The sequence below is a fragment of the Telmatherina bonti genome (genome assembly GCF_933228915.1).
Source record: "Telmatherina bonti genome assembly, chromosome: 18".
In the NCBI taxonomy this organism is placed as follows: domain Eukaryota; kingdom Metazoa; phylum Chordata; class Actinopteri; order Atheriniformes; family Telmatherinidae; genus Telmatherina; species Telmatherina bonti.
The window spans coordinates 7364477-7435689 of NC_136616.1; the positions used below are offsets into that span (position 1 = coordinate 7364477).

Consider the following 71213-nt stretch of genomic DNA (forward strand, 5'->3'; position numbering starts at 1 on the left):
CTTTTATTTACATTTGTTTTATGTCCAAACTGCTGCTGCTTGCCCCACATGGGCCCCCAGTGGGTGCGGGCCCACTGTGGGCCCCAAATAGGTGTGGGCCCCCAGTGGGTGTTCCGGCCTTGGTGATGGAGAGCCTGCCTGCTCGCTGAACAAAGCCGCGACGGCCTGACATGCGGCTCAGAACCAACGTGTTGGAGACATTTCTGCACTTTAAGGTCTACGTAACTGTTAAGGTGGAGCTGTTCTGCTGCAACACCATGTGGTCTCCATCTCCTGCAGCTACCTCCCGCTCTCAGCTGCTTTCCAGGCCAACCACCTCAAACTAGTGCAAGTAGATGCAGATTCAGGTTTTTCTAACAGGACATTAACTGTCTATAAGGAGTTCTGAAGAAGAATCTCATTAGAAACAGGTTATATTTACTGGTTTCTCTAACAATACGGTCCGCTCCGACAGTCCATTCCATCACATCACGGATATCAGAGCCTGGTAAAGTTTTATTTTGACCCAATTTGCCCTGATGAGACTAAATTCGGTTCAGGGTGCAGATGGATCCTAGCTGACTTGGCCAATTTCATATGAAATCCCAAAAAGTAGCTAAAATATTCAAATCTAATGTCATTTAAATAAAGAAACATCAGTCGTTTATGTATTAAACGCTGATGTTTAAAATGTAAACGGATCAAACTCGTCTGTGTGAAGCATAAAACCCAGACGTAGTGTTGAGCAGGGCTCTGCTGCTGTTCAGCCCGACTCTATGGGCTCCCAATGTCGACCGATAAATTCCACCCATTTCCACAACACGCACAGAGCTGCGTGAACAGGAAGCCTGCAGGTTTCATGGCGACCTGGACGAGAGAGGAACCTGAACAGTAGAAAACCCAGCCGCTCCACGTCTTGGATTTGAATAAACGTGACGTAGACGGACGTGTCGCGGCAGACAGTCCAGGATAGGACGGCTAAAACCCAGATGTGGACGGTATGGAGCAGCAACGAAGGTTTGACTTTTTCTCTTCACGATGCATAAAAACAATAAATAAAATCAACATTTTTGTTTATTAGAAGTTTAATTAACTAATGATGTTAATTCAGTAATAACGTCTCTTATCAATAAAGGCTGAAAGTTTACATTTATTTACATCGGTAGCGCGGTCTGTTAGAGTTACACTCCGTACCCGACGGGGTTACATTTCGGTTACTAAACTAAGAAAACGGAAACTATTAAACGTTCTAGAAAGATTTTACAGACGGATACCTTTTCAACGGTTGACCAATATTTTCCATTTGGAGTGATGATGACTTCCTGATCACTAAATCAAGCAAAAAAAAAAAAAAAAAAAATTTCATTTTCACACAAAATTTAAACTTCAACAAGATAAATAATTACGTTTCAAACAGACTGGAGATAAAAAGATGGGCGGAGCCTCCGTGAAGAGTTCAATTGAAGCTCATTGGGCGGTTCCTTTCGTCGCCATCTTTGTAGCGTCGCGCCTCCCAAAAAGTACAAATATGGGCAAAGAGGCGGAGCTTAGAGCTGTGAGCGCGGGGGTGGATGATTGACATCTAGTGATCTCCGCCCTGCTTGTAGCTAAGAGCTAACAGACCTAACGGAGGTAAGCGGGCTAAAGCTGAGTCACGTTGTTAACCAACTAAAAACAGCAGTATTACGTTCCTCCTTCTTGAAGCGGGAGATCGGATACCTGTCAATCAAACGGACACGCCCCTAAATATGCTGAGTTTGAAGATGAAATTACTTCTAAACGTGTTTATTCCTGCTGTGAAGTTGGTCTTTTTAACATGGGAGTCTATTGGGATTTGCTCTGTTTTGGAGCCCCTTGTGGATGAAGGGGGAATTGCAGTTTTTTTGCATTAATGCAAAGGCTTCCTTGTAACTGCTGGAGGTTGCCGCTTGGTTTGGAGCTGAAGGAAACTAAGCGGATGATCTGCACAGCGCCTCAAGTAACAAACAAAAGAATTTCACAGCTAAAATGTGTTTTTTTTTTTGTTTGTTTTATGTGTTTATTAAAAGGCCTTCAAATAAAAAGCAACTTGGAAAGTAAATAAAAGCATACAGGACGGGGCTGGAAAGTCTACTGCAAGAAAAAAAACAGCACAAAATGCCAAAAGAACAAAGATCACACTGTAGACTCTGCAGTCATGCCAACATGTCGCCTGGTGTTCAAACTCCCACAGCAAGCATCGTCTCGCATTACTTATAAAGTGACTTTTCTTGAAGTAATGAGCATATTAAAACTAAAAAAACCTAGCTAACAAACACTGCACATGTTGATTGTAAAGCATTCCCTTGTGAAAAAAAGTCTCTCAGCTTCCCAGAGGTCATTTAACAAAGAGAAAAGAACAGCAGAGATAATAGTTTTAGGTTTTTTTCGCCAACTGTGTCACGCTAGCACAGGAAAAGCTGTTCATGGACAACATTTTTAAGTTTTCTTTTAACATTAAAACAAAAAGAGGAACAGAAGAAGGCATAAACAGCTCTGAAGAAATGTGATTGTCTTTTTAAATATATCCGCAATATCTTCCAGTTAGTCTCCAGCGAGCGCAACGCAATCCGCCGTAGACGTAGGGGGGTGTATAGTGCCACGTGCACCAGCAGACGACGATCTTGTTTTATGCTAAACCTGGAAAGAGAGCACACCACACATGTCAAGGAGAGTGTTTCCCTCAGGACCCGCGCCGGGTTTACTGGTTGAATAGCTGAAAGTAGATGTGCAGGAATGTAGAGCCTGTTTTCAGAAATAAAAGCGAAACGTTCTCATTTACGCATTCAGGTCTCTGTTAGACACAATTCATGAGGTTATGAAACAATCACCTGCTGTTCTCACCTTGCGTCTCGCTCCTCCAGGCTAATAGCCTGTGTAGCGAGGCACTGGCGGCGGCGGGGGGAGTGTAACTCTCTCTGAGAAGGAGTCCCTGGTACGAGGTACCGAATACGTCGGGGCTCTGGACATCGGTGAGAGTTGGGACCGCTCGTAGGAGTAGCCGTTACCAGCTGACGGAGCTGACGGAGCAGGCGGAGCCGGTGGAGGCGGGATTCTTCTGATCGGGCTACGATCCCTCGCCGTGTAAGAGGAGGGAGCCGGGACCGGACGCCGCTCGTACGGGTTGTGCGCCACCATGCCGATACGCTCTCTAACCAGCGGCGAGGAAGGAGGCGGAGGAGGAGGGATGGCGCGCCGGTCGTCATAGCTTGCACCGCTCTGAGGATGGGCTCGGTATTTCTCGTAGTAATCAACCATCCCGTAGGAGTCTTTCTCGCCATAGGCGTGGTCGGGGTACGGCGCTCGTCTTGGGAGGATGGGTGCAGGCATGGGGGGAGGAGGTGGTGGAGGAGGGTAAGCAGATGGGTGAGCTCTATACATGGGCTCAGGCTTCTCCCCCGGATACGGAGGGGGGTAAAAGCCAGCTCTACCTGGCGGAGGCGGGTAGTCGTCCTCATACGGGCCCTTCGGTCTGCTCTTCGACACTTGGACGTGAATGCGCTTTCCTGAGAGGGGAGAAAAACACCGGTCCTCTTAACGACTGGTGTAGAAACCCCCAAAGCCAAGCTAGGCCACACGGTTCAGCCACTTACCCTGAAACTCCGAGTTATCCAAGCCCTGCAGAGCATCCATGGCCTCGTCAGAATTACTCATGTGCACGAAAGCAAAGTTCTTGACGATGGCGCACTCTGTAACTGTGCCGTACTCCTCAAACAGCTCACGCAGCTCGTTCTCAAAGCCTTTCTCCACGTTGGCGATGTGAAGCTTCATGGGACCCTGGTTCTTCCCTCTGCTAGGCTCCACGTTGATGGGCCGGCCGTTCAGCTTGCGCAGGTGGAGCTCGCGGATGGCTTTCGTAGCAGACTTACGGTCGTCCATGTGGACAAAGGCATAGTTTTTGTACTTGGCACATTCTGTCACTGTGCCGTACTTGGTGAAAAGCGCTTCGATTTCCTCTTTCTCCGTCTCAGGAGAAAGGTTTCCGATGAAAATCTTCACCATCCTGCAGCGTGCTTCTCTAAGAGGAATAAAAACAGGTTAAAGTCGAGACACACCTCTGAAACCTGACAGGATACCCCAGATGACACCTCAGGTGGTTGTGGGAGTTATTTATCGCGATGACGTATGATAATATGCCAAAATAAAACTGTAAGCCCAAGTTAGAGGAGGTTAGCATTGCTATCTCTTTGTCGGTCGGATTAGACTACTTTATCAAAACGGCGACAGAAACCTGTTTAGTTACAATTACATTAAATTTTTTTTTTTTACGTTAATTACACATTCAATCTCATGCCGTTTGGGAGAAGAAGCTGGATGCTAACAGGACTGACATTACAACTTCGCTAGTAAACTAAATGGAAAAGAAAACAGCATTTTAAGAACAGTTTCTTACACTTCATCTGGGTTTTTAAGTCCATCTCTCCTCCAGATTTAGTCATAAGGGGTCCACTTGAGCAATGTGCAATTAACCAACAAGAAAATACACAAAACTATGCGCTTGTGGTTTCTGGGTTGACTGTATGCTGAGACAACCTCCGAGAAGTCAGTGTCGCAGAAATGATGGGTCACTTGCAGTTTTCTGTGCAAGGCTACGCTATTCTGACAATGTACGCATAAAACCACACAACACCTGTTGTTGCTCCTAACCATAGCAACATCTTTACTGGAGATTCCATGGAAAATATGAACTTTGATACAATTTGGATTCATTTATAGTTTGGACATCAATGAAAAGTCATAGAAATAAGTTTGTTTGCTTGAAAGAACACATTTTAGTAGCAACGGAGTGAGGAAAAAAACCCGAATGTGGGAAAAAGATGCACTAAAAATCATGATAATTGTTTAATAATCAAATCGAGAAGTGCCCAAGATGGCACACCATAACTATCACTGTGGGAGGAGGTGAGCAACACTTCTCCAGACCTGCATGGATCACCAGTATCACTACACCAGTTTCAAATAAATCTTAAAGTAGTTCTTTAAAATATTGACATTAAGCCGCACAATTCTGGTGCAAGTTCAACAAAAGTTATTAACCTAATGTTAGCCAGAAAGTACGTATAAGTTTAAGATAATGTGGGAAAACCTTGTTATATTCAGTGTTTTCTGTGAGAAGAGAATACACATCAACCTGTTTAATGATGATTTTTATACTGGAGCAGAAAATAAACTAAAGATGCTCCAGGAGTGCCTCAGTATCTATGTCACTTAGCACCGCCGAAGCTACATGATCCAGTTTAAAGCTGACGACAGCAAGATTCTGTGGACAACTATATTCTGAAACCAGTCTGAAATCAGACTGGTTTCTCTTGTCTCTCTTCATAAAGAGACAAATCCCAACTGCTGTATCACATGACCACATGTAGCTCACACCCCCAAAACCCCCGCTGGCAGACCCATTTTACCAAGATGTCCAGCTCAATGCTTTTTTTCTTTACATTTCCACATGCAAGAACTGGGCAGGTTGAGGAAATATCTGACATGTGCCATCCAACTTTTTATAACCCTTCTGGGGTCTCCCATCCTGGAGGGGGAGTTGACATGTGGCAATCCACTGATCGGTTAGGAGACTGGAAAGCCACGCAGCAATAAGAACAAAGCGGGAACAAAACTCTTTGTTATAACCGAAGGAACACTTAGAGATGCTGATCCATCTCTAACCAGCAGATCACCGCCTGCCAGGTGCGGTACGGAAAAACAACGGGGGAGTTCGACACCCGGTGGAACCAGGCTCTTCGGTGGAACTTTTTTAACTTGTTGCAAATGTTTTCATGTAGTGATCAAAATTAGTAATACAATGATAATGTATTTCTCTCCAATGTGACTACAGCAGCGTGTGAGAGCTATGGTTACCCCACCCGATCCCGAGCCACCAACCCCCCCCACCCCACCCCACCCCACCCCCGGTCCCCCTCCTGCCCTCAGCATGAAAAGTTCAGCTCCGCCACTGTTTAAAACAACAAACACCTTAGGAAATAGTTAGTAATTGAAACTAAAAGGTAAAATTACTTACCTGCATTTAAAAATCCAATTTTGACATTAATGTATAAAGTTTGTCTTAAACAACTTTAGTTAAACAAACAAACAAAACAAGTTTCCTGCTTTGCGCTTCCTGGTTTAAACATGCTGCTAATCTTAGCATCTAAACACAACATGGCCTAAAACTACATCAGAAGAAGAACAGAACAGAAGTCAGACATCAACTTTATAGTTTGTTACGACTTTACATCACTATAAATACAGAATTACAGTAAAAACAGCAGAAAATAACTTAATGTTTACGACTTACTTGCAGCGCAACAGTGAGATCGATACTCAAATCACACAGAGGTAGGTGCGCAGGTGGCGTACGCGCACATAGTGATTTGATTGGACGATAGACGTGTCAATCCATATATCTGGCCTGTCATTTGTTAATAGTTTGACGGAGCTTTTTCCTGGGCGGGTCCAGCTATGCATGACTTGGTTGTGTAAAAGTTTCTGTTTGCTGCCAGAAAAAAAAAAAAAACAAAACAGAAAATTAAACAAAAAAAAACAACAGAAAATTAAACAAAAAACCCTGAAAATTAGGGAAAAAACAACAGAAAATTAAACTAAAAAAATAAAATAAACAAAAAAAAAAAACAGAAAATCAAACTTAAAAAAAAACAGAAAATTAAACCAACAAAAAAAAAAACAAAAACAGAAAATTAAACAAAAAAAGACAGAAAATTTAAAAAAACAAAACAACACAGAAAATTAAACTAAAACAACCAGAAAATTAAAAAAAAAAAAAAAAAAACAGGAAAAAAACTAAAAAAAAAAAATCCCAGATAATTAAACTGAAAAATAAAACAGAAAATTAAACGGAAAAATAAACAGGAAATTAAAAAATGTTCAACTGAAAAAAAAAGAAGCTACAAATGCACATTTATTACTTTTTCTGCTCATTTATGCTTATATATGTTTATTTAAAGGTTTCTTTCTTTTTCTTTCTTTATTTATTTGGTTGGGTTGGTTTTTTTGGGGTTTGGTTCATTTTGAGTCTGGTTCCCTTTAAAAACAAATTCAACTTTTACTTTAAATCCTTAAAATATGTAAAAAAAAAAATTAAAAAAAAATAAAAGATGAAATCTCAAAATAATTTTCATAGTGAACAAGAAAGCAAAATGTTTTCTGCTGTCCTACTGCTTCGTTGTTTACCTTATTCCATTCATTGTTAATGTGCAGTGGCCTATTTTTGGAGTTTTTATGAAATTTATGTAAACATGCTATTGTCCAACCATTGGTCAAAAAACCCAGCCAAACTTACTTCCATTTAAAAAATCTTAGAGAGGATGGTTTACACACAGATAAAAGAGTTTTTGGAGATGGATAATGTTTCTGAGGTTTTTCAGTCTGGTCTTAAGTCTCTTTGTAGCACAGAGTCGGCTCTGCTGAGGGTGCTTAATGATCTTTTACTCGCTACAGATTCTGGTGACCATATAATCCTGGTTTAATTGGATCTGCAGCATTTGACACAGTGGATCACAACATTTTGATGACACGTCTGGAGCATTGTGTTGGTTTTGGTGCTACTGCTCTGGAATGGTTCGGGTCCTACCTGTCTGAGAGGACTTTTTCTATTAAAGATGCTCCACTGTGCTCAGAAAGGGATGGACATGGTCAGCAGCAGGACTAAGGTAGGCTCAGGAGGTTAAACCAGGTCATGTTGGGACTCTGGGGACCAAAGTGGGAAAAGAAGCAGGATGGATCCATGTTGTCATGATGTTTCCAGCAGATTCTGATCCTACCATGTGAATGTGGAGCTGAACTGGAGACTCATCAGACCAGCAACGTTTCTCCATCTTCTATTGTCCAGTTCTGGTGAGTCTGTGTGAATTGTAGCCTCAGTTTCCTGTTCTTACTGACAGGAGGGAACCCGCTGTGGTCTTCTGCTGCTGGAGAACATCTGCTTCCAGGCTGGACATGTTGTGTGTTCAGAGATGATGTTCTGGTTGGAACCAGTGCTTTCTGGACTTCCTGTTGTATTTCCATCATCTTCCACCAGTCTGACCAGTCTCCTCTGACCTCTGACATCAACCAGACCTTCTGGTCCAGACCACTGCTGCTGCTGGATGTTTCCTCTTCTTCAGTCCTTCTCTGGAAACCCTGGAGATGGTTGTGTGTGAAAATCCCAGTAAACACTCAGACCAACAGAATGCTGCGTTCAAAGTCTCGTAAATCTCCTTTCTTCCTCAGTCTGATGCTCAGTTTGAACTTCATCCTATCAACATAATTAGCTGTTTGGATTTGTCTCCATGTGATTGGCTGATTAGCTGTTCAGCAAGTGACATTAAAGTCTGATTCAAAGCTTCTTGTTGCTCCACGTCTTGGTTTTTAGCCCTCAGGTTGTTACTGGTCAGTGATTGCCAATCTTTCCAAACTGTCTACTTTTTACCACCTAAAATTATAAATCAGTCTAAAAATAATTGATAAATTAGTCTAGAAATAAAAAAGAAACAGTTTACCTGTAAAGTAGAAGAAGGACAACAACGGACCAGGCCTGGGGGATCTGGGATGTGACTATAAATTACCACCAGGTGGAGACAAACACCAGAAGTTTAATCTCTGAACTATTCTTCTTTTTACACCTGAACCGTGATTTGATGACGTCACGCCTTCGTTTAACCAGGTGAGAACTGGTCTGTGGTGCCTAAACACCAAATATGTTAATACAGTGTGTCATTATATTTACTCTAAACTCTTACAGGTTTAAAAAACTGCGCGAGGAAAGGAAAAGTATATGGATTCTGACACTGATACATGATGTTTTTTATATTTCTGCACCATGTTACTGAAAGAACTGGGACATGTAGGACATCATGTCCTCAGTCGATGAGACTTGTTCCTCTCTTTGCAGCTGCAGCAGCTTCTGAGAAACTTTCCACGTAGTTTGGGAGCATTGATGGATCTTTTTTGCCGTTTTTCCAGAAGGTTTTTGTGAGGTCAGACGTTGATGTTGGACTGAAGGGATGAGCTGCAGTATCATAACTCTGGCCGGTCAGGTTCCTCCACACATCCTGGTCTTTATGCCCCTTGCTTGGAACATGTCTAATCAGTGGTGTCTCTGTGCTATTGATAATGTAGTGTATGTGCCCCATGTTCTGTTTTTATTGATCAAATAGCAACATTGGTTATCTTTATTATAAATTTTCCAAACTTTGACATTCATCATTGTGTTTTGTTGTGTCCAGCCTGCATCCTTCCGTTGCCAGTAGTGAGTCAGACTTAGAAGGCCCGTTTCCACCAAGGAGTCTGGCTCGGGAAGGTTCAGTTGGTTCTGTGAACCCGATGCCTGTCGTGTTACCACAGGAAGTCGTATCTTTACCTGGTAGGCGGGGCATCAGTCGGATTGGGATGGATGCTTCAACCACGTAATGGCAGCACGTTTTCCTTATTGCCAGTTGCAAAGAAAGTCTTGATTCTTTGACTAATCAACAGGTTGTCCAAGCTCCATCCTTTCTGGATCGGACTGGTATGACTGGGACCCCAATGGAAGGGTCCCAAAAGATTGGTCTCTGCCGAGGGGTCTGGCTCAGTACAGGACGGGATGATTCATTTTGCCAGGGTATCCAATCAGAGTCATCCTGTGTTTTTGGAAACTATTTAAGAATCCCAGTCTTCCTAACCTAAAAAGGCGGAGCTTTACGTGCTGCAGTCCATTGATTGGTAAAAATAATAATCACTACTGGTCCGAATCGGCCAAATCAAGAACAGCCAAGAACAGGCCTGTTTCCACCAAAGGCACCACGTCAGTAGTGTAGTGGTCCATAAAGAAGGTATACTCTCCATTTATTTGTCCTTGTTTTAAAAACAGAAAAAAGTAGCTCAGAAAAACACTGTTTCAGAAAAAGTGACATATAAGACTCAATTTAGTCTACTTAAACAATCCATCAGTATTTCTGCTCATTGTCGCATAGTTTCTGCTCTTCGGTTTCAGGGAGGAAGAGTTATAAAATGACTAAACCAGTACAGGCACACAGACTGAGAGACAGGCACATAGACATACATATAGCTTTATTTAGTCGATGTTCAGGCTGAAGTTAACGCAGCTGTTGACTAACTGCACCAGTGTAGCATCAGTAACCTTAGCTGAGCTGCTGGGCGACGTAGCTACATGCGTAGGGACGTTTATAACTGTAAAAGCAGCATCGCAGGGGGATTATAAGTGGGTATACTCTATGCTGACTGAATATATACTCTGTATACTTGCGTATACCCTGGAGTACACCACAGCGTTACGTCACACGACCACCAGGCTTGTAGCGCACCCACCAAGTTGTTCCGTCCTGAGACGGACGTCTTGGTGGAAGCAGGCCTGGCATGGCCCAGACTGGGTAATCTGGGGATCCTCACAGTTTTTCCCTGTGGAAGTGCAAAGGCGTACATTCCTGTAATGTACCATGTTGGACTTATGAAAACGGAGCTGAACTTTTACTTCCTGCTACAAATGCTTCACCTTCAGATTAGACTTGAAGGAACCAACATGGTAGTGTCTGTCTGAACCGAGTCACGTGTCCAACAAGGGGTCCGGCTCAGTGCAGGTTTACACAGGCAAACGCTGGGAAAGATGCTAAAATATCTGATAAATATCCCTGCTGTCCTTATAAGAGCCTTCTGTCGGTAACCAGTCTGACCCAGAAGGGCAGATCTTTGCAGACTGCTATCGACTGATGGGTAGGAAGGTCATAACCTTCTGCGGCAAACAGGAATAACGTGGGAACCACGAAATAAAGCGGCTGGACTTCCTTCGTTTCGTTATGTTTGTCTATCAGAATTTAGGAAAGGCGTCTGGCTAATGCATAGCTCTCGCTAGCTGCCCTACACCCCCTCTACTCGGTAAGGCACAAACCAGGGTCGGCCAAACCAGACTGTGCCATCTTGAGCCGGACCCTGTGGTGGAAATGAGGCTTTTGATACTTTATTTCAAGGAGAATAAAGCTCTACAGCATGATCCTACCACTGCCGTGCTTTATGCTTATGACAGCAGTGTGACAGTCTGAATCAGGTGTAAAGTCCACTCCTGCTGTAAACCTGAGTAAACATTTAAAATGAGCCTTCATTTGGCCTTTTCCGAGCTCTTCGTTCTGCCAGAGAAACTCTGGCAGACTTAGGAGAAGACAGAGGTTTGCACTAAACAGAACACACTGCTGCAGAAAACGGATACCAAACAATGAAAAGTCCTTTATTGCCATCAGAACATGAGTGAGAAAACCAGAGACAAAAATCTGACAGTGAGGAGTCGACTGTACAACCGCCATTCACACACAAACACACACATACAAACACAGCAGCCTTTCAAAAACGACGCGGGGGGGGGGCATACATGAGGGAATACAGTACTCACACAATGAGGTATAAAGGCAAACACAAACATACCAAACAGGGCTTCGGTCTCCACTCGCACACATGCAACTGGAACCAAAAGTACAAATACTCAAGTGCTCGTTCGTTCCTCTAAAACACAACGTAGAGGTGAGCAGAAATGTACAACAGCAGCATCTGGGTCATCTCCAGTCAACCGTGCTCCCCATCTGTCTCTCAAAACCTTTGGTCATGCACAGCGTTGCCCTTGGTTTTAATACTTTGAGACTCTGAAAAACTTGCAAAGGAACTGCTTCCCTTTTTCTGACTGCGGGGGAAACGTGGGGCGTTCAGGGCAGATGAGCAGAGCGGGAAGAAAAGATGTCGGTTCAGTCACAAGTCAAGTTGTTCTCTCCCCAAGGCGGAGTTTCTACGTTAGTTTGGACATTCAGTGTGTACATTAGCAGCGATTCTAGTGAATGAAACGATGGCTTTGTAAGTCAGATTAATACACCCCCTCTTATCCTCATGCACAGGACAGGCACCACCTGGAACACTCAGTAACTAAAGGCCATGCAGGGTAGAAAAAGAGACCGCAAACTCACAAGACAGAGAAATCAAAGTTCATCTCCACAGAAGAGGCTGATTTCACTTCAATGTTTTATTTCATATTGTTCTACGATGTGGAAATCTCAACAAAAAAAAAAAAGAGGAAATTAAAATTTAATTTTGAGAGCGGTAACCAAGACAACAGTAACAACATGAGCAGAGCGCCACTGAGGTTTTCCAGTCCGTCTCTTACCCAAACTGACGCCTCGCTTTCGGGTTGTTTCGGTCCCGTCCGCCCTACGTTTGGCGCCACGTCAACGGCGCGTGCGCTTAGCGTACGTATGTGTACCTGTCAGGTTGGCTCTGGTTTTGTTTGACCCCCGTCTCACGTGGTGCGTCTGGAGCAGCGCCGCAGTGTGGCTGAAGCTCGCCGCCTCCGACAGAGAAAAGAGCCGCGGTTCAGTTCTTCTCCGGTCTAATAAGGTTCAGGTTCGCCATCTTTCTGGTCTCAGCCTGTCCTGTTTACAAGGCGGTGCAGGTGCAGCCCTGGACCCCCCCCCAAAGGCCTGAACAACAGGCAACAGAGGGAGAAGCAGCGACACGTCTCAGGGCAGTTATCGTTTTTTTTGCCTCGCCCCCCTTCCTCCCAAACGCCGTCCATCCCTGGAATGAGGACAAGCGCCTTGAATTTTGTTTGGCACCAAACTTTTTGTGTTTATTTTCCTCACACTGGTCAGCCGCTCCCCCCGTTTCTGGTTCCTCCATTTCACTCATCGCAGGTCTGTTCCCCCCTTCAAATAAAAATATAACCTTCCTCTCGGGAAACAAAAAACAACTTAATGGAAAAACTCAAGTTTATTATATTCTTTTTTTTTTTTTTTTTTTTTTTCAAATTCAAGGCACAATGTCTGTCAACATCCGCTATCTGTCCGTCTTTACTCGCAGGTTCAGTGTGTGAAGCGGTTTTTGGACCGTAGGCGTACAACGCTCCTCGCAGTCCTCCACGTGGTTTTTACACCGAGACGCGTCTGTTTTGGTTGAGAGAGCAACCGCCGAGTCCAAACCAGTGATAAACAATGAACTAAATTAAGGTTAACGTAAAGAAGGACACAAAGACAACCGTTTTCCAAAGGAAAGAGAGAAAAAGAAAAAGTCTCGTCCTGTTTCTGTGTTTCAGGTATTTTCAGAAATCAAGTCATATCCACCAGCTCTGTTTGGCAAGCTAGTTGTTTTTTAAATAAGCACTAAGTACTGATAGATAGGATAGCGTACACCGTTAACGTGTGTTTTAAGTAGATGCGTTTGTCGTTTTTTTGTACTTTTTCACTCTCGTAGTAGAACTCAGGTATTTTGTCAGGTACTTTTCACTCATCTGTTTAAGGTTTTAAGTTAATGCAAGCAGGGACACAGTTTGCCATGGAGTCTTGCTCTGGACTTGAATCGCGAGGAGCGAGGGGGGCCGTGGCTTTATGACACCCCGTTGACCAGAGTCAGGGTCTCGCCGGCCGAGGTCATGCTTTTGCTGGGGGAACGCTTGGAGGGCGTTCGCTCGTCCGTCTTGGCACTGGTGCCGTTTTCCTGAGGAGAGGACAGAGGTTACGGTTGTGATCCGTGCAGAGGTAGGTAGCGGTGAGGGGGGGCGTGCTACCTTGGGCTCAGGTGCGACGTGGTTTTCCTTCTGGGGGACGTTCTGCCTGCTCTGGGACTCGGGTCGGGATATGTAGTCGGCTACAGTCACTGGAAAACAGCCGCATCCGTGAGCCGGAGCATCCCGGGAGAGGAGAGACGCCGACGGCTCGGACTTACCATTTTCCCCCGGCTGCCTGTCCCGGCTGGTTGAACCTCCCTCGGGGCGGTTGCCACGGTTACGGCGGCGGCGGCTTCGGTTGCGGCGCTGCGGTCGGGCCTCTTCATCTGACGGGTTTACAAACAGAGTTGTTGATGAGCTGTTCTGATGTTTGGGGAAAGGAAAGGACGAGCGCGGCCTCACCCAGCCCGTTCTCGCTGGGGCCCGCCTGGCTGTCCGACTCGCCCGCGGCGTCCATCACGCTGGGCTCCTGGTCGTTGCGGCGGCGCCGGGATCGTCTGCGGCGGTCTCCCATGCCCTCGCTCATGTCTGCGTCCGCCAGCTCTCCCTCCCCCTCCAGCAGGGAGTACGGGTTGCTGTCGGGGTCCCGCAGCACTGCAGGCGTCACAGAGAAGTCAGAGCCCGCTGCCGACACGCCGCTGCCTCTACGCGGCGCCGTCGCATCGCTGACACAGACAACCATCTACCTGAGCTGATGGAGTTAGAAGGCTTGGATCCGGCCCCCCCACGGCCTCGCCCCGAGCTGGCGCCTCGGCCCCTGCCGCCCCGTCTGGAGCCTCTCTCGTCGCCGCCGATGCCTCGGGGCCTCTGGTCACGCTCAGCGACGTCCTCGGACTCGGAGGCGTTGGACAGCTCAGAGTTTGTTCCTGATGGAAGCGAACAAACACGTCAGGATGAAACCAGAAGGTTAAAATCTCCCCAGTTTATCGTCCCGTCCTCACCGTATCCGGAGTACTGGCTGTTGGAGGTGCGCCGTCCCCGGCCGCGGCCCCCGTAACTACGCGAAGCGTGGAGGGAGTTGCTGCTCTCATCCGTCATGTAGCCTTTCTCCCGGTCGCCGCCGGGGCCCCCGGTCCGGCTGGGGGGAGCACGGTAGCCGACCCCGATCTGACGGAGCTGCTCGTCAATCTGGAGGCGCTCCAGGCGCAGCTGCTCCACCTCCTACGGCCGGGAAACAGGTGTAGGTCAGAGGTTAGAGTGAAACGTGAAAATAAAAAAAGACTTCAACGTTTCTGTGCTTCGGATTCAGCCGGTGGGATTTTCCCGAATCGTTTGAAGCTGCAGCTTTAAAACCGGCTCAGCACGCAGGTCCACCACTAGGTGGAAGGTTTTCCTGCAGAACTCGCTGCTGGGGAATCTAACCCTTCAGCACGCCCTCACTACAGCTGGAAGACGTCAGAGAGGATGTGAGACGAGTCATGAACATCACCTGGCAACAGGTGCATCGAGCAAAAACAAAGATTTCACAACAGCAGGAAGAAAAGAGGAATTTCTTTCTTCATCGTAAACGATTACGTCGGAGTTTTCAACGTTTATATGGACTGACTGGACTGTCAGAGGTTAGGATGAGAACCACATCGCTGACTAACAACATCCTACATGTGTTTGGTAAAGAGTTTATTCACAGAATAACATGTTAGAGATGCTTTTCTGCAGCTTTAAGTCACAGATCCTAAAGCCGTTCAGCTGTTCGGTCAGTTTATTCAGCCGGCGATGAAACCAGAAGGTTAAAATCTCCCCAGTTTATCGTCCCGTCCTCACCGTATCCGCTGTGACTGTTAAACAAGCGAGCATGAAGTCACAAAGCATCGTGTCATTTAAATCGTATGTCTCAGGTCAGGACAAGTCAGACATGACAGGTCAGGTCAGAGAAGACAAGGCAAAGCGCCACACAGCACAAGTCAGATGAGACGAGACAGACACTGCAAGTCAGTAAAGACCGGTCAGGTTTAAAATGCTAAAACATAAATGGAGCTGAGCTAAGGTTTCCTGTCTACAAGTCCACTTTGACACTGTGAGAACAGCTCCATCCTATCTCCGTACTAATTCTGCTAACATTTCTTCAACTTTCCAGATCTGTCCATGGTTGGTTGGGATGAGAGGAATCTGATTGGTGCTTCAGTCGGTGTGTAAAATGTTTTCTACTTGTAAAACTGACGTGTTTTTCAGTGTTCAGCATGAAACTGCGCTTTTCATTTGTACCTGAAGTTGTTCCAGTTACAAAACTTATCAAACTGAAGCTCCCGTTCCAGCTCCAGAAAGGTGGGGGGGGGGGGGTCCCATCTCCCCGTGTGACAGCTGACTCCACCAATGACAGCTGAACCTCAAGGGAGGTGTGAAAGAACCGAGGCGAGGAACGGAAGGGGGAGGGCTTGGGGTTATTTTTGAAAGCAGAGGGTCCAGATAGCTGGTAATCTATCCCCTGGTGTCCCCTTCACCCCACCCCCACACAGAAGGGGCTATTTATAAAAGCACATGAGGTAAGGGCAAAAAGAGGCCCTCTCAGCAGCCCCCCCCCCTCATGTCGGAGCTGGACAGGTGACCGATGGGAGACGAATGATTCTGCGACATTTATTTACCATGCGTACGAGTTACAGAAGGACAAGTTGGAGATGTACGTTCGGCTTTCAGAAGAAAAGAGAGTTTTGCTGCCATCTGCTGGTGAAAACAGGAGCTCAACCAACCTGAAGATAAGAGACGTGGTACTCCAACAGAGCCTGAGCGTTGCTGATGTTTTCTTTAGTTCCCACGAACACAAAGGGAACCATGCCCTGATGGACGAAGAGCAAAGAGTTAAAGCAGCTGGTTTGTGGACTACTAAAAACAAACAGAACTGAAGCAGATTTAATAGAAGCACGTCACATTATAGAATACACCCAGCAGCTAAGCCCCCCCACAGCTGCTCTAACAAAGTTACGCTGTGTGCTGGAAGCAACGAAAGCTGAAGGACAAGCCGCAGAAACACGAAGCAGCAGCAGGAATGAAACAGCAACATGTTTACGGCGGGGTAGGGGGTTGCAGGGACAAGAGCGGGGGGGGGGGAGCAGCCGAACGGTCCATTCACCTCTTTACTGCCAGCAGTGTCGTCTCTGCCAGCCCCCTGCCTGCCTACCTCCTCCCGGGGAAGCTTTTTGTCATTGTCTCCTTCGATGCGGACGCGGACCACGCCCGACTTGTCCACGATCTCCTGGATGACTTTCCCATTCTTGCCGATGACTTTGCCTGCCAGACAGTTGAAAGGGACGGAAAGAGCGCGAAAAGGAGCAGAGAACGGTGTGAACAGTGGTTCATGTTATGATGTACGGATGGGGAAAAGCAGCCTGCTCACTCACCGACGAGGTTCCTGGGTACCTGAAAGTAGTCCTCTTTAAACTCCAGATACTCCCTCGCCTGTTTCACTGCCTCCGGGGTCTGAAACATCAAATAGGAACGTGCAGAAGGTCACTTCTCACATCAGGACGAGTCCAGTGGAGCGCAGGCTCGGTCGATGGTTCACCTCGCCGTAGATCCGGAACGTGCAGCTTTCCTCCTCCAGCTCGATGGCCGTTACGCCCGGAACCTTCCTCGCCTGCTGGATGTTGGCACCATGAGAGCCGATGGCGAGGCCCATCAGGTCCTCCCGGACTCGGACCTCTTCCTGGTACGCTGAAGCTAACTGCTTACTTGTCTAAGAAGGAGAAGCAGTCAGAAAAGATGTTAAAGATGTGGCGCAGGTCCTGCTGACACCGGCTGGGCCGACACACACACACAGGTCTGGATGCAGGTGAAACACCGACACACACACACACACAGGTCTGGATGCAGGTGAAACACCGACACACACACACACAGGTCTGGATGCCGGTGAAACACCGACACACACACACACAGGTCTGGATGCCGGTGAAACACCGACACACACACACAGGTCTGGATGCCGGTGAAACACCGACACACACACACACAGGTCTGGATGCCGGTGAAACACCGACACACACACACAGAGGTCTGGATGCCGGTGAAACACCGACACACACACACACAGGTCTGGATGCCGGTGAAACACCGACACACACACACACAGGTCTGGATGCCGGTGAAACACCGACACACACACACACAGGTCTGGATGCCGGTGAAACACCGACACACACACACACAGGTCTGGATGCAGGTGAAACACCGACACACACACAGAGGTCTGGATGCCGGTGAAACACCGACACACACACACACAGGTCTGGATGCCGGTGAAACACCGACACACACACACAGAGGTCTGGATGCCGGTGAAACACCGACACACACACACACAGGTCTGGATGCCGGTGAAACACCGACACACACACACACAGGTCTGGATGCCGGTGAAACACCGACACACACACACACAGGTCTGGATGCAGGTGAAACACCGACACACACACACAGGTCTGGATGCCGGTGAAACACCGACACACACACACACAGGTCTGGATGCCGGTGAAACACCGACACACACACACACAGGTCTGGATGCCGGTGAAACACCGACACACACACACACAGGTCTGGATGCCGGTGAAACACCGACACACACACAGAGGTCTGGATGCCGGTGAAACACCGACACACACACACACAGGTCTGGATGCAGGTGAAACACCGACACACACACACACAGGTCTGGATGCCGGTGAAACACCGACACACACACACAGGTCTGGATGCCGGTGAAACACCGACACACACACACACAGGTCTGGATGCCGGTGAAACACCGACACACACACACAGGTCTGGATGCCGGTGAAACACCGACACACACACACAGGTCTGGATGCAGGTGAAACACCGACACACACACACACAGGTCTGGATGCCGGTGAAACACCGACACACACACACACACACACACAGAGGTCTGGATGCCGGTGAAACACCGACACACACACACACACACACACAGAGGTCTGGATGCCGGTGAAACACCGACACACACACACACAGGTCTGGATGCCGGTGAAACACCGACACACACACACACAGGTCTGGATGCAGGTGAAACACCGACACACACACAGAGGTCTGGATGCAGGTGAAACACCGACACACACACAGAGGTCTGGATGCAGGTGAAACACCGACACACACACACACACAGGTCTGGATGCCGGTGAAACACCGACACACACACACACAGGTCTGGATGCCGGTGAAACACCGACACACACACACAGGTCTGGATGCAGGTGAAACACCGACACACACACACACAGGTCTGGATGCCGGTGAAACACCGACACACACACACACACACACACAGAGGTCTGGATGCCGGTGAAACACCGACACACACACACACAGGTCTGGATGCAGGTGAAACACCGACACACACACACACAGGTCTGGATGCCGGTGAAACACCGACACACACACACACACACACACAGAGGTCTGGATGCCGGTGAAACACCGACACACACACACACAGGTCTGGATGCAGGTGAAACACCGACACACACACACACAGAGGTCTGGATGCCGGTGAAACACCGACACACACACACACAGGTCTGGATGCCGGTGAAACACCGACACACACACACACAGGTCTGGATGCAGGTGAAACACCGACACACACACACAGGTCTGGATGCCGGTGAAACACCGACACACACACACACAGGTCTGGATGCCGGTGAAACACTGACACACACACACACACACACACAGGTCTGGATGCCGGTGAAACACCGACACACACACACAGAGGTCTGGATGCAGGTGAAACACCGACACACACACACACACACACAGAGGTCTGGATGCAGGTGAAACACCGACACACACACACACAGGTCTGGATGCCGGTGAAACACCGACACACACACACACACACACAGAGGTCTGGATGCAGGTGAAACACCGACACACACACACAGGTCTGGATGCCGGTGAAACACCGACACACACACACACACACACAGAGGTCTGGATGCAGGTGAAACACCGACACACACACACACACAGGTCTGGATGCAGGTGAAACACCGACACACACACACACAGGTCTGGATGCCGGTGAAACACCGACACACACACACACACACACACAGGTCTGGATGCCGGTGAAACACCGACACACACACACAGGTCTGGATGCAGGTGAAACACCGACACACACACACAGGTCTGGATGCAGGTGAAACACCGACACACACACACAGGTCTGGATGCAGGTGAAACACCGACACACACACACACAGGTCTGGATGCAGGTGAAACACCGACACACACACAGAGGTCTGGATGCAGGTGAAACACCGACACACACACACACAGGTCTGGATGCAGGTGAAACACCGACACACACACAGAGGTCTGGATGCAGGTGAAACACCGACACACACACACAGGTCTGGATGCAGGTGAAACACCGACACACACACACAGGTCTGGATGCAGGTGAAACACCGACACACACACACAGAGGTCTGGATGCCGGTGAAACACCGACACACACACACAGAGGTCTGGATGCAGGTGAAACACCGACACACACACACAGGTCTGGATGCCGGTGAAACACCGACACACACACACAGGTCTGGATGCAGGTGAAACACCGACACACACACACAGAGGTCTGGATGCCGGTGAAACACCGACACACACACACAGGTCTGGATGCAGGTGAAACACCGACACACACACACAGAGGTCTGGATGCCGGTGAAACACCGACACACACACACAGGTCTGGATGCCGGTGAAACACCGACACACACACACAGGTCTGGATGCAGGTGAAACACCGACACACACACACAGGTCTGGATGCAGGTGAAACACCGACACACACACACAGGTCTGGATGCAGGTGAAACACCGACACACACACACAGAGGTCTGGATGCAGGTGAAACACCGACACACACACACAGGTCTGGATGCAGGTGAAACACCGACACACACACACAGAGGTCTGGATGCCGGTGAAACACCGACACACACACACAGGTCTGGATGCAGGTGAAACACCGACACACACACACAGAGGTCTGGATGCAGGTGAAACACCGACACACACACACACAGGTCTGGATGCCGGTGAAACACCGACACACACACAGAGGTCTGGATGCCGGTGAAACACCGACACACACACACAGAGGTCTGGATGCAGGTGAAACACCGACACACACACAGAGGTCTGGATGCAGGTGAAACACCGACACACACACACAGAGGTCTGGATGCAGGTGAAACACCGACACACACACACACAGGTCTGGATGCAGGTGAAACACCGACACACACACAGAGGTCTGGACCGAGACCGTCGGCCATGAAGCGCGGTCACACGGCTACCAACAAACCGTATTATCGTTGGAAGTGATCCAGAGATCAAACGTGCGTTCACATCACCTACACAGAACCCTACTATCACTTCACCAGCGCAACATGTTCCTTTCAACCACTGGTTTCCATGGTAACGGAGTTTTAGGCGGACAAAACCACAAAGGTTTGAGACGGGGAACTGGAGACGAGCGGTCGTCAACAGGAAGCTGAATTGTGTCAACGTGAACGTGAATCTTTAGGCGACGATGATCCAGCCGATCGGGTTCTGTTCGGACTCACCAACCGCACGACGACCGCCATCTTCGCTCCGTCCGGCTGAAACTTTAAGTTTCCCGGTTGGTTTGAGTAAAACCTGCTTCTCAGGCAACATTTCTACCAACAGCAGCGGCACAGAGATGACACGCACCCGATGATCGATACGCCTCCGAAGGTTTGAGACGGCGCTGGAGGAGGACTGGGACTTTGGTCTGGTGTGGTCTACATGCAAACAACACACACTTGCCTTTTCGCTAAGATAAAAAGGGCCTTAAATAAATATCTGTGTTCTGTGGAAGAATTTAGACACATTTCAACGTTTTTATTCCGGGTTTTGTAGTTTCCTGTCTGATTTTACGCTGTTTAGTTCGACCTGTGTGGAGAATTCAGCAGAAGAAAACCTCAACCTGCATGAAATTCAGCATCTAAACATGGAAACAAGCCTGGAGCGTTAGAGAAAGGAGTCCTGTGGACATTAAGCATGTTGGAGGAGGAATCATGCTTTGTCGTCGCGTGACAGCGAGCGTTTCACACGTAGAGGGAAGCCAACATGAAAGATCTGGAAATAAGCTGAAGATGGGAAGAGAATATTGATCCTAAACACACCTGAAAAGCCACAAACCTGAAGAAACATAAGCTGAAGGTTTCACACCCTCCTGACCTTCACGTCGGGAAAAATCTGCACACACACCTCAAAGAACGCAAGAAGGAAACCCCTAGCGAGGAAGATGGAGGAAGACCCTGCAACAGGGACATGAAGCCTGGCGTCCTGAAGCTGTGATGCCAGGAACTAACCACACAGGGTTCCCAAACTTTTGCTTTTTCCTTCTCAGCTGTACCAAAAATAAAAAGATGGAAAAAGAATCTGCTTAAAATACAGAGCTTGATCCCTTCTGGAGGTCATTTCATCGCCTGCTGAGCGTTTAACCCTGGTAGGTCATCAGGGACGTTGCACCGAACGGGAAGATTTTACAGGAAAACCTTCCTCTTGCAGAACTTTACGTTTTTCTGAAGGTGCAACAAAATACCATGTTGAGGGCATTCAGTCGAAAAACTGCTGTAGAAAAATAACAGGAATATTTTATTCCAATTTCAAGTTTAGTCTGGAAAAATGTCCAAATATGAATTATTCCACTTATCTGTTTAAAACTGGATCACGTCTGTTTTTTATGAAAATAAACATAAATTAGTTACTTTCCATGTAATATGTTAGACGAAAAGCAGTATTTCAGTACTTTTAATAATAATATAAAAAACTGAAACTCCAAAATGTGTTTTATGGAAACATATTTTTATAGGTTGTTTTGTTTCTCATAAAGAAGTTTACATTACATTTACATTGCAATGGGTTAAAAAACTGAAATAATAATCAGTTTTTTACAGTAGCAGAAATGATCTTGTAAATTATAACTCAATCAGGTTCTGTTGCTGAATCTTTAAGATTAAACGCAACATTTCTTACATGGAAAATAACTTTTATAAAAAGACTGATCACGTGATCAAACTGGGTTAAAATAATTAGAATAATGACTTTTTCCTAACGATGAGCTTATTGTGTGATTTTATTGCGTTACTGAGTGATTTGGGTAAAAAAAAAAAAAGGTAATGATGTGTAAAGATTTATAAGTTTTGGGGAGAAAAGCTGTGAAACAGGAAGAGGAATCTCTCGCCAGGATCTGTTGAGCGTTTACCTCCAAATGTTTGGTGGCTTCCTCGTTCCTCGACATGAGGATGAGCTTGGTACGGATGCTGCGGAAATGCATGTCGCTGAGAAGGCCGGCACGCTTTACCGTTGTGTCGTTTGTAGACTGACCAGAAGAAAAACAGATTAAAATGAAAAACTGTCATCTAGAGACATGAAATGTACAAAAAGCATGAATATGCCTCCAGGGAACCGACCAGCACGATGAGCTCGTGTGTTTGGGCGCTGTAGAAGATGCAGTTGGCTCCGATTGCTTTCCTGAAGTCTTTGTGAATGCTGTCGTTTGCACAGCTGTTGATAAATAAAATAATCTGCTTCAGATTCTTTAAAATCATCGTAACAACATGGACATGTGAGGCTTCACAGAAATAAAAGTATTTAAGAATAAAAAGTGGATTAAACCGATAAACAGTCAATCAGGCACGTTTGTGGGAGGTTCTGTCACTCACATGTCCCTCAGGTCTTCCGGGACCGGGATGGGGACTTTGTGGAAAGTGTTTCTAGACGAAGGGCTGTTGGGGTTCAGAGGTCTGATGCGCTCCGATGTGACGATCTCGTTGTAGGTGGCGTCGCACGCCGCGTACTCGATTACGTAGAACTGAAAAACAGAAGAGCAGACAGGAGACGTGTTCAACACGAGCACAGAGATGAAACCAAAGATCAGGGGTCTCCCAATGCAGTCAACAGGGGCCAGCGGTCCTTCAGGTGGTCCTGCCGGAAGCCCTGCAGGTGCTGAATCTTTCTCTACTGCAACACACCAGACTGAAGTAAATGTGTTGGAAAGTTTTTTTATAATGATCCAGGCATTTGAATCCGGTGTGTTGCTGCAGGGAAACGTCGGGTACCTGCAGGACATCGACCCTCGAGGACCCAACTTGCTGATCTTTAGATTCACATTAATGAAAATGAATTTTTTAAGAAGTCAATGAAGAGGACTAAGATTAAAAAATCCCAGACGGGTAAAACGTGGAGCTAAATCCATCAGTCAGCGTTGGACGTTCTGGTTGGCTCCTATCAGAGAGCTCCATGTGGTTTACACCATGTGGAGCCAGTCTACAACCTGCAGACCAGGACTCAGTCCTGGTTTAACAATCTGACATGAAAAATCTCACGTTTTGATCTGATTCAGCGTGTGAGTTAATCGGTACGATGTCTGTCCTCATCAGGACACATTATCCAGCAGAACCGACTGAACAAACGGGAGGCGGAGTCTACATGAAGGATGAGTGTTTGGCCTCCAGGATCATGAAACAGACAGGAAAACAGCCCAGCTGGACCTCAGGAGCTGGCGGCGTCTTATTTCACCGCTTCAGGCAGAAACTTTCAGCCACTCACCTCTCCCTTCATCATCCTGACCCGCGCCAGCCACCACCCACATGGCTCCTGCTCGTTGGCTCTGGAGTAAACCTGCGAACACACACGGGCAACGTCACCTGCGTTTATTTACAATCACAGAAAAACTAACATAATACAGTAAAAATGATGGAAAAAATAGGCTGGAATTAAACTATTTACACTTTAATATTAAATAAATGAATAAATAAAACAGAGTATAAAATGAAAAAAATAATTCAATATAAACCGCTCAGCAGATGATATCATTTAATGTGTTATGGAAACGTGGCTTCGGCTTCTCCCACACTGAGAAGGGAACACAAACGTGACATCATTGAAGCTTTGTCCACTATTTTGGGCGTTCCTTCCACCCTTTCAGCAGCGATCTCCAAATCCGATCCTGGAGCTCCAAACTGGTCCAAAACAGACCAGCTGTGGAGATCCAGTTTATTTAAATCAGGTGTGTTGCAGCAGGAGCAGATTCTAATTTTATAAGAAACTGAAGTCATCAAACTCCAAAATGTGTGTTTTATAGAAACAAATTATTTTATATTTTGTTTTGCTTCTTGTAAAGACGTTTAAGTCACATTTACATTGCAGTGGGTTAAAAAACTAAAATATTAATCTGTTTTTTTACAGTATCTTTGCAGAAATGAACTTGTTTTGCCGTCTAATGACCCAAAACGGTGGGAAACTATAACTCTGAGAATGCAAATAAGGTTTTGTTGCAAAACCTTTAAGACTAAACGCAACATTTCTTACAAGTAAAAATAACTCACTTTGTTTCTTTCTTTTATAAAAAGACTTTGATCACGTGATCAAACTGGGTAAAACGAATTTCAATAATGACTTTTTCCCCAACGATGAGCTTATTGTGTGATTTTATTGTGTTACTGAGTGATTTGGGTAGGGTTAGGTGAGTAAGGAGATCCTACACCGGCAAGGACCCACAGGACACCTACAGGACACCCTGCAGGACACCCTGCAGGACACCCGCAGGACACCCGCAGGACACCCTGCAGGACACCCTGCAGGACACCCGCAGGACACCCGCAGGACACCCTGCAGGACACCCTGCAGGACACCCGCAGGAAACCCACAGGACACCCGCAGGACACCCTACAGGACACCCTACAGGACACCCTACAGGACACCCTGCAGGACACCCTGCAGGACACCCTGCAGGACACCCTACAGGACACCCGCAGGACACCCTACAGGACACCCTACAGGACACCCTACAGGACACCCTACAGGACACCCTACAGGACACCCGCAGGACACCCTGCAGGACACCCTGCAGGACACCCACAGGACACCCTACAGGACACCCTACAGGACACCCTACAGGACACCCTACAGGACACCCGCAGGACACCCGCAGGACACCCGCAGGACACCCACAGGACACCCACAGGACACCTACAGGACACCCTACAGGACACCCGCAGGACACCCGCAGGACACCCTACAGGACACCCGCAGGACACCCGCAGGACACCCTACTGGACACCCTACAGGACACCCTACAGGACACCCTACAGGACACCCACAGGACACCCGCAGGACACCCTACAGGACACCCGCAGGACACCCTACAGGACACCCTACAGGACACCCTGCAGGACACCCTGCAGGACACCCGCAGGACACCCGCAGGACACCCGCAGGACACCCTGCAGGACACCCTGCAGGACACCCGCAGGACACCCGCAGGACACCCGCAGGACACCCTGCAGGACACCCTGCAGGACACCCACAGGACACCCGCAGGACACCCGCAGGACACCCTACAGGACACCCTACAGGACACCCTACAGGACACCCTACAGGACACCCTGCAGGACACCCGCAGGAAACCCACAGGACACCTACAGGACACCCTACAGGACACCCTGCAGGACACCCTGCAGGACACCCTGCAGGACACCCTGCAGGACACCCTACAGGACACCCTGCAGGACACCCTACAGGACACCCTACAGGACACCCTGCAGGACACCCGCAGGACACCCTACAGGACACCCTACAGGACACCCTACAGGACACCCGCAGGACACCCGCAGGACACCCTGCAGGACACCCTGCAGGACACCCTGCAGGACACCCACAGGACACCCTACAGGACACCCTACAGGACACCCTGCAGGACACCCTGCAGGACACCCTACAGGACACCCTGCAGGACACCCTGCAGGACACCCTACAGGACACCCTACAGGACACCCTACAGGACACCCTACAGGACACCCGCAGGACACCCACAGGACACCCTACAGGACACCCTACAGGACACCCTACAGGACACCTACAGGACACCCACAGGACACCTACAGGACACCTACAGGACACCCTACAGGACACCCTACAGGACACCCTACAGGACACCTACAGGACACCCTACAGGACACCCACAGGACACCCTACAGGACACCCACAGGACACCCACAGGACACCCTACAGGACACCCTACAGGACACCCTACAGGACACCTACAGGACACCCTACAGGACACCTACAGGACACCTACAGGACACCTACAGGACACCCTACAGGACACCCTACAGGACACCTACAGGACACCCTACAGGACACCTACAGGACACCTACAGGACACCTACAGGACACCCTACAGGACACCCTACAGGACACCTACAGGACACCCTACAGGACACCTACAGGACACCCACAGGACACCTACAGGACACCCTACAGGACACCTACAGGACACCTACAGGACACCCTACAGGACACCCTACAGGACACCCTGCAGGACACCCTACAGGACACCCACAGGACACCCACAGGACACCCACAGGACACCCTACAGGACACCCTACAGGACACCCTACAGGACACCTACAGGACACCCTACAGGACACCTACAGGACACCCTACAGGACACCTACAGGACACCTACAGGACACCTACAGGACACCCTACAGGACACCCTACAGGACACCTACAGGACACCTACAGGACACCCTACAGGACACCTACAGGACACCTACAGGACACCCTACAGGACACCCTACAGGACACCCTACAGGACTAGTTTCCTCTCTGAGCGCTGACCATGAAGCTGCTGCAGGCGAACACACCACTCAGAATAAGATGGATATGAAAGAAGAGAGCCACGCCTGAACGCCGTTTACAGCCAACATGGCGAATCAATCCACAGCTGACGTCTGTCTCTGTAAACACGTTTCAGTGTCGCTTTATTTTACTTTAACTGTTTTTTCCCTCATGTTTAAACAAACTATGGTGGAGAAATTAAATGGAAAAGAAATAAAAAGCAGCGAATTGTTTTTAGAAAGGGTTAAAATAAAAGACTGACAGAAGTCTTTAATTTCTCATGTTTTATGCATCTTGACCGATAAAATCAGCGGGATCAGATGAACAACGTGACATTTCACATCGTGTCACTATTTTAAAGCTAACTCTGAGACGCAGGAGAAACCAAACGAACGGTCCGATCTGAGAAAACCTTTCCGTGTGTGCAGCATTAGAGGTTTATTCGGCTTTAAGACGGGTCCTATCACAGCTTCCCAACCAGGCTGAGGTCGGGACTGCCACTGAAACACACACACACACATTTTACACATGATTCCTGCTACTATCTACCTGCTGTCCTCACTAAAGCACCTCAGCTGCATCACAAACGTCTTCTTAGCTTCATTCCAGCCATAGAGGATCCTGATTGGACGCCATCGTCCATTTAAGCTCGCTGATTGGTCAGACAGGAAGTGGTTATTTCAGGGTCTCTCAGCGACGTTTCAGCGACAATAATCTTTATTTATGATGAAAATGTGATAAATTATGGCGTCATCATGAACCACTGAGTGGATTTACCGTCTAGACTCTGAATAAACGCTGCACTTAGCGGCTGGACTATAAACCTGGACGGGGAAGAAATGCTGGAAAACATCCGTAGATCACCTAAACCAGGGGCGTCCCGCTTCAGTCCTCCACGGCCACAATCCTGCAGGTTTTCATTGTATCCCTGTTCCAACACAACTGACAAACTACTCAGAACCTCATTGGCTGTTGGATCCATGTAATCGAAGCCAGGTGTGTTGGAGCGGGTATACATGGGTATATGAGGACGATTGATCACACAGACTTACACACAACCGTCTCTGCGACGCTGGCTATGTGTGGTTGCGGCGCGGGGCTCCAAGATCGACCGGAGTTTAAAGGGTTAAATAAGCAGCCATGATGGAGAACACCAAACGTTCACCTGAGCTTGTGTTTGCTTATTTTGAAACTTCTTGTTTTAAGATGATGCGTTAAACCTGATCATCTGATGTGTTTCCTTTCACCCCCGGCTGTCGACGGAAAGCCTCACCTCCACCTCCTCGCCTTCGCCGATGTCCTTGTGGTAGTCGGCTGGTGGAGGCAACCGCACGTCGCTGAAGGGCAGCTGTCTCTCTGGCTGCCAGCTACGACAGGATGAGAAAAACAGAAGCGGTTACAGGCACGACATGTCGACTTCACGTTCATTCCCACCGATGTGACGGCGTCATCGCGTCACCTAATTCCTCCTCCACATACAAACAGAAAAAACGGCACTTTTTATTTCATTAACTCCCATCCGGGTGGATGTACCCGGAGGGGTGTGTTGTGAGTCCTCCAGGGGCGCACAAATCGGCTTTCCGTAAACAGAAAGCATAAAAGCAGCCAAGGAGTTAAACTCTTCTATTCATTCATAAAATCCATCAGATTCAGGTTCTATTTTAGTCTATTTTCCCCAAAAACCTGCATCATTCCTGCGTTATCTGCTAACAAGCTCCATGTGCTCGGAGAAAGTAAAGAGAGAAGGAGGGGGAGGGAAGGCTCCTAAAGTGACACAGGCCACCATGCTACCACCCCCCCCCCCCACCTCGCATACCTCGCTTCACTATTTTTAGGAGGCCCTCTTCTCCACTCAGAGCCATGTAGATACAGAGACCAGAGGGGTGGGGGGGGTTGGAGAGGGACAGTAGGGGGAAGTCATGCTACATGTATGGCAGGGACGCATGGGGGTGTTGGAGGAGATTGGGGGGGTGTATGGACAGCTGCATCCAAGGCACAGGTGCTGAAGAGGGACATTTTAAGTGCCTTCGACCCAATCCTGGACCAGTCATCACATTCCTCAGTCCAGTTCAAGTTTAGCCCCCCCCTCCCCATGTTCAGACCCTTCAGGTTGGAAGGAACCACTTACTTGTTTTCAAACGCGATCGTGAGCGAGTCTTCGTGAACATCTTTGATGAAACCCTAAAAAAAAGCAAAGAGGAAGAACTTTAGGTGTAAGGAGAGGGGGAGAGGGGGGTGGGGAGGTCATTCTGCATGTCAACACCCTCCCAGACGAGCTGCATCGATACTGAGCCTGGAAGGGAACAAGGAACAGAGCATCCTGGGCTTTTTCTGTAAAGACATCGCTGACTCCTCCTGACAGCCTGGAAACCTCCCCCCTCCCTCCCTCCCTCCCTCCCCCACATGCAGCTACTGTAGACAAACAGGATTAAAATGCATGAGCCGTCGCCGGGTTTGTGTGTGGAAGCAGGAAGACAATCATTTTATGCCACGAGCCTTCACAAGTATGAGGAAGGCGGCGTTTCTTGCTCTCTGCTGAAACGGACAGATATGGACGAGCGGCTGCTTGACCATTCACAAATCTGTCACGTCATGCCATCAGACACAACCCTAACCCCCCTGTGATGAGGAAAACCTGATCGGGGTGGGCGCGGTGAGTGGCCATATAAGGGACAGAGGTCAGATAGTATCTTCAGCTGCGAGCATGCCTCGGGTCAGTGTGGACTCGCCTTATGGAGGTTTGGTCCAAGAACTGCTTTCTAATTGGTTCATTAGTTTCTGCACACAGTCTGGAACTCTGACTTTATACTAGTGGAGAGCAGACATGACCGACCGGGGATCGATCTGAGAGAAAAACTTTAAACATCCTTAGAAGCAAACATCTCCAGGGGTAGTAGGCCACAACGACACATGATGAATGCTGTGATGCACGTCGCTGCAGCTGTTGCCCCAAGTCTGACAAGCAGGACGGCGGGTCGCACGGCGATGTCACCATTAGAGACTCTTGGTAGCAGAAAATTCACCAGATCGCCGCCAGTACTGTCCATCAATACATTCCCCAACACCTGTAAAACTTCTGTGATGTCTTTAGATTTGATTCATCATAAAATGATGAATAAATGAAGCAGATGGGAAAAGCTGAAGGACTTCACAGGCTTCTTTCTGGAAACTACGTCATAAAAATGCTTCTGAACGTTTCTTTGGAGCTCAAGTAGAAAATTCCGAGACAGAGACAAAACCTCTCGCTAGCTTTGACCTCCAGCTTCCCTTCAGCAGAGCAGCTGCTGTCAGAAACACACACTGGAACAATGGAAATAAATAAACAAAACCATATTCATGACGTTAAATACAGTTTCTACTAAAGGCCATTGTGCACTGAATGACAACTAAAAAAAAAAGGAGTCAAATTCACAACAATGACATTTAAACAGCAAAGCTTTCACCTGGAAACTATAATGACTTAATGAATAGCTGTAATGAATAAACCTAACTTATTGTAAAATCAGGTAAATATTTACTGCAACTCTTTAATTAACCCAGCTTAACCCAACAGTATGATCAAGATGAAAACAGGTGGCGTGCTTGCGCACATCTCAATATGTAACGCGAAGAGAAGACGGGTACGCTCTCGCTCAACACATCTTTTCCAGTTTTCCATGTGGTTTCACTCGGCTATACATGAGGACAATTATGCAAAAAGATGATTGTGATCCACAAATTACAGCCGATTCGTTTCTGCATCACCGTGGCACCAGATCCACCCGTCTTAGGAATCATTCTAGTTGCATCTTGGATTTGCAAAAGCTAAAACTTTCCAACAGCTGTGTGATGAAACCAATCACTGAGACTATAAATCCATCAGGAAAAACCTGACTGAGAAGTAGGTGACTCTTTACTCATCCACTACAAACCCGGCAGCGTTTTCAGACCTAAGGGCTGGCATCCCTCTTTTATAATACAGCACAATCTTCCAGGTCAAAGGGCAGGAAAGCAAGAGATGGAGGTGACAGCCCTTCGCCGTCCAGCCAGCAGCCCCGGTGTGCATGGCAACCACCACCTTCAAACATTCACTACAAGAAACAAATTAGAAGGAAAACTATGAACTTTTTGAGGTAAGAGGTCACAGCGTTGGACTTCCCGCTACAGCCGCTGCGTTTTCCTGAAAACATCCATTCAACACCATCCTCAAACTACAACCTGTGAAATGACATTTAGATTGTCACTAACAGACTGTCATGTTCAGAAGGAGAGCTGTGAGATAACAGGCATAACAGAGTTTCATGGAAAATGTCCATTCACGCCAGAGTCAAACTGTCACCCAGTAAAACAGAACAACAGGTGAAGCAGCATGAGGGTAAATATAGGCTCATCGGCGGACCGTCCTGTGGTTGGCTCACCAGCTAAAAGAAGCTCCTCGTGGACCAAGAAACGTGCTTTATTAAAAGACAAACGTGCTTTATTAAAACATAAAAAGAAGAGACCAACTGTTTTAGCCATTGTGACGAATAACCTAAAAATCAATCCTACACATGACTTTTCTTTCTAAATAATATCAGTTTTAATGTGTCCTATACAGAGTAGCAGGGCAGCAGTAAAAATAAAGTTTAGATTAGACAGAAATGAAACAGAAACTGAGCAGAAGTTTCTACTCTCCAACATGCAGGGTGATCATGGTGCGTTCACGTACACACAACCTGAGCTTCCAGTGTAATTCTGGCTTCTTTCATGTAGCATCCCATCACAGCAGCTGCCTCACCAGCTGTTTAAAACGCTTCCTTTAATGACTAAAAACGTACATTTTTCAGACCTGATCTAAACGACAAGGTGGTCTTCGTGGGAATGCCATGTTCCTGTGGATAAATATAGACAAAATGAGGAGAAAAGTGTGCGTAGCTTCCAGCTAACCCCAGCTAGCAGCCCACCCCGCTAAGCCATCCCTGATGGAGCAGCAGACCGTCCCGTTCATCACGTCCAGCCCGGAACCAGCATCACCAAGCCCTGCCCAGCTGGTTCTGGCTTCTCCATGCAACTTTTAACTTCAACAACTACTAACTAGCAGTTTAAAGCGGGTTTACCTTGTAGAAGGCCCCGTTGGAGCCGCGGACCTCCACGGCCAGCCCGTCCATGCCAGCCGGCAGATCCCCACGGCTGTGCTGGTCCGAAGCCGTGATGACTCCCTGCGGGTCCAGCAGCGTCACCGCCCCCAGCCTCGCCGGCCCGTCGCCGCTGTCCGCTCGCTTGTGGATTTCCAGTGTTTCTGGTGGGTGGAGAAGGGGCAGGAGGTGCAGGGAGGTGCAGGGAGGTGCACGGGAGATGGTGTCCGCTAATGCAGCGCAGACGCCGTCTCAGGCAGCCAGTTGAGAGGGGGGGGGACTGCTGTCTGGCTTTCCTTCTTCTCCCTTTTCTTGTTTGAATGGAGCTCGCGACGAGAAAAAGGGTCGGCCACGAGCCGTGCGCGCGGAGGAGAACCGGGCTAATGATGCTTCAGCAGGAGGAGGCTAGCAGGAGGTTAGCTGGGAGGCTAGGCTATCAACACCGTCAGCTTCTAGGGATGCTAGCAGGCTACTGGCTGCCTTCCGTTGACGCTGCGTTGAATAATTTCACAGGACTCGTCACCGGGGGTCGTTTCTTTAAGCTGTGGTGTAATTTCCCCAAAAAGCGCTGGAAATGTAGTGCCGCCCGGCGACTCCTCACGCCAGCCGCCCGTCCCCTCAAACACACGCCGATAGAGTGAATCAGAGGGACTGAATGACCTGGAACACCCCACCCCTTCTGACGAAGACCCGCCCATTTCGGAAATCAGGGTTCTGATTGGTTAGAGGGCTGGACAATCAACTTTTTCCTGTCGTTCATTGGTTAAGAAAAGAAGGGCTGGTCCACAGCCGAAACCAATTAAATGTAGGGAGTCTGATCCTGACATGATCCATTGGTTTGTTCCAGTGTCCGTTATAATTTTACTCGAATTGATTGGCTCCTGAAGCAAATTTTGCCCACTCATTGATGAGCAAGGACCACTGGCCTTTGTGTAAACAGCTGAGTTACTATATACAGTTGTGCTCAAATGTATTCATCCCCTTTCATTAAAGAAAAGGCTGAATTTACAACAGTCACTCAAATAACTGGAGACTTAAAAAAGGAACAATAACTAAAAAAATTGCAAACATATAATTTAATAATATAAGACACTGTTTTTTCATTTAATTGAGTTGAATAAAGAAAAAACAAACAAACAAATTGGTCCTGGACAAGTTAGAGCACTTTTCTGTTGGAACAGTGGGACAAAATACCTGTCAACAGGTGTAGAAGTCTGACTGAGAGGAACAGAAAACACCTGACTGGAGCGGAAACATTAAAGGATTGTTCAACAAAATATTAGTTAATGAGTGACATAATATGTAATAAATTATCTTATTTGTTTGCTTTTTTTAAAAATTCTATTGAACCAGAATTTGAAAATAATGCAATGATTTTCATAAAATTTATTACTTTAGTCAATTTCAGCTTATTTTACAGGCAGCTGTTTTTTTCCTTCTTTAATGAAAGGGTATGAATAAATATGAGCACAACTGTATCTTCTACTTTAAATAAAAGTTATATGGCAGAAACACCAGAAAGAAAACAGTTTTTATGGATTTTTAAATATTTCCTTTTGGAAAATTATATCACCTTGGCCACACTTGCATAATCATTAACTTACTTCAAGAGGAGAGAAATAGGAGGAAACAAGTAAATGTTGGTAATGTTATGCTTCCTTAGCAGCAGAAACGCTGCCTCTAAGAAGAAGAGATATGGACAAGATGTGAAGAAACAGCTGTGAGAGGCAGAAAGGAGAGGGCAGGGGTCATGGGGGGAAGCCACGCTGTTCATGAATACTCACAATAAAGATTAACAATAAAGCTGAAATATGTACAGAAAAAAAACTATGGATACAGGGCTTGACTGTTTAATCTATTTATATCCAGCTAGTCTTCTAAATATTCAGCAAACAATTAAGATAATCCATAATCACCCAGAAACATGCTCTGAACAACACTACAGGTCAAAACATGGTGTCTTAGTTATCTGGACATTCTGTGACAAAATGGGACATGTTAATGGAGAAATGTTTGGATCTCGTCGTTACAAACCCTCAATAAGAACATGAAACATCCTTCTTTTGTAAGTTCAAACAGAATAACAGGGTTTCCTTTTATAAAATACGAAAATTGATATCTTTTGAAATTGCCTGGTTATTTGATCATATTTGGAAGAGATCCATAAATGGACTTGTACTTCTATAGCGCTTTTCTAATCATACACTCAAAGCGCTTTACACTACTTGTCACATTCACCCATTCACACCATTCACACACACATTCACCCACACACTCATTCTACACACTTATACCCTGATAGGCACATCGGGGGCAGTTTGGGGTTCACTGTCTTGCCCTAGGACACTTCAGCAGAAGCCGGTGACAATCATCTCATATTAAATAGCAGCAAAACAAAAGAGATGATTGTTGACTTCAGGAGGAAGAAGAATAAACAAAGCACTGTTTCCATCCTGGGAGAGGAGGTGGAGGTGGTGGAGGAATACAAGTACCTTGGAGTTCAGCTGGACAACAAACTGGACTGGAAATGCAACACTGACTACATCTACAAGAAAGGTCAGAGCAGACTGTACTTCTTAAGGAAGCTGAGATGGTTTAACGTCTGCACCAAGATGTTGCATATCTTCTATAAGTCTGTTGTGGAGAGTGCAGTCAGCTTTGCAGCATCTGCTGGGGTAGTAGCATCAGAACCAGAGACTTGAAGAGAATCAACAAACTGATCCAGAAAGCTGCTTCTGTGCTTGGAGTAACTCTGGAGCCGCTGGAGCTGATTGTCCAAAGAAGAATGCTGCACAAGCTGATGAAGATGATGGAGGATTCTTCACACCCTCTCCACAACACAGTGATGAAACAACAAAGTGTGTTCAGTGAGAGGCTTCTTCAGGTCCGATATAAGACTGAAAGATACAGAAGATCATTCCTGCCAGCAGCCATCAGCCTCCAGAACAAGACCTCCTCTAGTTATTATTATTATGTACTATAATATTGGATTTCCCTTTGGGGAAAAATCAAGTATTTTTCATTTCATTTCATAAACATAGAGAATGTATTTTGAGTAACTATGTATTTGTGTACATCGTAAAAGTTGGCAGATGATTGACAGAAAATTATTCAGTATTTTATTAATAGAATCTCTTTTTTAAAGGAAATGAGGAAATGAGTAAAAGTAGACCTACTCACCACAAAAGAAGGGATTAATGCTGTGACACCGAACTGATGTCTGCTCCTCACTTCTGCTATTCAAGTTACAAACACAACATCACTCTGAAATGGAAAATCTTTTAAAAGCAACATGAATGAAGAAATTTATGACTTTTTCATTCAGCTTCCGTGTTTCCCAGTTGGAAGAAGAAGATCAGTTTATGCCATTAGAAAATGTGTGATTTGTGGGTGTAGACTGTATAAAAATTAATATACGGTCTATGTTTGTGGGTAATGTATTGTAAAAAAAACTGTAACGGTTTGCTATTTTTTAAAAAAAGGTACTGATTTTACTGATGCAAAAACAAACTAAGATGCCACTGCTGTCAGTTTACATAAAGATAAATAAAATGCTTGATTATTATGATTAATATCCTTGCTGATATGGGAGCTGTTTTGAATCAATTAATTTGTCATATGAGTTGTATTTTATTTTATGAGTTTCTACTTAGGCGGCACAGTGGTTAGCACTGTGGCCTCACAGCTAGAATGTCACTGGTTCGATCCTTGGCTGGAGAGGGGTTTGGTCAGTGGCCTTTCTGTGTGGAGTTTGCATGTTCTCCCCGTGTATGTGTGGGTTCTCTCTGGGTACTCCAGCTTCCTCCCACCATCCAAAGACTTGCATGTTAGGCTAATTGGTTACTCTAAATTGCTCCTAGGAATGAGTGTGAGCGTGAGTGGTTGTTCATCTCTCTGTGTGGCCCTGCGATGGACTGGTGAGCTGTCCAGGGTGTACCCTGCCTGTCGCCCAATGCCAGCTGGGATGGGCTCCAGCTTCCCCACGACCCTGAATTGGAATAAGCGGTTTAGAAAATGGATGGATGGATGGAGTTTCTACTTAAGGAAATGTGACTGAAATTAGCTGATACATTTAGCTTGTTGTAATTAGACTAGTAAGGCAGTAAAAGAACATTTATATCTGTTTTAACCCCTTAATGTGCTTTTAGTGCTCCTTTTAGTGTGACTTTAAATAAAAAAATAGTTTTTTTTTTATCTTAACTATATAATTTTTGATAATTATTTTATCTCAAGTTTCTATCTAAACAGATTAATGTAATGTTTGAAAGAAATAAATAGAAAAAAAGTTTTCATTCTGTACGTCATCGTCGCTCTTATCACGTGGGTTGTTCAGCAGCCAATAGGAACGCTTCTTGTTGAAGCGCGCAACTTGATTGAGGAAGTAAACGTGATATTTTCATGTCGTGTTTTGGTGTCGAAGTTAAGTTTACATTTTTAACATTATAGGCTAAAAAGTTGTCTAAAACTGAACTCAGTGGAAAATGTCGGGTTGTGCCGAGACAAGAGACGTGTTGCTGCTGGGAAAAGGTGACATTTTGCATCAACAGGGTAAGAAAACAAATGAAAGTTTTTTCTTTCTGACGAAAACCAGAGATGGGAGAAAAATCAAACTTATTTTTTATAAGTTTGTAACTTTATAAGCTAAAAATACCGTTTCAATAAACACGGCGAGAAGGAAACGGAATATAATTAAGCTTTAGCAGCATTTAGTTTAAGTTCTCATCAAATCTGTCACGTTCCCAGATGAAATATAAACTGTGTCACGTTCCCAGATGAAATATACAATCTGTCACGTTCCCAGATGAAATATAAACTGTCACGTTCCCAGATGAAATATAAACTGTCACGTTCCCAGATGAAATATAAACTGTGTCACGTTCCCAGATGAAATATAAACTGTGTCACGTTCCCAGATGAAATATAAACTGTGTCACGTTCCCAGATGAAATATAAACTGTGTCACGTTCCCAGATGAAATATAAACTGTGTCACGTTCCCAGATGAAATATAAACTGTGTCACGTTCCCAGATGAAATATAAACTGTGTCACGTTCCCAGATGAAATATAAACTGTCACGTTCCCAGATGAAATATAAACTGTGTCACGTTCCCAGATGAAATATAAACCGTGTCACGTTCCCAGATGAAATATAAACTGTGTCACGTTCCCAGATGAAATATAAACTGTGTCACGTTCCCAGATGAAATATAAACCGTGTCACGTTCCCAGATGAAATATAAACTGTGTCACGTTCCCAGATGAAATATAAACTGTGTCACGTTCCCAGATGAAATATAAACCGTGTCACGTTCCCAGATGAAATATAAACCGTGTCACGTTCCCAGATGAAATATAAACTGTCACGTTCCCAGATGAAATATAAACTGTGTCACGTTCCCAGATGAAATATAAACTGTCACGTTCCCAGATGAAATATAAACTGTGTCACGTTCCCAGATGAAATATAAACTGTCACGTTCCCAGATGAAATATAAACCGTGTCACGTTCCCAGATGAAATATAAACCGTGTCACGTTCCCAGATGAAATATAAACCGTGTCACGTTCCCAGATGAAATATAAACCGTGTCACGTTCCCAGATGAAATATAAACCGTGTCACGTTCCCAGATGAAATATAAACCGTGTCACGTTCCCAGATGAAATATAAACCGTGTCACGTTCCCAGATGAAATATAAACTGTGTCACGTTCCCAGATGAAATATAAACTGTGTCACGTTCCCAGATGAAATATAAACTGTGTCACGTTCCCAGATGAAATATAAACTGTGTCACGTTCCCAGATGAAATATAAACTGTGTCACGTTCCCAGATGAAATATAAACTGTGTCACGTTCCCAGATGAAATATAAACCGTGTCACGTTCCCAGATGAAATATAAACCGTGTCACGTTCCCAGATGAAATATAAACCGTGTCACGTTCCCAGATGAAATATAAACCGTGTCACGTTCCCAGATGAAATATAAACCGTGTCACGTTCCCAGATGAAATATAAACCGTGTCACGTTCCCAGATGAAATATAAACCGTGTCACGTTCCCAGATGAAATATAAACTGTGTCACGTTCCCAGATGAAATATAAACTGTGTCACGTTCCCAGATGAAATATAAAATCTGTCACGTTCCCAGATGAAATATAAAATCTGTCACGTTCCCAGATTACAGTGTGTTTCCATGCAGTTTTAGCATCCTTCCCACTGTGTGACGTGACGGAGGAAGACCTGACCCAGAACCCCCAGTTCTGTAAACTCCTGGCCACTCTGACCCAGTACGTGGATAAAACTGGATTAACTCTGTCCTTGAAAACAGACCTGGACAAGGTATCTCTTCTCATGTTCTGACAAATCCCATGGACTTTATTTCCTTCCAGGCGTCTGTGTGAAAAAAAGGCTGTCTTTGTGTTGATGTGTTGCTGCAGGCTGAGCAGAAGCTGCAGAGTCAGCGGCGACAGTGGCTTCGCCCGGAGAGCCTCTACAGGGGGCTGCAGGAGATGATCCAGGACCACTCTGTTAGGAAACATAAGTCCACTCTGCCTCCTGACCAGAACATGGTATTTTATTTGTTTTTATCAAAGATCTGGCTCTCTGTAAACGTGTTAATGGGTCTTCATGCAGCACATCTGCATTTCTCTTTGCACCCAATGCAACATTAACTTTACATGCAGTTCTATGAAACAATGGAGAAGTGTCTGCTCGTGGCCAACTGTGTCAAGCTACTGGATCCCAGTAGCACCACTCACCAGGACCAGCCCTCTGTACTGGGCCTGACGAGCCAACACGTCATGGAGCTCATGCCATTAGAGAAGGTAACCACTAACTCTGGTTGTAGCCATTTAGTTTTATTTCTTTTTATAGAACACATAATAGAAGTAGCTTCAAGGAAAACTGGTTTCACATCTGTTCCCTCAGTGCATGCTGCGTTTGTCTTCACCAGAATGTGACAAGAATGCGACAGGGTCTGCCCAGACAGCTGGAGAAGCACCTGAAGGAGAAGTGCCTGAGCCTGCTCTCCTATTGTCAGCCTGAAAGCGGTAAAGTCGCAACAAGCTGATGAGATTTATCTGTTAAATTTCATGTCAGCTCGTGTTTCCGGCACGGTGTCAAGGGTGTTGTTTCTCTTATTGCTTGCAGAGAACGAAAGCGAAGGCCTGAAGACCGTCAAATTGGCTCATTTGTCAGCCCTGCTGGAGAAAGACAAGAAAAGAGCAGACAAGCTGGAGGAAAGCTGTCGAGAAAATACGGTTCTTTTGCAAAGACAGACTCAGCTCTACCTGTCTGTAAGTACCAGTGTGGATTCATTCTCTAGTTTTGCATCAATAAAAAGAATTAAACTCAATTAAATAGTTCCCAGATGTAGATGTTGCATATGAATGTAATGTTTTTATTTCTGCATTTAAATGACCTTACTTCACTGGGTTTTCTCAGTTCCACAGTTAGAAACCAGCCGACAGGAATTAGAAATAAATAACACACAGTTATTTTCTGTTTTAGTTTTACTTGTTGAGGGAAATTATGCATCAGAATAATTCATTAGTTAGAATGATTAGATGCACTACTCATACTCACAATCATTAAAGGATCATTCAAACACAATACATTGCAGCGCCTCACCTTTCTAACTCTGACTGCAACTCAGCGACATCTCAGCAGGTCATCTCCACGCCGTGTGTTTGTTCTGATGCCTCGGATGCAGGTTCATTCACTGTGCTGGCTTAGTGCTCGACCAGAACAAATTCATGGCATGGAGATGGCTTCTTAAAACCACAGTTCCAACCTCTGCTGTCCACCAAGTACACATGACCACACAGTGAAATCTGCTTCTCCTCTGGTGGAAGGGTATGTGCTTCCAGCAGCTTTCGTCGTCACGGTAACCGTCGGCTGTCAGTCAGGGAGAAACCGGAGTAGAAGCCGGCCGGGAAGCTTTGTGAGCTGCATTTGCTGCGACAAAAACAACGTTTAGTGACTTTAAAAGCTACAGAAGCCGTGTAGACATACACTGCTGGAGCAACGGGGATGATGAGTTTAGCAGGATGTGGCTGTTATGTTGCCATGGTAACCAGTAAGGCTGTATTGTCGACAATGACGTGAAATTTCATCGTCTACACGTTGCGTCAAAAAAGCCGTAATGGCTTTGCTAATAAAACGCTGCGCCAGGCGACTAAACACCGTTTACCAACCACAGCTCTTCAGACGGTAGAAGAACTCTAACCACCGAGCAAACGACGCAAAGCACCACAGGAAGCGCTGGGGATTGTCATTTTGTTTAAACAACGAAGAAGAAACCGACCGCGGTGCAACCTGTTTCCAAAGTTTGGGGATATTTCACGCTAGACAAAGTGTCAAAGAGGTGAAATGTGTCGTCTGCCGCGCAGAGTCGGCGTACCACGGCAGCACGACAGTCATGATGAGCATCTGGAAGGAAAGCAGCCCGGAGTCATGGTTTTCAGCGTTCCTGATGGCAAAGTTAGCATTAGCTAAAGTTAGCATTAGCTAAAGTTAGCATTAGCTAAAGTTAGCGTTAGCGAGTAGCGATGTGCTGTTGTTACCTCTGCCAAAGAGCTTCTGTTTTTACCGCCGTTTATCTGTTTGTGTTCAAGATAACTCAGAAAGTTATGGAGAGATTTTCATGAGATTTACAGGAGTTGTTGGAAATGTGAAAAGGAAGAAGTGATTTAATTCTGGTGCTGATCCGGATCACCGTTTGGATTCAGGAATGTTTTAAAGGATTCTGGTCCTTGTTTACCAACAAAACAGGTTTTTTCAAGATGTAAATAATCATTTCAATGTAATTCTACCAAAATTAAGATGTTAAAATATTTTATTTATTTTTTTTTCCTTTTGAGGTAAATTCTGTACAGCTTGGATATGACACTATAGCTAAGTTTCAATGATTCAAAATTAATGAGTAGTAAGCTGTTACGCTTAAATTTACTATTCAGCTGGTTCAGGAGTCTTTCTTTTAACTTACTAAAGGACATTATGTTGGGACTGACTGGGAATCAGGCGGGCATTCATATGATGCAGATGAAGAGAGTGGAGTAAAACATACTGGAACCAGTAAAAAGAGCTGCGTCAACTGGAAGCACAGATGGTGGGCGGGACAGAAATAATCGGGACTAATTGACACAATTGTTTACAGATTAATCGACTCTTAAAATAATTGTTAGTTGCAGCTTTAGTAACACTGTGGTAGAAAAGCCAACATTAGCGGTCGGCTTTAGGCTGTTGAAGGCGCTGCAGGTGACTTACTGGTGGAGGAGCAGCAGCTTCAGAGCTCCTTCAGTTTCCTTTTTCTGTCTTTGTGGTGGTGAAAACGTCTCCTGCATGTTTGTAAATGACATCTGATTTTCCAACCTGCATCACTGTACGGTGGCTCGCATGGAAAACTCCTTCGCTGTGCTATTTGTCCCTTACTGGCTGCTGTAGTTTCATGACAGCAGACGTTCATGGCGCTTCCCGACCGGCTTAGCCGTCGCGTTTAGAAACAGATCTGAGATTCTTTGCTGTGGAGAGTCACACACACACACACACACACACTCACACAGATGTATGTGTAGACATGGATTTGGCCAGTAAACAGAAAATGTTCCACTTGAAGATACTATAATAATATTATTCAGTTTAAAAAAAATATACAATAATTTTTTTGGTTAAATATAAAAAAGAAGAAAATTGATGAATTATTTCTCTGCTTTATATTTTGCCACCTGGCTGATGACGTTCAGGATGTAAACTGTGTAAACATCTATATAACTGTGTAAATTAAAGACTGTAAATAAGGAGTAGTGTTTAAATAAGCCTTGGGCTTCCTTCTGCTCCTTCTCAAACAACGTTATGTTACACAAATGTGCATCATTGTTTTGTGTTGTTTATGTGTTTGAGATAAATTAAAATAAAAGAATCAGAGTTTTTCTCTGGGCTGTCTGTAATTCTCCAGCTGAGTGAAACAGCAGATAAATGGGACATTTCTGTGGTTTTCTGCAGCACACGCAGCGTTTTGCTGCCACCTGATGTTTATTCTGAGCCTCCAAGCTCACATCAGACCCACTGCGTCCTGACAAGAAGTTGTTGACGTTTACATGTGTTACTGTTATTATTTACATGTTTACACTTCACAGAGGGAGTGTTTGGGTTTTAAGCTGAATGGAAATTAAAGAGTTTTTCTTCTTGGTTCCAACATTTCTAGATCAATGCTCGGCTCTCCAGAATATTCTATTATTATTATTTGATAATAATTTAATGATCATTTTAAAAAGAGACAATGTTTTACTTTAGTAATTTTGTCTTTAAGTTCCTTTTTTTAATGTTTAATTTTATCTTTATTTCAAGTTTGCTGAATTTTTCATAATTACATGACTGAAAATCTGACTTTTAGGTCATACTTATGGAGAAGCATCAGAGCTGCACTTGGTGCATTGTCAATATTAGGATTTATTGATATGAAATGAGATAATTATATGAATATTAATGAGGGCTGCATTCCAGTTAGAGGAGGTTCTGCTTCGTGAATGTCTCCACCTACCCACCATGCACAAGTCCTCGTTATGTTATTTATTCTGTTTTTATTGTTTAACCCACCACAATGTGGCATTTTGGTCAACATTGTTGTATTTAAAGTGCGTTATAAATAAAGTTGTATTGCACAGGTGCAGAAGCAGCGCTGGGAAACAGGCCTGATGTTAGCATCATATACAGAAGTTAATATGTCGTCTCCACATCCAGGAATACCTTAAAACGTTTCCCGGATATTGTTTGGTCCAAATAACAACTGATATAAAAGTAGGTTTGTGAAGTTATCACAACGGTATTGATGTGTTCTTGTTTCTCACACCAACCAGGAACTGATTAGGTGCATTCGGCTCCTTCAGACTCTCATGCTGGACCACCGGCTGAGGGTCCAGACCGACTTGGACCGGAAGAAACTGGATTACTTTGAAGGGAAATGTGAATTAGTCTTACAGAAGATAAAGTAAGCATTGCCTGCTTCACGACATTATATGTTAAATATGAGAAAAATCCACGTGTCGTAACAAGATTAAATGTTCGGAAACTTTGTGCTAAGTTCTTGTTTTGTTGTTGATCAAACAGAGTTTACTCGAGTTTAGATCCTCAGAAGAAGAAAAGAAGCAGAAATTCACGTCTTTGTTCTTCCCTTAAAGGACCGAAATGGTGGAAATTCAACTGGAGACGTACACGGTTGCCACGGTTACCGCTCACCGAAAAATCAGGCAAGACGGCGTTTGTCCCCGCTCTTTGTTTGTTCCAGCTGCTTGTTTGTTTGTTTAATCCAGTTGTTTTTGTTCCAGCTGCTTGTTTGTTTGTTTAATCCAGTTGTTTTTGTTCCAGCTGCTTGTTTATTCCAGCTGCTTGTTTATTTATTCCAGTTGCTTGTTTGTTTATTCCAGTTGTTGTTTGTTTATTCCAGCTGTTTGTTTATTTCAGCTGCTGTTTGTTTATTCCAGCTGCTTGTTTATTTATTCCAGCTGTTGTTTGTTTATTCCAGCTGCTTGTTTGTTTATTCCAGATGCTTGTTTATTCCAGCTGTTTGTTTATTTATTCCAGATGCTTGTTTATTCCAGATGCTTGTTTATTCCAGCTGCTGTTTGTTTATTCCAGCTGCTTGTTTATTTATTCCAGATGTTGTTTGTTTATTCCAGTTGTTTGTTTATTCCAGCTGCTTGTTTATTTATTCCAGCTGTTGTTTGTTTATTCCAGTTGTTTTATTCCAGCTGCTCTTTGTTTATTCCAGCTGCTTGTTTGTTTATTCCAGCTGTTTGTTTGTTTATTCCAGCTGCTTGTTTGTTTATTCCAGTTGTTGTTTGTTTATTCCAGCTGTTTGTTTATTTATTCCAGCTGCTCTTTGTTTATTCCAGCTGCTTGTTTGTTTATTCCAGTTGTTTGTTTATTTATTCCAGCTGCTTGTTTGTTTATTCCAGTTGTTGTTTGTTTATTCCAGCTGCTTGTTTGTTTATTCCAGTTGTTGTTTGTTTATTCCAGCTGCTTGTTTGTTTATTCCAGTTGTTGTTTGTTTATTCCAGCTGTTTGTTTATTTATTCCAGCTGCTCTTTGTTTATTCCAGCTGCTTGTTGACCCCGCCGCTGCCTGAACGGCCGTTTTTCTGTTGCAGGGAGAAGCTGGAGTCGGAGCGGAGGGCCTGCGCGGCAGAGAAGCAGGGCGTGGAGCTGAAGCTGTCGTCTTTCCAGATGTTGGGAGAAGAGTTCGTGGCGCTGGCAGACGAGTACTGCAGGTTACGGCGGGAGATCGAGATGAAGCGCTGGGCTCTACGGGAACTGACCCAGTTCAAGGACCAGTAAAGTCGCCACGTCATGCTGCGGTCGCTGCCGGCGTCTCCCTTTATGATGACATCATGTTGGCGGCGAAAGGCAGGAAAACGGTCAACTCATAAACATTTAATGGAAGCAATTTGGTCCGTTGCTATGGTGATCGGAGTTATTAGTTTATTAATCAGACAACATATGATTGACTAAGATTATTAACATGCAAACGTCTGTTCTGGTTGTTTAGGACGGATATAAAGCATCTGATTGATTAGCTGATCTAATTTGTCATCAAATAAAAGTATTAATGTTCTGCCTCTTTTTTTTTCTTGTAGTAAAAAACAATAAAAATCTGTCAACCTGCATTAATGCGGAGGAAGGCAAACGTTCAGGGGAAGTTTATTTCCCAGTAATACGGTGAAATTCTCCGCTGTCCGTCTGATTTCTGAGACTGACTCCAGTTGCCCTGCGAAGCTTCAGATGGAGTTCAGCAGAAACAGTCGGCCATAAATCATCTGTTCTCAGAAAGACGAAGCTGTTCTGGCATCGTTACCTGACACACGCTGCGGTGATGTTTACAGACACCTTCCAGGTGTTCTCAGCTTTTATTAGAGTTTCTGTTTTGGGCAAGAGGCTGGAAATCTCACCACTTCTCTGCATTTAAAGCTTCTGCTGGTTTAGAAATTCTTACATTTCTTACTGAAAGCTGAGATGAATATTTTAACTTATGCGTGTTGCTTTTATCGGTCTTTGTCCCTGTTTGGAAACGTTTTGGTGATGCTCCTTTTCTAACCAATTATTCACAAACTTATCTGCTGATTGATTTTACATAAAAATGTATCATTTATATAAAGATATGAAAGCCCTTTGTAGAGTCAAAGTAACTTTATTCATTTTTTAAACCCTTTATAATTTTACAGTTGACATGTAAACCTTTGATAAGCATTATATATAAAACTGAGCATGCAATGACAGAAAAGAAAATCCCATCAGAAACGAAGAGAAGACCCATCAGATGTACTAAAAACTGAGACAAACCAAACAGCAACCAGTGCGCCTGACTTTCTTCAGTCTAAGTAATAAATAATAACTCAGAGTTCCAGCTTCAGGCCCGTAGGTTAGTAGAGGATCCCAGGTTTTCTGGAGTTCATTACTAGTGCCGTTGAGAGTACATCTAATCTTCTCTAACTTCATATGTTGCATAACGTCGTGGATCCAGTGGTCATGTGATGGAGGGGGGGCAGCTTTACATCTGAGTGAATGAAGCGCTGGGCTAACAGGGAGGAAAAGATAATAAACCTTCTGTAGATGAGCAGCAGAGTCCATAGAATCAGGAAGACAAACAAAAACAGCAAACATGGGAGAAGGTGAGATATTATGTATGTTTATAGAGATGGCTTCTAGCAGGAAGGAGCCGTTTCAGGACAGGACCAGAACATGTGGGAGGATGTAGCCGGGAACTGCTGGCATCTGTTGCATGTCGGGTCCGTGTTTGGAAACATCCTCGCCAGTTTGACATTTGAGCAGTGTAACCTGTAATACTGGGAACAGTTTCAGAGCATGACGAGAACATCTGGAAGAGGAGCGGACTCTTTTCATTCGTCTTCAGATGGCTGGACCTCCGGGTCGTTCTCCTGCAAATGTGTGATTACAGCTGTTCATCATATGGGAATAAATAAATAAAATCCTCTTTTCCAGCAGGTTAACCCTGAATAAGGAATCCAGACAGGGAAAAGGAGAAAGCATCGGAAAGCTGTTCAACTTCTTGCAAATGAAATCTCTCGTTTGGAATCAACGAAAACAGCTGATTGTTGGTCAGACCAAGTTTTTTGATAATTATTCAAAAGTAGCAAAAGTATAATTTATCAACAAGTTTTCAGTCGGAGGAACTTTAAAGCACAGAAAAGTAAATTAAGTGAATAAAATGATATTTACAGAAGTTAAAAAGAAAGAAAAGGAAAATGGTGGATTGTTTTTAAGGCTGCGGCTTGTAATGATCCTCCAAACGGTTGGAAAGTTGTTTATTTCCATTTTAAATGGAGCCACATATGTAGATAAAATGTGTTTGTGCCCCCCCCCCCAGATGCTTGGAAACCCTGTGGGACAGCGGCCCCCTGAGGATCGGGACACCCCTGTCTGAACGGCTGATGCTGATGCTGACTCGTTTTAATCAGATCTGATTGTTAAAGTCTGAAGAAACAAAACCAACCAGGATCCTCGGGACGCCACGCCAGCCTGGTACCTCCTCCTCATGCTGGGCACACTGCAGGCGTCTCAGTCCTCTACCAGCATCAGTCACCAGTCAGCCAATGTGGTTGATGGTGAGAGACTGGACAACCAGTAAGCTGAAACCAGTTCGTCCCACTGAGAACTGGACTTCCTGGTGGTTTCTCAGCATTTCTTTTCTTTACTCATTAACGTTTCCACCAGTTTGCTGCAACCTGAACATGTTTTTCCACCAGTGAACATGTTGACCAGCGTGATGTGAAGACGTTTCTCCACCAGAGTGCAGCAACAGCAAGGAGACGTCTGCATTAACTGGGATTACTGGTTTTATGACAGGACATGTCACAGATCAGCTGGGAGTAGAAATACAGATCTGACGCCAGCCAAACTGTCCGAGAGCTTCGTGAATGACTGAATCTGTCTAAAATTCATCCAACACACCAAACATGGACAAACTTTTACTAATATCTAAAGAAATGACAAATCTTGGTTTAAAGCAAAACAAAAACATTTCCAGTGATGTGGAAGTGGCGGTCGGATCACACGGACCCCTGCTGCTCTGCCGCCATCCCAGTTCCTCCTGGTCGACTGACCAGTCCAGCCTCTCCTCGGGCAGATTTATGGGATTATCTCAGTGCTGCTCAGCTATTTCAACAATGACGGCTTATTAAAAATAATCCCCAAAGGACGTCTTGCTCGACCATTAAACACCAAATCACAGCTCTGAGCTCCACAGAAAGCTGCAGCTCCATCTTTTTACCCTCATCTGAACATCTTCCTGTATGTGAGACGTGTTCAGATGAAGGTTTCCTCCTGCTTCTCTGCAGACCACACTGATAAAATCATCAGCAAGTCAGCTCAAGTTCCAGTCAGCTTTCCTTATGAACACATCTAAAGGCAGCCGCCATTGTAATGCAAACGTTAAAATGAGACAAAATGACAGTAAAACAGAGAAAACTAAGAACAAAAGACAAGTATGAAGATATAAATGATGTAAGTTGATCTAGTCTGAAAGCTTAAAATGAGTCTTTAAAATGTGGACTCTGTTCACAGCTGCAGCCTGGACCTGCAGAAGAAGGAGCAACGGATCAGCAGATCTCAGCAGCGACGTGGGGGGAGTGTGAGGAGGAAAAGAGGGGGCTGTCATGGATCGGTAGTGGTGTGGACCCAGAGGCAGGAAACCAGGAAATGCTGACATGTATTTTAATCACAAACTAAACTCTGACCTGAAGACAAGCAAATGGACTTTTGGACCACTCAAAGCACTTTACACTACTTGTCACATTCACACACACACACACACACACACACACACACACCCCGATAGGCACATCGGGGGGCAGCTTGGGGTTCAGTGTCTTGCCCCAGGACACTTCGGCCTGTTGGGGGAAGCCTGGAATTCATCCCCCAACTTTCCAGTTGAAGGACAACTGCTCTTCCTCCTGAGCTGCAGCCGCAGCAACGAACAAGCAGATGTTCTCCAGCAGCAGAAGACCACGCCGGGTTCCCTCCTGTCAGTAAGAACAGGAAACTGAGGCTACAATTCACACAGACTCACCAGAACTGGACAATAGAAGATGGAGAAACTGGTCTGATGAGTCTCCAGTTCAGCTCCACATTCACATGGTAGGATCAGAATCTGCTGGAAACATCATGACAACATGGATCCATCCTGCTGTCAGGATCAACGCTTCAGGCTGCTGCTGGTGGGACGGTGGGGGAAGGTTTTCTTGTCCCAGTTTGGTCCCCTTAGTACCACCATGACCTGGTTTAACCAGCACAGCCTACATGAGTCCTGCTGCTGACCATGTCCATCCCTTTCTGAGCACAGAGTAGCATCTTCTGATGGAAACTTCCAGCAGGATGATGCACCATGTCACAAAGCTCACATCATCTCCATGACGATGAGTTCACTGTCCTCCAACGGCTCCACAGTCAGCAGATCTACGTCCAGCAGAGCAGCTCTGACATCACTGTCCAGCCAACAAACCTGCATTAACTGTGTGATGCTTCATGGAGCAAAATCTCAGAGGAATGTTTCCAACACCTTGACGGCTGTTCTGACCCAGCGAGGTGGCGCTTATCAAGCCAACAGTTAGTGTGACATAATGTTGTTGTTATTATAGTTAATAAACAGAAATGCATTCAGTAAAATATATTATTCATCTAAATTAATATTTAAAATCCAAACAAAAAACATTAAGAATTATTATTATTATAGTTAATAAACAGAAATGCATTCAATAAATTTTATTATTAATCTAAATTAATATTTAAATTCCAAACAAAACATTAAGAATTAAATTAACATTTCACAATAATATTTCAATAAAAAAAAACATTAATTAATAATTAAAATGAAGCCAAACAGGCTGCGTTTCTTTGTCATCACGTCCTTTAACAGAAAAATTGTGAGTGTGCTCCATCTTCTGTCGACGATCTTTGACATATCTCTGCAGAGGACCGGAAGTGAGCCGGAGTGACGCATCTCGCGCTGTTAAACGCCTCTTTGCTCCTGTCTCATCACCACCGCCAGCATCATCATCATCATCATCATCACCGCAGCAGCAGCGGTACGGCCCCGCCTCGCGACGTGAACCGCTGGCTGCTCCACCCTCCGACGCAGACCCACATCTGGCTCCGTCCACATGCCCACACCCACGCCGGCTCCAGGAAGGTGATTTTACCCCGAGGGGCGCCATGTCGGAGGTGCGGAAATTCACCAAGCGGCTGAGCAAGCCCGGGACGGCGGCGGAGGTCCGGCAGAGCGTGTCGGAGGCGGTGAGGAGCTCCGTGGACCCGGTGAGGAGCTCCGTGGACCCGGTGAGGAGCTCCGTGGAGGTGGTGGTGAGCTCCCAACCAGTCAGCCTGCAGCTTTCTGGTCTCTTTTAGCAGAAAAACGCAGAAATATTCAGACATTTTCACTCTTTTTCCGGTGTTTTGTTCCGGTCTGTCCCACTCAGGTGACCCGTACTGCCGCGCGCGGGCGCGCGTCTGCAGACAGGTCACGCGCACAATGACTCTTGACGCCCACGTGTTTCTTTTATCTATTTATTTATTTATTGGATTTATGTCAGCACATACCCGTGTGACATTGTCCACGGAGCACGCGCGAGTCTTGCCCCGAGGCGCGCGCGACTCCCCCCTTTGTGTGGGATGGACGCGGTGCCGGTGGGACATCTGCAGCATGGCTCGTCTGTTCCTACCTGCTTTTCTTTATTTCTGCCTCTCAGTTTGAGTGAAAGCCTGTCTGTCAGTGGCGCGGCGTGGCGTGGGTAGCGGTGGGTGCACAAAGACCACCTCCACGTGGAGGAGAGCAGAGCTGGTGGCTGCAGGAATGAGATGAATCCCAGCTAACATGATGCTGATGCAACATTCCTGTGTGTGCGTGGTTATGAAGCCCCTCACACACACACACACACACACACACACACATGACCTGGACTACGTAGATGACAGGACAGGCTGTCAGGACTGGACTGGGAAAAGTGGTGCAGTCACTGGGTTTGTAGTAAAACTCCAGCAAGGAAATAAAATGAGAAAGACGATGATGATGCTGTAGATGATGATGAAGATGATGATGCTGTAGATAAAGATGATGCTGTAGATGATGATGATGATGATGAAGGTAAACAGAATGATGGTAATTGTGGCAGAAAAAGTAAAAACTAAAGGTTTAAACAGGAACGACTGCAGTGAGAAAGTGGGAGTTTGTCCTGGGGGGGGGGTCTCGGCCAGGTCCAGTATTTGCTTTTATTCTGTGCACGTGACATGCAGCAACTCCGACCACCCGGATGCGGATGTGTGTAACTGTGCTGAGTGGATCGGTCTCGCAGATACACTCCTGTCCTCCGGGACTTGTCTCCAGTCTTATGACGAGTGTGACGCAGAGTCTCCCGGCCGAGCTGTCTTGTGATGGGGTTCTGTGTGTGTGTGTGTGTGTTGGGTTCCTGTTCAGTGGTGTGAATGGCTGCTCTGGTCTCGGAGGACAAACGGTGTTTTGTGTCGGGGGGGGGGGTTCCCTTCAGGCGCGCTGTGACTGTGTTTCCTCTGTGTTTTTATCTGTTTCTGACGGCTTCATTCGGCCAAAATCTGCTGGAAGAAGCTCCGATTCTTCCTTTAAACATTCAGACAAACCGGCGGTGGCCTCCTCTAACTTCATCTGTGTTAAGTGGTCGTTCCATGAACTGGCCGAACAGATAAAGACGGGATTCTGTAGAAGGGAAATTAGATCACAGTTTAAGGACTGGGACATGATCTGAAGCATTTGTTTGACTGAAAGCATTTCAGGTTTTTGTGTTCTTAGTGAGGTCTATGTGTCTGCTTCCTGCTGGAGATGACGGGCAGAAAATAAACGACATCTTCACAACTACAAGTTGCACACGTGGACAGAATGGTTGGTGTCCTTCGGCCAACCAGGCTTCAGCAGAACGATATAAACCCATGAAACAGGCCTGGTCAGAACAGACTGAACATGACCAAAGAGTCCACGGTGGGTCCACTGATCAGCATCGCAGGGGTCTACAGTTTGGTCATCAGTCAGTATACAGCTGACATGGTGTGAACCAGTCATCATGGACCAGAGGAAGCAAAGGAAAGGTGTCTCAGGCGGTCAGAAAGAAAGATGTAGAACAGCACGGTAAAGGCTGTAAGAGCGGCTGGATGTTCCTCTGACGTCTAAGATCCACGGGGCTGAAGACGAGCTCCCTGGACGCGCCGCAGGAGGAAACTGATGACAGTCAGAGACGATAAAACGAACGGTAGCAGAAGAGTCCAGAAAGACTTCTAAAGAGATTAAAGGCGGACTTCCATCTCCAGGAACATCAGTCAGACCGCACCATCCGCCGTCGTTTGAGTCAAGGTGGACTTACTGGGAGACGACCAAGCAGGTTGTCTCCCAGTAAGTAAAGCCAGACTGGAATTAGCCAAACTGCATGTTGACCAGCTGTAAAGCCTCTGGGAGGACGTCCTGTGGACGGAAGAGACAGAAGTGGAACTTTTCGCCACATCAGCTCGATGTTCAGATGGAAAGATGGAGAAAAGACGTCTTCCCTGCTGGGAAACATGGAGGAGGCTGTTATGGTCTGGTTCTGCTTTGCTGCATCTGACACAGGGTGTCTAGAATCCGCACAAGGAAATCTCCAAACTATCAAGGATTCCAGGGAGGAACGTGCTGCCAGTGTCAGACATACTGGTCCCAGTCGCAGGTCGGGTCCTGCAGCAGGACAATGAGCTAGAAACATCCAGAAATGGCCACGAGGAAAACACTGGACGGCTCTGAAGTGGCCTCTGAGCCGAGCGAAGGAGCTGAAACACGTCGTCTGGAAAAGGCCGCCTTCAAACCTGAGACGGCTGGAGCAGTTTGGCCAGAATACCTGCCGACAGGTGGACAGGTCTGACCGCTACAGGGAACGTTTGACTGTCTCCAAAGCTCCTGCAACAAAATGCTGAGGGCACCATCACTTTCCTCCAGTTTCATCAGTTTATCTCATATAATCCTGTTGAAGCAGAGTGTAAAAAAACAACGTTTGGCTTTTATTGGTTAAAATTTCATAAATTTTGATTTCTTTTGTCAGATTTAAGTTACGTTGAGTTTTTTTTCATCATTGACCCTTCTGTGTGTGTGTGTGTGTGTGTTTGTGTAATCTGTGGCTCTTAACAACATGAGACTACCTGGAACACAGACAATGTGTTGTCTCCTTTGGGAAGAACCACATGACCGCAGTGAAAGCCAGAAGATAGACCGAGTAACGTGAAGTTACCTGAGCGGTTTTCCAGGTGTTTAATAAAGGTGTTATGCAGGTAAACATCTCAGGAAGCCATGACCTGAAGATGATGATGATGATGGTCAGTCAGGAGAGACCCAACATTCATCCCAGAAACACCACGAGGGTCCAGAAAGACATGAAGCCCAACATGGTTTATGATGGGAAGAGAGAATGCTTCACTAAAACCCTTCATCTCCATCGCAACTAGCATGGAGGACCTGCTACTTGCAATCTCCGTGGCAACTAGCAGGTCCTTCATCTCTATGGCAACCAGCAGGACCTTCATCTCTATGGCAACCAGCAGGACCTTCATCTCAGTGGCAACTAGCAAGACCTTCATCTCCATGGCAACTTGCAGGACCTTCATCTCCATGGCAACTTGCAGGACCTTCATCTCCATGGCAACTAGCAGGTCCTTCATCTCCATGGCAACTAGCAGGACCTTCATCTCAATGGCAACTAGCAGGACCTTCATCTCAATGGCAACTAGCAGGTCCTACATCTCAATGGCAACTAGCAGGTCCCTCATCTCCATGGCAACCTGCAGGTCCTTCATCTCCATGGCAACTAGCAGGCCCTTCATCTTCATGGCAACTAGCAGGACCGTCATCTCCATGGGAACTAGCAGGACCGTCGTCTTCATGGCAACTAGCAGGACCTTCATCTTCATGGCAACTAGCAAGTCACTCATCTCCATGGCAACTAGCAGGCCCTTCATCTTCATGGCAACTAGCTGGTCCCTCATCTCCATGGCAACTAGCAGGACCTTCATCTTCATGGCAACTAGCAGGTCCCTCATCTCCATGGCAACTAGCAGGACCTTCATCTCCATGGCAACTAGTAGGACCTTCGTGACTGATGTCACACGGAAGCAGAGTCGTTGGAGACACATCAGCTCATTTTTTCGAGCTGGAATCCAACTTTTCACCTCAGGACAGCAGACGTAATAAAACGATTCATGACTTTGTTTTTGCTTCTCTTCGGCTGCGAGCTGTAAACTGGTTGTCCAGTGATGAGACGGACGTCTCTGTAATCAGAAGCATCTCTGCTGCGTATGTGTTGTTGGTAGAAACTAACGTAGACTCTGCTGTTCTCATGCTCTTACAGGGGGAGTTTGGTTTCTTTGGCTGCCAGCGCTCGGTGCGGTCCTTCTAGCAGAGCTTCTCTCCATCATTCTGGCATGCTACATGTTAGCATTGCTGCAGACATCTCTCATACTGTCCCCTGTACAGCATGAGGGACATTAGCACTCAGATTATCGGAGCATCGCGTTAAAAACCATTAGAGCTGTTCAGCTCCTGGTTTTCTGCTCATGTGTGGCGTCTCTAACGGAAACAAGTCTCTGCAGATGCAGAACAATCTTTGTGTGTACGAAGCTAAAGAGACCAACAGGAACAAACAGTGTCTCAGAGAAGAAGAAATGCTTCCAGTCTGTAGATAAAAAGAAAAGCTGCTTGTTTTAGCAAAGTGTTTGGAACAGGAGGAGCTTTCTCAGAGCTGGAGGCTGGAAATATTGGGTCATGTTGACAAAGCTGCATGTAGGAAACATAAAAACAGTTTAAAAAGAGCTGCTTATGGCGCTAAACTAAGCATAGATGGAGCTACTCCATGCAGGTGACGTAGCTCTGAATCCCACCTGGAGCCCCTTCTGTCTCCGACCTGCCGTGACCTCTAGACCTCTATTTATACATCCACCATATGATTAGACGCACCCCACCCTGGAAAACACAAGGTTGCAACTTGAAAACCAGAATTTATGGGAAAATACTGAAAATGTGGAGTCTGGGAAAGAGACACACGGCTTGTTTGGAAGGGTTGCAGGAGAAAAACAAGCTCAGGTTTGCAAAGCGTCACGTGAACAAACGGCAGGACTTCTGGGACGACAGCCAGACCAGCGTGGAGATGTTCGGTCACAGCGCAGGAAACCAGCCTGTCAGCATCGTAGCAGCTGTCCAGCACGGCGGTGGAGGGATGATGATCAGGACCTGGACGCCGCTCTGTCTGACATGAGTCCACCTGTCTGTCCGCTGAAGGTTGGCAGAAACGCTCTCATGCAACAGGACTAGGATCCCAAACCGCAGCAGATCTACAACAGAACGACCGGAAGGGAAAAGAGTCGAGGTGGTGACGTGATGAGTCAGAGTCCAGACCCCCCCTGACTGGAATGATGTGGTGGGACCCTCGGAGAGCGGTGCAGGAACCGAGGTTGAGGCCAGATTGTAAAGACTGGAGCAAAATTCCTCCTCTGATGTGAGCGGCTGATAGCATCATGTAAAAATAGCACATCTAGATTCCTGCTCCCAAGTTTTCCATGAGGACTTTCATCGTTCATCGGCTGATTTATCTGTAGTTCTAATTTCCTCCTTTACATTCTAGTGATAAGAAGCAGGTAAATCCAGGTTAAAACGATTTATCTTCTTCCAGTGACCTTTTCCTGTCCTGCCACGCTGACTGGGCCCTTTTCCATTAACAAGGGGGGTCGACGTTTCCCTTCACACCCAAACAGGCCGAGACACGTTCGCTTCCAACATGTTTTTCTTAAATTCAGGGATAATTGGACTGCAGGAAGTCTTCTGTTCAGAGCATGAAGCTTTTAAGAAGAAATATTCATACGTCTCCCAAACTTTGCAGCTGTCATGTTTTATTGATGTGAAAATAATGTTATCAGATTTGAGCCGTAATCAGACTGCTTCCTGGTCTCCGATCGTCTCATCAAGCAAGAAAAACAGACACTAACAGGACGCAAACCTGCTTAGATGTCTCATGATGACAAATCTGAAGTGATAAAAATGATAAAACTTCTATATTTTTCCTTTTAAAATTCACAGGAGAGATTTCCTTCTGTTCTTTTAATATCCATAAACAGCCTAACTATTTAACCTAAAAGATTTAGCTTTTTCACAAAGAAAGCGATGGCTACCTGTCGCAGGAGCTGGTATCCTACCTGAAACGTTGTAGATGAAGATCACTGACATGTTAAACTGCTGGCGTGCCACAGGTTGGAATAACATGAATCCTGTTAGGCTAATTTCAGTGTTTGGGATTCATTTATGGTAAATCCACATCATGAGAATCTCCCGTTCCACCCATAGACTGAATATAAAAGATGGGCGGAGCCTCCGTGACGTCACCCGTAGGTTTCTGAAGAGCTGAATTGAAGCTCGGTGGGCGGTTCCTACCATCGCCATCTTGGCAGGGGCATGCGTGTCGTCTCACTCGGAAAATACAAATATGGGCAAAGAGGTGGAGCTGAGAGGGGGGCCGTGAGCGTCATGGTGGATGATTGACATCGAGCGAACTCCGAGCTTTCTGTAGCTAAGAGCTAACCGAGCTAATCCGGAGCTAACAGGAGCTAACCAGCTAACAGAGGAAAGCGGGCTAAAGCTAAGTCACGTTGTTAACTGGCTAAAAACCGCGGTTGTTCTACGTTCTTCTGACTTGAAGCAAGAGATCGGGTACCTGTCAATCAACAGGACACGCCCCTAAATATGCCGAACTTCGAGATTAAATTACTTTTAAACGGGCGAGTTGGATAAAAATTCACTCCCCCCACAGTTGTCATGAAGGTTAACCTGACCTATTAAACCTAAAATGGGTTTTTGAAGCAGGCTGTAAACATGTTTATTTCTGCTGTAAACATGTTTATTTATGCTACCATGAGAATCTGATCTTCTGCTGCTGGAGACCTTCTGCTTCCAGGACGTGTTGTGTGTTCAGATGTTCTGCAGAAGAAGAAAGTCCTCATCTTCCTCATTCTGATGATCAGTCTGAACGTGACTAAATGAATGTTTCTTTGTGTTAACACCAAAATAAACGTGTGTGTGTGACATCCTTTTCTCAGTAGTATTATACATCATGGCATTATTAGTATCATGGCAGAAAGTGAACCTGATCGGCTGTATCTCAACATTCACGCCCACTCTTTGAATTAACGTGAATGTTGAAGTCGGCAACAGAGCGGGGACAGGAAGACCCCCAGGAAGGCCTATTTCATCTCCAGGCTAAACGCAGACGGCGACTTCTGGCTGCAGCCATAAGGCAGCCTGAAGGGGCCCTCGGGCAGCTTCTGGCCCTGAGCTTTCTGTGTTGAGGCTTCTGAAACATGAGGAAATGCTGGAAACTTTGGGAAGCCCTGCAGAGGAAAGCTCTGTTGCATTACAGCACTACATCACACATGTTTGCACATCTGCGGTAAAGTCGTGTTCCAGTCTGCAGGGTGACGATGGCAGCGCCGCAGGGAGCGCCGCGAATGACAGTGGATATTTTTAGACTGGACAGGAAGCAGTTCAGGGGTGAAAGAGGCTGTTATTTAGCAGCGTTTAGTGGGGTCAGCTGTGGGACAGGGCAGCCATAATGGGACAAAGACATCTGGACGCCCTGCTAATGTCATCATCATCATCATCGTCATCATGGCTGTCCTTTGGTGGGACGTGGACTGCAGCTTGTGCTGTTTGAGAGGAAAAGGAACGGAAAGTGGTTGATACTTCACTGTTTAGTCACAGCCACATATTGAGCCAGATTGTGTGAAGTTTGGCTGCTCTGGGCGTCTGTTTCACAATCTTTGGGCTCCGCTGCCTGCAGGCGACTCTTCTTCTTCTGTTCTGTAAAAGCAGAAGCTGCTCTCGTCTGTCCTTCCTTCTCTCTTCGCTTCCTCTGTGCAACGTGATCACCGTTGCTTGCAGGACTCGTAGCGTTACTGCTGCGGTTCAGCTCGCTGCACATGACAGGAAGCAGAGCTGCTGTGTCGAGTGCACGGACAGCCCTGTTAATGCTTTCTGCAGACTCTGGGTGTGCGTGTGTGTGTGTGTGTGTGTGTGTGTGTGTGTAAAAACTCTGCTCAAAGACAGGAAATATTTCACATCCACAGGACAGGAAGTTTTTGTTTAGATTAGCGGTTAAAAAAGCATCTTTTCTCGCAGGTTAGAGAACGCTGAAGAGCTTTTCATGTTGACATGTTTACATGCCGACATGTTGACATGCCGACATGTTGACATGTCGACATGCCGACATGTCGACATGCCGACATGTTGACATGCCGACATGTTTACATGTTGACATGTTGACATGCAGTCTGTGAGGCCAGACGCTGCAGACTGAGACCCAGCGCTGCCTGGGAACACCATCAGGCTGGTTAAACTGGGATCCAGTGCAGTGTAAACCAGGAAGTTGGTTTGTATGCTGGTAGCTGTAGACGCTCCATGCAGGGTGGTGTTCTGACATGAGTTCAGCGTCATGGTGCATAAAAGGCCTCCAGGGACACGACGCTGGTGCAGACTGGTACCCGTACGGGTTCTAACAGTTTCTAACACACACAGCTGATAAAACACGTCTCTATAGCGGCTTCAAGGATCTTCTGTGTCGACTTGTTGAAAGAAAATAAAATTCTTCCGTGGCTTGTCAGCGAGTCTGAAGGTGAGGATCTTCACGGACAAAACTGTCACGTTTAGCGAGACTTTTTCACACAACAGCGTGTTTCTGCACATGGAGAGGAAGAGGAAAACACGGCAGGCAGAGCTCTGTCTCGACCATTCCAGCATGTGGAACTCTGACTAACATTAAGGTGGAAAATCAGCTGTCATTTATCCCGGCTGCAGAGCAGCGTCAGCTCTTTGCCCGTCCAACATGCATCAGGTTTCCATGCATCAGGTTTCCCTGCGAGGTGGTTCAGAGGCGGATCGAATGCATTCAGCCCCGATGGACTCCGCTCAAAGGCCCAAACGGCTCAGCCTTCCTCAGCTCGCCTCCGAGCCGCTCCTCCATCAGCCCTCCTCATCTCATCTCATCTCCTCCTCCATCAGCCCTCCTCATCTCATCTCCTCCTCCATCAGCCCTCCTCATCTCATCTCATCTCCTCCTCCATCAGCCCTCCTCATCTCATCTCATCTCCTCCTCCATCAGCCCTCCTCATCTCATCTCATCTCAGCTCCTCCATCAGCCCTCCTCATCTCATCTCATCTCCTCCTCCATCAGCCCTCCTCATCTCATCTCATCTCCTCCTCCATCAGCCCTCCTCATCTCATCTCATCTCAGCTCCTCCATCAGCCCTCCTCATCTCATCTCATCTCAGCTCCTCCATCAGCCCTCCTCATCTCATCTCAGCTCCTCCATCAGCCCTCCTCATCTCATCTCAGCTCCTCCATCAGCCCTCCTCATCTTGAGATTGAAGTTGTACTTTCTGGAATTACATGCAGATCTTCCCAACTGGGTTGTACTCGATCACACCTCGGTGAGGAAGACGAGGAAGATCACGTCTTTAAGCTCGTTTTAGTTCTTTCACTTCTCCATAAAGCGCCAACAGGAAGTGTTGATATGTCGCTGTGAGACAAGACTTCTGCCATGACGGACGTCTGAACCTTTCTGGCAGCTTCTCATGGGGGGGGGGGGGGGGGGGGGGGGGGGGGGTGTTTAAGGGTTAGGAGGCAGAGCTACAGAATAGAAATAAAATCTGAGGAAAAAAAGCAGGTTTGTTGGTTAAAATGTCCTTTTTCCTCACAGGAGCAGCCGAAGATCATCGAACCGCTGGACTACGAGGCGGTGGTGTTCCAGAGGAAGGCTCAGATCCACAATGACCCTAACAGAGACCTGCTGCTCTGCCCCGTGGACGACGTGTCGGTGAGTGGTCCGGGGCTCCTCCCTCCCCATCTGCACCCCACACACACCATGTCTCCATTTCTCTGAGCCGCCATTCAGCTTTTCTGACATTTTTCTCGACTTTTTATTCGTTTCACGACAATATTTTCCTCTAACGTTGGAAAGTTGTTGCAGAAATGTGTAAAATCTGGAGTTTGCACCGCGACCATCTCCTGACTGCTGCTGCGAGTTTTTCTGTTTAGTTTGGTTTATTGTTGATCTTCCCGTCCACACAGAGCCAATCAGAACCAGGGCTTCGGCTGTACGGTTGCCATGGCGATGGTTATTCTGATCTGCGAGCAAATGCAGCGACCTCTGGTCACTTCAGAACCGCCACGCCAAGCTGATGCTTCGCGGCGAAGTCGGTGCAGCTCACTGCGAGCTAACTTCGTCTCGGCATCATTTCCAGCAGCTGGTTGATGGTCCAGAAGTACGTCCAGACATCCGGTCCGGATCCGATTAAACGTGACTTTCTGAACTCCAGTTTCGCTGCTGAAACTCTCCAGTGATGCAGCGGCAGGTTTAGTGGTGCATCAGTGAAAGCGGTCCCTCCTCCAACACTGTCCTGCTGCAGAACGTTCCCACCGTTGAGTTCAGGGAAACACGGATTTATTATTTAAACTCCATTTTTATTGAGTTTTTCTTTGTTACAAACGTCTTGTTTCAGCTTTTTAAAATCATATATTTATATATTTCTGCTGCTTTTCTAAAGTTTTCCTCTGAATGTTTCGTTCATCCTTTCTAAAATCCGGGGATGTTCCATGCATCACCGCTGCTGCGTGGTGGAAAGGTTACCTGTCGGTGCTCCTGTTAGTTTCTGACCCCCCCACGTTTGGCTCAGATCGACCCGAACAGACAGACCTGCAAGCAGCGGTGAAGTCGCTACGATCCTGATGTCTCAGGTCGGATCTGCGCTGCTGCAGACGGGAACTGAGGACAAGCAGTCTGAGCTGTAAGCCAGATCTGTCATAAACCTTCTGCTCTGAAGGCTCCGCGGTAAATCAGCTTCTTCTGTCTGAATCCAGCGGGAACAAACTGCTGTAAAGAACTGTTTCCCATCATCTGTCCCATCTCATTCCAGCGCAGCAGGTCACATGTTTGACGCCCCGGTCGGGACCGCTGCTCATGCCTCCTCCCCTCTCCATCCTGGTTATTATAAAATATCTAATGGCTGCTTGCTGATGTGTTTTTCTGTGTTTTCATGGCTGCAGGAGGCCCAGATCTCCCGGCAGAGGAGGACGGTTGTTCCCTCCGTACCTCAGAACGCCGAGCGGGAGGCCAGGAGTCTGTTTGCCAAAGAGGTACGGTGATCCTGCAGGACATCTTTATGAAGAGAGATTCATTCTGAATATTTCTGATTGGTTTGTGTGCAGAGTTTAACAGTAAAGACGTTTGGCAGCGATGAGATGATGAAAAGCAGACTCTTCTGGCTGGATGTGAACTCTGAGCCTGTGTCGATCAGCCAGCTCTGACTGTCAGACAGCTTGGAAACAACGGTCATGGGGGCGGTTAAAACCGGATTACTCACCATCTTCCCAACAAAGACCAGTTCCGCTGACGAAACGGAGAATTTCTGCAGCTGCTTGTTGAATAAAAAGTGAAGTCTGCTGTGAAAACATGGTAAATACGTCCAGAGGTCACAGGAGAGCTGAGCTAAAACCTTCTGTCTTTACAGCCCAGTTCTGGAATCATAAAGAATCACATCAAGCTGGATTTTTCTTCCCGAAAACAGGGAACAGATCGCTGATAAAAGGAGGAAAATCTGGGTTTAGTCATGTGGAAAAAGTACATCCTCTTTCAGTTCTGGTGTTTTACACATCAGAGCATCATTCAGATGGACAGACTGTGAAAAGCAGAATGTAGAAGCGGTGTGAGAAAATTCCTCCTTTCTGCTTCTTCTGGAGGAAAGACGGTGAGCTCAGCCAGGAGACGTCACCTAAACTCAGCGTTCTGGTGCGTCAGCGCAGGAGGAAAGACATCAGAAACCGTCTCACACATGCAGAGAAGATGGATCTTCACAGACGTCCCAGAAGGTTCGGTCCGAAGCCCGACTGTGTCTCGTTTTCTGTCCAGCATGGTGCCGGCAGAACCACGGTCTGCCGGCCGCGCTGCTCCAGACTGGAGGAGCCTTAAATCCTAAATGTTATCCCTGGTTTTCTTTATTTGTTTTTATTGTGAAATGTTCACATAACCGGTGGACAGAAGCAGAAGAAGGGATTAACTCTGTAATTAGGAAAATGGGAGAAGAGACGAGAGAAAGGAAGAGTAAAGAAAAGAAAAAGGAGGAATGAATGAAAAAGCGGACAAAGTGCTGCGTCATGAATCCACTAGAAAACTCAACAATCATCAGGAGCACCTGCAGGAAGAAGAACTCAGGACTGCTGCATCCTCCTTAGACCACGACAGCAGACCGAGGTGGTACCCTCCTCCGTATCCGTAGCGACCGTGTTACTGGGCTTACTGGTCGATGACTCATCCCGCGGTCCAGCTGCTCGTCTAACAACCATCTCTTCTTCACCGCCTGAAGCTGACGGATTGTTTCCGTTCAGGCGAAGCTGGCGGCGGTTTGAAAGGGTTGCAGGCGAGGAGGGAGGAGGAACTGGGCTCCTTCTGCAGCTGCAGGACCGGGACACCTCGCTAAACGCGTCTCGTTGACCAGGACATCGCAGCAGATCTACAACCGAAGGACCAGGGAAGGAAATCATGGAGCAGACCTCATCAGATGGAGATGCTGTCGCTGCAGACCTCTGGATGAAGCATGTGAGGGAAAGTAGGACAGACCTGATACGGACGGATGTTCTGGAAGCATCATGGGATCTGTTCCTGTGTGTAAACCCCATCTTGTGCGCGTTGTTGTTCATCTGAGTATTAATCTGGTCTCCAGGCTCGCTCCGCTTTGCCTCCCTGTTTCTGACCGGCTTGTCACACGATCAGCTGTTAATCCATCGCTGCGCTCATCTGTTTCACAGTGCATCAAGATGTACAACACCGACTGGCACGTCGTCAACTACAAATACGAGGCGTTCTCCGGAGACTTCCGCATGCTGCCGAGGTAAGAAGCTGCTGGAAAACATCCCATTTCTGGCAGGTCTTCAGATCTGATGCTTAACATGTAGAGATTTACTCGGCTCACACAAATCTGGTGACCTGCAGCAGATCTCTGCATCTTAACGCAGCTCTGAGTCTTCCAGAAGTTTCTGTCAGCTGCGACATTACAGGAGCAAATCATGTAGAGCAACAGGATGCATGGAAGTAATCTGTAAAAAGCAGCCGAAAGCCCGGAGCTCAGAGAAAACCGCTTGACATGGTGACCTCTGTGTGTTTCTGCAGCAAAGGCCTGAAGACGGACAAGCTGCCGGCTCACGTGTTTGAGGTCGATGAAGATGCAAAAGACGAGGTGAGTGAAAGAGGAGGATGTGTGTCTGCTGCTGCCTCGCCTGCTGTTTCATGGACAGCGAGGCTTTTAGCGATGCTCCATAAATCTTATTGGTCCAGAACGATCAGGGCTGAAGGGACTGTTAGCGAGCGCGCCCGCCGCCGTCGCCGTGGACACCGCTGTGCACGCCGCCGTGCACATATGGTGATACGGGAACTGTGCTGGGAGCAGCCTGGATGACTTATAGTCTGTCAGTCCTCTGAGAGTTAGCATCGGGCAGTGAAACCAGAAGCTTTATATGTCCTATAAATAGCTTGCATCGACCCCCCCTCCCAGCCCCCCCTCCCTCCCAGTTCCACCCCCCTCCCAGCCCCTCCTCCCTCCCAGTTCCACCCCCCTCCCAGCCCCTCCTCCCTCCCAGTTCCACCCCCTCCTCCCAGCTGGACGTGGATAAACTTGCAGAGAAGAGATCTGACTGGAGGACCTACTGGCCCGGCTTCAGGAAGCCGTCTGTAAGCGCTCCATAAAGCGTCTCCGTCTACAGAAACCAGTGTCAAACTGGTTTTAGCTCAGGGTTCCAGTGCAGCGTAAGAATCCCAACATGATGAAATACAAAATAATCACCAAAATGTTCACATCAACATTTTATCCTTTTAGAAAAGAAATTATGAACAACCTGAAACTTGCATGAACAGAACTGTATTTAATATTTTAGTTTATTTATTTTTTATTTTACAGTTTTAGAATTTTATTTGTTTTAATTATATATTTTTTGTCTGTTTACCCAACTTCTTAAAATATTTTTCTTTAAAAGGTTTATTATTTTTTTATGGTTTTTATTATTTATAATTTAATAAATTTATTGGCAATGTTATTTTTATTTATTGAATCTCCATATTTATTTATCTGACACATTTAAGCATTAAAACTTCCACATCTCAGTGGATCTACATTTAATCTTGGGCATCTGAGACAGTATTTTATCATTCTGATTAAAGGTGGAGTATGTAAGATTTTCAATATTTTCAAATAAATTAACTAAACAAATAACTACAATCATAATTAGATAGTTTTTTAAAACATGTAGGTTCCAGTCTGTCCATATGTGATGTGTTATTAAATTAAAAGTTTAATTAATGACAAAGACCCTTCTTAAATGTTTGCCTACCAGTAAAAAAATGTGCTTTTTGTCATTTGTCATTAATTAAACTTGTAATTTAATAACACATCAAATATGAACAGACTGGAACCTACATGTTTAAAAAACTATCTAATTATGATTGTAGTTATTTTATTAGTTTATTTATTTTGAAAATATTGAAAATCTTACATACTCCACCTTTAAAGTAATTCTATTTTAGGTTAGTTGAGATTTACATGCATGTTCGTTTCCACATGTGACCATCTGAACGGACTCTCCTCATCATCGAGTCTCATCAGTGAAGAAAGAAAGATGGAAAACAGAACAGGTTCTTTCTGCTATTATGGTTAATCCATGATATTGCAGAGAGAATAGAAGCGGAGAGTGAAGGACGGGCTGCAGGAGAAGCAGCCAATGAGATTACAGGACAGAGCTGGTGTGCACGTCAGTGTGTTGCTGCTGCAGAGACGCTGGGAGGAACCCGTCGAAGCTGCACGCCTCAGCATATCCTCTCCGTGTTGAGGTGTGTGAGCCGTGCTCCAGGCTTGCATTAGCTTAATGAAGCTCTGTGTGCTTTACATCCTTTAGAGGAGCCGATGCATTACAGCAGCCATGTATGAGTGTGATCCTCATCCAGCAGGCAGAAAACCCTGAAGGAACCAGAAACTGATGACCTGCTGTGTTGAGAAAACCAGTCCTACCAGATCATCCCAGTAACATAAAGGTTTCCTTCTGCGTGATGTCTGTGTTGTTTTGTCAGGACACGTCGTCGCTGTGCTCGCAGAGGGGAGGCATCTTGAAGCAGGGCTGGCTTCAGAAGGCCAACATCAACAGCAGCCTGTCTGTCTCCATGAGGGTGAGTCAGCGCCAGGCCCCCCGCCTGCCGTCATGACGTCACGGCGTGCGGAGGTCAGGACGGGGTTCAGCGAGACGTGTGCAGGAAGATCCACTTTCTGAGCTGCGTCATACGCCCGTCTCCTTTATTTAATGCAGCGCAGAGTTTATGGCAGAAATGCACCATGTGAGCTTCCCCTCCACTGTCCCAAGCTGGGTCAGAAGACACGCTACATGCCTGTACCGGTACCGTACACGCAACAGACACGTATGGCAGGAAAAACTAAAACTGGCTTCTTGTCAAGAACTTTCACAGCTTTCCCCAGCAATTAATACTATAATAAATCATTATAATAATAAAGTTATATTGACTTGCTCCGTCTGTACAGGACCCGTCAAAGAGCGAAACGTCATGAAGCATCTTCGCAGCAAAATGACCGTTTAAAGTTTTATAACTTAGACGTTTTTAGCAACAGTTGAACTAATCTGTTGGGAAATGGACTTCACGTTTATTTCCACGCCTCAGAAGCAGGGCCGGATTAAAAGTACACAGGCCCCTGGGCCCAGAGTATGCCAGGGGCCCCCTTCCCCACCGCAACATTGTAAAAACTGTGAATGAAACACTGAAACATCTGTCAGCCAATAGCAAGACACCAGACACTGTGGTGTAACTATCTGGCTTTTATGTACATTTTGTCTCGTGTCCAAACTGCTGCTATATGCCTGACGTGGGGCCCATGTGCCCACGATGCTCATTGGATAATCCGGCCTTGTTCAGATGAATGTAACGTCACACGCGACGCGCGGTTGGAAAAGCCAATCCTGATCCTGATTCGCTGCAGCTGTCCGAGTTTCAGATGAAGGCGACGAGTGAGACATCGTTGTTGCACTGCGCTCCGTTTAGCAGACCATCTGGCGCCCCTGCTACGGCGTTCTCTCTTCAAAATTTGCAAACCCTCACGTCCTCTGCTGTTGCCGTCTTCATCGTCATTTTATTTTTACAAATGTAGCCGCTGTACCGGCCCAGAGTTGTGTAAAGCGCCTCCTAGTGGAATAACCAGCAACAAACCAAGCCGGGACTCTTTCTGATGGCCGCGGTTCAGCTGTCAATCATCGATGCATCCTTTTCACCGCTTCTTCCCGCGTAGAGACGTGTCACATGGTTTCTAACTTTTATCATGTTTGACACAACTTTAGATCAAATCAGATTTTACTTCCAAAGCTATTACTTCATGTAAACAATCTATGCACATAGAAAATAAAAAAGATTCAGTTTGTAGCTTATCTGATGGGTCACCGCCATATTGGATGGGTGTCCGCCATATTGGATGGGTGTCCTCCATATTGGATGGGTCACCGCCATATTGGATGGGTGTCCGCCATATTGGATGGATCTCTGCTTTCCAGTCTTGCTGCAGAGTCAACGTAGTTTCCCCACATTACTGTTTTCCTCTGGAACAACGCGTATATATTACACACTAACAAAAGACTTTTCTACATAACTGGTTTATAAATAACGTTAACACAGTGAATAATCTACTAAATGTAAATGATAAATTTTACTCCTATGAGGTGTTTATGGAAAAATATGATATTGATGTTTCACAAAGAGAGTTTTACATGGTAGCATAATTACCTCCACTAAGAAGGTTATGTTTATACCGGCTTTATCTGTTTATCTGTTGTGTTCAAGATAACTTAAAAAGTTATGGACGGATTTTAATGAAATTTTCAGGACTTGTTGGAAACATGAAAAGGAAGAACTGATTTAATTTTGGTGGTGATCTGGATCACCGTTTGGATCCAGGAACTTTTTAAAGGCCTTGGTGGAGGTTTACGCTCTCCGAGTGTTTTTCTGGGTAACTTCTGAATTGCACAATTTTGATACAACACTTTATTTTCAGACTTTGTACAACTGTATCTCTATATTGATAAATTAATAAATGTAAATAAAAGAAAGAGTCAACCGTAGTCAAGATAAAGCACCAACTATTCCCGTGTTTTGTTCAGCATATGGTTGCAATAACCAGTGAAATATTGAAAGCAGATCGTGTGGAATTACATTTCACGAGGTTGAATAATAATTTATTTGACCAGATAAAAATAGATAAATCCAAATACATCAATAAACAATCAACAATAAACATGTTAGTATTAAACTCATTTGTACATTTGTTTATATTGTAGCTAAAATAGCATTTAAATATTGTTAAATAGCGTTATAAAAATATTTTAGTATTAAAACACGTAGTTTTTAATGTTTTACAGTGATCTGTATCAACAATATCTCTGCCCTTTGTAACAAACCAAACTGTGAGAAAAATTAGGAAAAAATTGGTGAAGTTATCGTTGTGGTTGGGCCTACACCCACATGGACACCCATCCAAGATGGCAGCGATGTGAAATGTCAGCTCGTATAGGCAGCGTGATGCGGCGTCTGTGTAGATATGATGTCTATGCTTGTGAAAGCACCACAGAATGTTTTCTTGTGTTGGCGAGGATTTGCATGTGTCCCTTCCCTTGTCAATCACAGGTGTTCAAAAGGAGGTACTTCTACCTGTCCCAGCTTCCGGACGGCTCTTACATCCTCAACTCGTACAAGGATGAGAAGAACTGCAAAGAGACCAAAGGCTCCATCTACCTGGACTCCTGCATCGACGTGATTCAGGTCAGCTACGGCAGCGACTCGCTGAGTTTTCCAGCTCCCGCCCTCGTGAGTCAGCGTTTCCCGTCTCACTTCAGCAGCTTTGAGCTTTTATTGGGTGGATTTACTGCATTCCAGTGACCGGGCAGAAAGGCTTGTTCCAGCCGATTATTAGGAGGCTGCTGCTCTTGGCTCATTGCACGGCATGGTACCGCATTCAGGGCCGGTCCAGACTGACCAGGCTGCCAGGAAGCTTTCAGTTCAGTGAGCATGCTCAGTAGGTGGAAGATCAGGGTGAAGAGACTTGTTGTGTTTGGAGGGTTTGATGAAGAAGTCTGTATTTTACATTCAGAGCAGGTTTTCCACCTGTAGTGTCTGTAAGTTACAGTTTAGCTCTAAACAGACGGTTTTAAAACCTGATACCTGGACCATTTTCATGGTTCACTGTCCGGGTGTGACTAACGGGAGCTTTAACCCTCAAAACTTTACCCGATCACCCACATGCCTGTGGGATGGCGCTGATATTAACAACAGGGTTTCAGCACCAGCAGTGTGGAACTGGGATGGACCCTCCAGCTGGTCTACGGAGGTTTTCCAGCGTTTCTATCCGTCCAGGAGGTCTACAATCCAGATGTGTTTATTCAGAGACTCTAGATGGTAAATCCACCATTACTTATCACATCTTCATCACCATCACCACCATGTTGCTAAGAGACCTCTGTTTTCACCTGGACATGATGATGAAGACACTTCCTGTCAGACTTTCCACCAATCAGAGAGCTTAAACTGACCGTAACGTCCAATCAGGAGCAGCCAAAGATCAACAAGTGATGAGAAAAGCAGGAAAATAATGATCCTCTATGGCTGGAATAAAGCCAAGACGCTGCAGTCGCACAACTTTTGTTGTAAATAAAACTGTGTCAGGAGCTCTCCTTTGGGGGCGGGGCCTTCGTAGAAAAACAAGGCGCCATCTTCTGAAGAACAAAACATCTTCCATGTCGGCGGCGTCACTTGACCAATCACAATCACAATGACATCATTGTTTGTTTGTTTCTGCCATGTAAACAGCAAGCTTTGCCTGTGACGTTTTACTAGTATTCATTTTAACTCCCGTCTCCGTCAGAGTCCTAAGATGCGCCGCAACGGCTTCGAGTTGAAGATGCAGGACCGCTACAGCCACTTCCTGGCTGCAGACAGCGAAGCAGAGATGGAAGACTGGGTGCTGACGCTCAAACAGGCCCTGCAGAGCAGCACAGAAGCTGGGCAGGACAGGAGGAACGGAGCAGAGACTCTGGACTGCTCCACAGGTGAGCTGCTTTCACCTCCAGGTCATGTTTAGATGTGGGTTTGAACGAAAGTCAGGGTGTTAATCCCACTGGAGAATCAGTGTTTTTAGCTCGGCTGTGGATGAACGGCAGCAGCTTTAATACACACGATGCAACACACTGATGTTACAGTAAAAGCCAGAAGATGCTGCTGAAAGACCAGGAGCGGGTCCAGAAAGGTGGAGGGGTCTCCAGGGAGTCAGCAGAACGGCCTTTTTCATTTGGCTCCATAAACCTGCCGACAGGCTTTAGGCGAACGCTGAGTCAGAGCAGCTGGGCGCTGAAGTTCATTAGATGACTTGTGTTAAAGCTGGATTTCTGTCCATCAGATGACGACACCACCAGCCAGGGCAAAGGGGAGAGCCTGCAGGAGAACCAGGGGAGGAACTTACAAACCGATCTCATTAAGGTATAATACAAACGTTGACAACATTTGACTTGTTTGGTAAATTTCTGTCTCCTTGGAGACAGAGCAGCTTCCTCCTGTTCTGCTGCAGACGATCGTCGTTTATTCCACTTGTCTGTGAAAGCCTGCGCTCCCCTCTGACAGACACCTGAACTCTGCTGCTGGTTCCTCCGTTAGCCCTTACGTCCAGGTCTCTCAGGTCCAGGTCTCTGGACTTGTTTGTCTGCCCGAGCCACCTCAACTGGTTCCTCTCGATGCGGAGGCTCTACTCTGATCTCCTCCCGGATGACCGAGCTCCTCACCCTATCTCTAAGGGAGAGCCCGGCCACCCTGCAGAGGAAACCCATTTCAGCCGCCTGTATACGAGATCTCCTTCTTTCGGTCACGACCCACAGCTCATGACCATAGGTGAGGGTAGGAACGTAGATCGACTAGTAAATCGAGAGCTTCGCCTTCTGGCTCAGCTCCTTCTTCACCACGACAGACCGGCGCAGAGTCCGCATTACTGCAGATGCCGCACCGATCCGTCTGTCGATCTCGCGCTCCATCCTTCCCTCAGTCATGAACACGACCCCGAGATATTTAAACTCCTCCTGACCCGGAGAGGGCAATCCACCCTATTCCGGCTGAGGACCATGGTCTCAGTTTTGGAGGTGCTGATTCTCATCCCAGCCGCTTCACACTCGGCGGCAACCTTGGCGGAGTCCAACCCTTACTGGAAACGAATCCGACTTACTACCGGCAATGCAGACCACGCTCTGACACCTGTCGTACAGGGACCGGACAGCTCGTATAAGGGGGTCCGGTACCCCATACCCCCGGAGTACACCTCACAGGAGCCCCCGGGGACACGGTGGAACGCCTTCTCCAGGTCCACAAAACACATGTAGACTGGTTGGGCAAACTCCCATGCCCCCTCCAGGACCCCAGAGAGGTTGTAGAGCTGGTCCACTGTTCCGCGACCAGGACGAAAACCACACTGCTCCTCCTCAATCCGGGATTCGACTATCCAGCGGACCCTCCTCTCCAGGACCCCTGAATAGACCTTCCCAGGGAGGCTGAGGAGTGGGATTCCCCTGTAATTGGAACACACCCTCCGGTCCCCCTTCTTAAAAAGGGGGACCACCACCCCAGTCTGCCAATCCAGCGGTACTGCCCCCGATGTCCACGCGATGCTGCAGAGGCATGTCAGCCAGGACAGCCCCACAGCATCCAGAGCCTTAAGGAACTCCGGGCGGATCTCATCCACCCCCGGGGCCTTGCTGCCAAGGAGCTTTTTGACCACCTCAGCGACTTCAGCCCCAGAGATAGGAGAGTCCACCCCTGAGTCCTCCAGCTCTGCTTCCTCATCGGAAGACGTGTTGGTAAGATTGAGGAGGTCTTCGAAGTATTCCTTCCACCGACCCACAACGTCCCGAGTTGAGGTCAGCAGCTCCCCATCTCCACTGTACACAGTATTGATGGAGCACTGCTTCCCCCTCCTGAGCCGCCGGATGGTGGACCAGAATCTCCTCGAAGCCGTCCGGAAGTCTTTCTCCATGGCCTCGCCGAACTCCTCCCATGCCCAAGTTTTTGCCTCGGCAACAGCCGAAGCCGCATGCCGCTTAGCCCGTCGGTACCCATCAGCTGCCTCCAGAGTCCCACAGGCCAAGAAGGCCCGATAGGACTCCTTCTTCAGCTTGACGGCATCCCTCACTGTTGGTGTCCACCAACGAGTCCTGGGATTACCGCCACGACAGGCACCAACGACCTTACAGCCACAGCTCCGGCCGGCCGCCTCAGCAATAGAGGCACGGAACACAGCCCATTCGGACTCAATGTCCCCCGCCTCACTCGGGACATGTTCGAAGCTCTGCTGAAGGTGGGAGTTGAAGCTCGCTCTGACAGGGGACTCAGCCAGACGTTCCCAGCAGACCCTCACAACACGTTTGGGCCTGCCAGATCTGACCGGCTTCCTCCCCCACCATCTGAGCCAACTCACCACCAGGTGGTGATGAGTTGAAGCTCCGCCCCCCTCTTCACCCGAGTGTCCAAGGCATGTGGCCGCAGGTCCGACGATACGACTACAAAGTCGATCATTGAACTGCGGCCCAGGGAATCCTGATGCCAGGTGTACATATGGACACTCTTATGTTGGAACATGGTGTTCGTTATGGACAATCCATGACGAGCACAGAAGTCCAATAACAAAACACCATTTGGGTTCAGAGGGGGGGGGACCATGCCTCCCAATCACTTCCCTCCAGGTCTCACTGTCATTGCCCACGTGAGCATTGAAGTCCCCCAGCAGAACAATGGAGTCCCCAGAAGGAACCCCCTCC

General features: G+C 46.5%; 4 protein-coding genes across 13 annotated transcripts in view; 2 read left to right on the plus strand and 2 right to left on the minus strand.

Annotated features, from left to right (window-relative positions):
• Window positions 1–2024: 2024 nt before the first annotated feature.
• On the minus strand, window positions 2025–6333 carry LOC306769362 (RNA-binding protein 4.1-like). 3 transcript variants are annotated; one of them, XM_079257942.1, is made up of 4 exons: window positions 6287–6333; window positions 3591–4015; window positions 2842–3503; window positions 2025–2637 (listed from the first exon to the last, which is right to left on the minus strand). In XM_079257942.1, exons 2-3 carry the CDS (start codon window positions 3997–3999, stop codon window positions 2863–2865), a joined length of 1050 nt encoding a protein of 349 aa, XP_079114068.1. In that variant the 5' UTR covers window positions 4000–4015; window positions 6287–6333; the 3' UTR covers window positions 2025–2637; window positions 2842–2862. The 3 variants fall into 3 exon arrangements, with proteins under 3 accessions (XP_079114068.1, XP_079114069.1, XP_079114070.1); XM_079257943.1 differs by having other exon boundaries at window positions 2829–3503; XM_079257944.1 differs by lacking the exon at window positions 2025–2637 and adding an exon at window positions 2664–2742.
• A 4847-nt stretch (window positions 6334–11180) lies between these two features.
• Window positions 11181–32866, minus strand: fxr2 (FMR1 autosomal homolog 2). Of its 2 annotated transcripts, none has more exons than XM_079257677.1 (17): window positions 32225–32866; window positions 29278–29330; window positions 28423–28516; window positions 24075–24146; window positions 23189–23337; window positions 22937–23030; window positions 22729–22845; window positions 16956–17126; window positions 16792–16870; window positions 16572–16681; window positions 16144–16230; window positions 14401–14620; window positions 14146–14325; window positions 13862–14053; window positions 13678–13785; window positions 13520–13608; window positions 11181–13449 (listed from the first exon to the last, which is right to left on the minus strand). In XM_079257677.1, exons 1-17 carry the CDS (start codon window positions 32273–32275, stop codon window positions 13339–13341), a joined length of 1977 nt encoding a protein of 658 aa, XP_079113803.1. In that variant the 5' UTR covers window positions 32276–32866; the 3' UTR covers window positions 11181–13338. The 2 variants fall into 2 exon arrangements, with proteins under 2 accessions (XP_079113803.1, XP_079113802.1); XM_079257676.1 differs by having other exon boundaries at window positions 16524–16681.
• Window positions 32867–36669: 3803 nt separating this feature from the next.
• haus4 (HAUS augmin-like complex, subunit 4) lies at window positions 36670–44578 on the plus strand (the record flags this gene model as incomplete). The annotated part of the gene is made up of 9 exons (XM_079257507.1): window positions 36670–36790; window positions 38446–38585; window positions 38684–38815; window positions 38930–39070; window positions 39199–39295; window positions 39396–39541; window positions 43103–43233; window positions 43424–43492; window positions 44392–44578. The coding sequence occupies exons 1-9, from the start codon at window positions 36724–36726 to the stop codon at window positions 44576–44578; spliced, it is 1110 nt and encodes a 369-aa protein (XP_079113633.1). The 5' UTR covers window positions 36670–36723.
• A 4722-nt stretch (window positions 44579–49300) lies between these two features.
• Window positions 49301–71213, plus strand: part of dock11 (dedicator of cytokinesis 11) — an 85583-nt gene continuing 63670 nt past the window's right edge. For 4 of the 7 annotated variants that reach the window (XM_079257589.1, XM_079257595.1, XM_079257590.1 and 1 more), the window contains exons 1-9: window positions 49301–49615; window positions 59032–59148; window positions 60378–60467; window positions 62136–62218; window positions 62497–62563; window positions 64444–64539; window positions 67051–67185; window positions 68285–68468; window positions 68816–68895. In XM_079257589.1, coding sequence (XP_079113715.1) covers window positions 49469–49615; window positions 59032–59148; window positions 60378–60467; window positions 62136–62218; window positions 62497–62563; window positions 64444–64539; window positions 67051–67185; window positions 68285–68468; window positions 68816–68895 — 999 coding nt within the window. In that variant the 5' untranslated portion in view covers window positions 49301–49468. The remainder of the gene's footprint in view (window positions 49616–59031; window positions 59149–60377; window positions 60468–62135; window positions 62219–62496; window positions 62564–64443; window positions 64540–67050; window positions 67186–68284; window positions 68469–68815; window positions 68896–71213) is intronic. The other 3 variants (XM_079257593.1, XM_079257594.1, XM_079257591.1) reach the window with 2 other exon arrangements.

Bases quoted from the DNA above. Each gene is read 5' to 3' on its own strand.
- LOC306769362 (XM_079257942.1), bottom strand. From the start codon at position 3,999: ATGGTGAAGATTTTCATCGGAAACCTTTCTCCTGAGACGGAGAAAGAG. The intron at 3,504-3,590 runs GTAAGTGGCTGA...CTCCCCTCTCAG, and splicing joins GGATAACTCGGAGTTTCAGG to GAAAGCGCATTCACGTCCAA.
- fxr2 (XM_079257676.1), bottom strand. From the start codon at position 32,275: ATGGACGGGCTGGCCGTGGAGGTCCGCGGCTCCAACGGGGCCTTCTAC. The intron at 23,031-23,188 runs GTGAGTGACAGA...ATTTATCAACAG, and splicing joins CCGGAAGACCTGAGGGACAT to CTGTGCAAACGACAGCATTC. The intron at 14,621-16,143 runs GTTGGTTGAGCT...TCCCGGCCGTAG, and splicing joins ACCACGTCTCTTATCTTCAG to GAGGTGGAGCAGCTGCGCCT.